Here is a 72,089-nt window from a genome sequence, read left to right as displayed (position 1 = left end):
ATTTTTTTTCTCTGGTTTTTTTTTTGTGTTCGTCGCCTCGCTCATCTGATGGCTTAATGCCATCAGATTATATATATATATATTATTTTATTTATTTTTCTTTTATTATTATTTATTTTCTTCTTTTTCTTTTCTAAATTAATCATCTACTAAAAGTGACAAACCCTACTAACATATTTTATTAAATATAAACAAAGTGGTATAAGTATTAAATAAATTAACACTTTACCCCATCAGTTAAATTAATTCTCTAAAATTATTCCTCAACTAATTAACCAAAGTTACCGAATAGTCCAAATAACCCATTAAAATTTTACGGAAAGGGTCTCGTATGAAAGAAGGAGGACTCGTTCTCAAAATGACCTAATGGGTCATTACAAAAGGGCTCCAACCTAGCCTCTCGACATATCATAAAGCATGCATAAGGTAACATAAATATGGAATCAACATAAGATAGTCTAAACCATGAATAATAAACGGATAATGTAACTTGACAACATAGAATCAAATATTTGTCCAACGGATGCCCTAATCATAAACATGTCCCTAGCTTAGGCATGGCCCTAGCTTACACTTAAAGAAACTGAACTAAATGTCTTTGTAAGAAGAACAACTCATAAACCACCCTCGATGTATGAGGACTCGCCAAAACTTCATCGTAGGAACTCAACTACCCAGTGGATGGGTACGATCCTTAACCTCAACTCCTACATTATGAGACAATGGAGGGAACAATATGCATTAGTAATTTTGAATGTACTAAGTATAAGGGAATAACATGTAATTTAAATCATAAGATGCAATAAATAAGTAAAGTACATGGTAAGAAGAGACAAGTAAAGTCATTACAGAATTATAATGATCAAAGCATTTAGAAAGCATAATTGAAATCATGAAAGTACCTAAGAGATCATAAGTATGTGGGAAAGGAACTATAACCAATAATAAGACCATGTGAACTACAACATGAAATCCCGTTCTATCCCATACATCAAAGAAAAAGGGGAGTCTACTTGCCAAGGTAGACTCTACCCCGCTAGGCATTTCATGTACATACGCTATATATGGATCCACTAGCTAAGCCATGAAAGCAACCTACAGTGGCACATAGTTTAAGAGACATGCGGCTGCTACTAAGGCTTTTGGTAGGGCCCTCACCTCAAGTCCACTCGGTGCTAAGTCAAATCTCACGGAATACATAACATAGTAAACATACTTAGCATATATCATAATTTGTTCATAAACTTCATACTTCATAGAATAGCTAATTTCATAACATAATTGCAATGTGAGTATTGTCCTTTCATCATTACAAATCATACTTACATAATTAATATAGTTAGGTCCTAGGTCACCGCATAGAGCCCTAAGTCACCTTACTTCATAACTTGCATGAAATTCATATCTTGAACATACTTGTACTTCATGATCATAGTTCATACTTGAATATAAACTAAAACTCATATACATAGCCAATATAAATTAAAGTCATGATAATGCCTTGAAATCATTCAAAATAGCATCATACATGGACAATCATAATTCACAATTGAAATCATATAATTCATGTAGGAACATACTTATAATGATCATATATAATGATTACGAACATAATTTAAATAGCCCAATAAGATTCATAAAACTAGGGTTACAAAACCAATTGGAATTCATGAGACTTTGAGTAGAAAACCTTGGGACTCCATGGGTGAAAGGGGATCATGGATCAATCCCTACATATCTTGATTGAATTTGACCTTAGAATTGAAGAAGGACACTTTTACTTGAAGAAACTCTAGTCAAGTTTGATGAAGAAGGTGAATCCTTGAATGAACCTTGAGAGAGAAGTCTTAAAGTTGATTGGGAATTAATGAGGGAAAATAATAGTGTTAGAAATATTTAGGATATTTTCATATTAAATCTACTCCCAAAAAGTCCACATAAATTAATAAAAGAATATGGAAAAGACCAGAGTACCCCTCATTAAACTATAACTAGGACTCACCACGGAGGATCCATCATGATCCGTGGTTCTCACCATGGCCTGTGGTGGTGTCCGTGATAATTAACCTAGGGGCTGGATTTTGGGAGTTGCAGGGAAAGGTTTCAGAACCTCCTCCACTGAACTCTTCACGATCCGTGGAGTGCATCATGACCCGTGAGCGTTGGCGTGGTACAGGCCCTACAGGAGTGACCACCACAAAACTCACCACAGTCCGTGAAAAGTGACTCAGCCCGTGGTGGCAGGTTGTGGTCCTAAACTTGAGATCATATTTTAAGGTCTCGGGGGATGGGTTACCATTGAGGTCTTCAGGTCCTGTATTGTTCGCCAAGGTCCATGGTGCCATGTTGTGGACCTATGTAACATCCCTCAAAATGTCACAAATGTCTTAAGAATGTCTTGAGAATAGGTCGCTCATATAATGCATTATCCTTAATGTTTTTGGAAAATCCGAGTTTAGAATATTGATCATGGGGTCAAAACCTGCAGGAAAATAGTTTTGATGGATTTTTAGGATCCGTAGATCGAAAGATAGATTTCTCAACAAACTGCACAAACCAGTAAGGTTCGCGATAAGTCTACATCGCGGACTTGCTCGCCTCTGCGTCGTGGACCTGGTAATGTATTTTTGGCCGAATTTAGTTTTTAGTAAGGGCACTTTAGACCTTTTCCTAAATTGTTAGCTAATGAACCTGGAAATTTTTAGGACCTAATCCAACTCTATAAATTGACCTAAACCTCTAATTCTATTCATTCTTCTACAATTCACCTACCAAAATATTTCTCTCTGTACAAAAGACTCTCAAGGACTCCATTGAATACTTCAAGTAAGTTTATTCAAGATCTCCATCAAAACTCTCAAGTTCTTCAAAATTATTTGGTGTTCTCACTAAAGGTATGTGGATATTGATTCATGGATTCTTTCATCCATGAAGCCCATTCAATTTCTCAAGTTTTCTATCAAATTAAAGTATAGTATTTTATGGGTTTTATGATCTCTATTCCTATTACATGAATTATGATTCAAAGAATGATCATGAGTCTATTTTGATATAAATTGATAGTTATTGCATTAAATTGAAGAGTTTTTTCATGAATTCTCCTATTTTGATTTCTAGGGTTCATGGTGTAAAATATGAGTATTTTCAATTATACTTCCTAATGATATTATCTATATGAATTATGTATGGGCTAAAAGAAAGTTTATGATCATGCATGTTTTCAAGTCAATTTTATGTTTTTCAAGTCGATTGATCATGCATTTATGTCTTACCCTAATTTCAAGTATAAGCTATGATCATGAATTTCTAAGTATGAATTATGAGTATGTATTTCAACTATGATCATAGAGTATAAGTATGTTTTGAATGATGATTTTCATGCAAATTATGGAAAGGGTGACTTAGGGTCCAATGTGGTTCCTTAAGGCCTGATGATATGAACTATGTATGTATAATTTATAATGTGGAAGGACAATACCCGCATTGGACTTATGTTATGAAAATGAGCTACTCTATGATTTTCAAACCTATGATCATGACTTGATATATGTCAATTATGATTTCTATGCTATATATATATTCTGTGGGATTTGACTTAGCACCGAGTGGACTTGAGGTGGGGGCCCTACCAAAAGCCCTAGTAAAAACCTCATATCTCTAGAACTACGTGCCACCATAGGAACAAAGGGATTAGAGGCGAATATCCAAATCTCTAAGAGGTGAGTACCCAAAATATCAAGGCTTGGAGGTGAGTACCCGAGTCTAAGAATTAGGGGTGAGTACTCGGTTCACAATATCTTAGTGGATCCACTTAGGCATGTAGAGTCTACCTTGATAAGTAGTCTCTCCTTTCCTCTGATGTAGAGGCAACATTGGGATTCCATGTTATAGTTCGCATGGTCTTATTGTCGGTTATGGTTCCTATCCCACATATGTATGGTCTTTTTATGTTTTAAATGACTAATCCTATCTTTTACTTTACATAATACTCTTATGGTTTATTATGCATTGATCCTTCTTAAATACAACTTATGATTTTTACTACTTTTCTTATCATGCTATTTAAAATGGTCATTTGTACAAAAATGGTTTTCTATGCGTTGCATTGCCTACATACTTAGTACATTCCAACGTACTAATGCATACTTTTGCCTACATTGTCTCCTAATATAGAGGTTGAGGTTGAAGATCATATTCATCCACGTGGCTAGTTAAACTTTTCTATCCGGCGGTGCTTTTAGTGAGTCCTCATTTATCGGGGACTAGTCATCGATTTGGTTATTGTTTTAAAGACTTTTGTTATATTTCATATTGAGGGTGAGCTAGGGACATGTCTTAGCCCCGCCCATACTCATGTGTAGAGGCATCTAGTTGGACAAATGTTTTGAGTCTATGTTGTCATGTACATTCTTTATTTGCTACTCATGGTTTAGACTCTCTTATGATTTTTTCGCATTTACTTTACCTTATGTATGCTTATGATATGTACAAGAGGCCTGGTTGGGGCCCTTTGGGGTTTTGATCACTGTGTTATGATTAAGTCCTAGGTCGGGTCATGACAACCTCACCATACAGGAGTAAACCTTAGGGTCACCACCATGGTGGCTTCCCATGAGGCGTGGTGTATTTCACGGCTTGTGATAGACTCTGTGGTCATCACCTGGTGCCAAAATTGCAGTTTCTCACTAATTTCACATTTTGATCCTTATTTTCTGACTTATCGAATCCCCGGGTCTTACAATATCTCAATCTTGGGAACATTCGTTCTCCAATGGGACTCAAGCTAGCATGAATGGAATAGGAAAGGAACATAATAGCCCAACATGAATGCAAAACATCTTGATAATGCATAAAAACATGTAATCTTTCATCTTAAGCAAAAACATAACTTTAAAACTCATTTCATATACATGAATTCATATGAAACCATCAAAACAATTGAAATGCATGATTTGGGGTGGTTGGATCATGAAGGAACTAAATACCTCAACTAGGAATGGAAGGAAAGAGATGAGCATATCGAGACATCATATAGGCTTCGGCCTCCCATGTAGCACCCTCAACCTGTTGATTCTTCCATAACACTTTAACTAAAGTAAGTTCTTTGTTTCTTTAACTTTCTAACTTGCTAGTTAGAAATCTTCACTGGAACCTCTTCATAAGAAAGACTCTCCTTGATCTCAATACTGTCCAAACGCACAATGGATATAGGACCACGTATCAACTTCCTCAATAATGACACATGAAACACCGAATGCAATGATGCCAAATCTGAAGGTAAATCCAACTCATAAGCCAGTTTACCAATTTGCCTCAAAATATGATATGGGCAAACATAATGGGGACTTAGCTTCCCTTTCTTACCGAAATGCATCACACCCTTCATGGGTGAAATTTTCAATTAAACTCAATCATTGACTTCAAATTCAAGTTCCCTTCTTCTCACATCCGAATAGGACTTCTGTCGTCTTTGGGCCATTTTCAATCTCTCTTTAATGAGTCTAACTTTCTTCATAGCCTCAAATACCAACTCAGGTCCTATCAAAGCAACTTCACCTACCTCAAACCATCCGATAGTGGATCTACAACTCCTACCGTACAAAGCTTCAAAAGGAGCCATTTCGATTCTAGAGTGCTAACTATTATTATAAGCAAACTCTATTAACGAAAAATAGTCATCTCAATTTCCTTTAAAATCCACGCATGCTCTCAATATATCCTCTAATGTCCGAATTGTACATTTGTCCTGACCATCCATTTGTGGGTGGAAAGTCATACTAAGTTTCGCTTGGGTACAAAGACCCTTTTGGAAAGATCTCCAAAACTGAGATGTGAAATTAGTAACTCGATCAAAAATGATAGACAATGGAACACCATGAAGCTTGACCAACTCTCGGATATATAATCAAGCATAGTCCTCGGCTGAGTATGAGGCCTTAACTCGGAGAAAATGAGCCAACTTTGTCATTCATTCAACTATAACCCAAATAGAATCATGTTGCCTATGAGTACGAGGCAAACGAATAACAAACTCCATATTTAAGGCTTCCCACTTCCAAGTAGGAATCTCAATGTCCTGAAGCAAACCTCACAATTTTTTATGCTCAACTTTTACTTATTGGTAATAGGGACACTTAGCCGCAAATTCTGCAATATCTCTTTTCATTCCATTCCACCAATATACTACTATCAAATATCGATACATCTTTGTGGAAACAGGATGAATATCATACCGCAAACTATGAGCCTCATCCAATATCATTTTTCTCAATTAATCAACACTAGGCACACAAAATTGGCCTTGATACCTCAAAACACCATCTTCCTCTTAGGAGAATCTCACTATTGCCTTTTTGGAAACCATTTTCTTCAATTGAACCAAATACGGGTTCATTATCTTGATTTGACTTTACCTTCACTACAAAGGATGAATCAGAACCATTTTGAATAGTTATACCACTTCGAAATCAACCAATCGAATACCTAATCGGGCTAATCGATGCACATCCCGAACTAACTCTCTCTTTTCATCCTTAATATGAGCAACACAAGTCATGGACAATCTACTAAGAGCGTCGGCAACTATATTTGCCTTACCCAGATGGTATAGCACACCCATGTCATAATCCCTCAATAGTTCAAGTCACATTCTCTGTCGAAGATTCAACTCTTTTTGAATGAACACATATTTCAAACTCTTATGATCGGTGAAAATATATATGTGGACACCATAGAGATAGTGTCTCCATAACTTCAAAGAAAATACCACCGCCGCCAACTCCAAGTTATGAGTTGGGTAATTCTTCTCATGCACCTTGAGTTGCCTTAAAGCATAAGCATGACTTTGCCATTTTGCATTAGCACACAACCAAGACCAACCCATGAAGAATCATAATATACAACAAAGCCATTGGAACCTTCTGGTAAAGTCAATACTAAAGCGGAATTAAGTCTTTCCTTCAACTCTTGGAAGATTTTCTCACATGCCTTGGACAATTGAAATTTCACCTTCTTTTTGGTCAAAGAAGCCGAGGGTGATGCAATGGAAGAAACTCCTTCCACAAACCATATATAATAACCGTCTAGGCCTAAGAAACTCAGAATATCATAAGGACTCAACGGTTTGGGCCAATTCCTAACTGCCTTAGTCTTCTTTAGATCAACCGTAATTCTTTCTCCAAAAATAATGTGACCAAGAAAATCAACCAACCTTAGCCAAAATTCATATTTATTGAACTTCGCATACAACTATCGGTCTTTGAGAACTTGTAACACAATCCTCAAACGGTGGGCATGCTCTTTCGCACTCCGTGAGTAAATTAAAGTATCATCAATAAAGATGATCACAAACATATCCAAATATTACCTAAAAATCATGTTTATCAAATCCATAAAAGCTACAGGGGCATTCGTTAGTCCAAAATACATAACCAAAAATTCAAAATAACCATATCAAGTTTTAAAGGACATTTTTGGAATGTCACACTCCCTCAATCGGAGTTGATGATAACTCGATAGGAGGTCAATCCTTGAGAAGTAGCTTGCCCCTTGAAGTTGATCAAATAAGTCATCAATCTTTGGGATTGGGTACTTATTCTTTATTGTGACCTTGTTCAATTGCCAATAATCTATACACATTCCGAGTGACCCATCTTTATTCCTAACAAATAGAACGGGATCACCCTTGCCTTATAAAACCCTTATCCAATAAATCTTTCAATTGCTCTTTCAACTCCTTAAGTTCTGCCTGATCCATATAGTAAGGAGGAATAGAGATACGTTGCGTATTAGGTAGGAAATTAATACCGAGGTCTATTTCCCTTTCTGGAGGAATACTTGAGAGATCTTTGGGAAAAACATACAAAACCTCATTAACAACTGAAACTGACTCAAGAGTAGGAGTATCAGAGTTAGTATCTCTAACCCAAACAAGATGGTAGATGCAACTCTTGGAAATCATTTCTTGGTCCTGAAGACATGAGATAAATCGAACCTAAACCATCGAATCATTACCCTCCCATTCAAGAATAGGCTCATTAGGAAATTGAAACTTGACCCTACAGGTTTTACAATCAATAGTTGTATAAGAGGAATGTAACCAATCCATACCAAGAATAGTGTCAAATTTCATCATGTCAAGTGCAACAAGATCGCAAGGGATAACTTTATGCAAAACTGACACGGAAAACTTTTTATAGACTCTTTTAGCCATAACCGACTCACCTATAGGAGTATAAATGGAAAAAGGCTTCATCAATATTTTGGGGCTAGAATCAAACCTCAGAGCTACATAAGGAGTAACAAAAAAAAATTTTGCACCCAGATCAAGCAAGGCATAACATCAAAAGACCCATAACATACTAGTAACAACATCGGGAGTCTCCTCCACCTCTTGCCTACCATGAAGAGCATAGAATCTGTTGTTGCATTGACACCCCATAGGTTGAGCTTGGGCACCTTATGGAGCTTGGCAACCTTGAGTTATTTGTACTTGAGGACGATCTTCTCTACCCTTGTTGGTAACATGAGGACACTCGAATTGCCTATATCCCATTTTGCCACATCCATAACAAGAACCCGTTCCCATCAAATATCTCCCTCCATGATTATTCCCATATTTTGCACACTTAGGAAATAAAGGGCTAGTAGCATTTATACCTACACCTTGTATCACGACCTGACCTAGGGCTTAGTCGTAACACGGTGATTGAGATGCGAGGGAACCCAACCATAAGCCATCTTAGCATACATCACATACGTAAGGTAAAGAATAATATAAAGATGAGTGGAAGTAATCCACAAGTGGGGAATAGGACTAAGGGAAGTCAACTCCATAAATGTCCAAACTGGACTACACCAATGAAGATCGTACAATGCCTATAGTTTAATCTTTGACGGGGGCTTATACTAAGCTCCTAGTGTACCCTAACAATAAAAGAAATAACTCAACAATAGTAATGTGAATAAAAATCTTATCCTTGATAGAATAAGGACTCACCAACTCCTTGGAAATCAAAAGAAAACTCTAGCCACTAGCAGGGTAGTCGTGAGTGTCGTCCGGCCCTACATTATGAGAAAATGTAGGCAAAATATATGTTAGTACATTTTAATGTAATAAGTATGTGAGGTATGCATGAAAAAGTAAAAGAATATATTAATATATCATAGGATGCATAACCAATCATAATGAACATAGGTATAGCTCAAAAGTAATTTAAAACATATAAAACTCATGGTCAATGCATATCATAAAACTTCATTTTTCAACTCATAACTTAATATCTTAAAGATTAACTTCAACTTGTGTGAAATAAAATATTTAACTGACAACTAAGACCATGCGAGTTACTACATTGAATTCAATGACTCCTATATTGAGATAGGTCGATGAATCCTTCATCAAAACAGGGGAGGCTACCTTGCTGGGGCATACTCCAAAGATAACTCAACTCAATTCAACTTGGCTATGTGGATCCACTAGCTAGGATATGATGGTAGCCTACGTGGGCAACGTAGTTTGGGACCTTAGGTTTGTTCTAGGATTCCCTTGGATAACCAATTGTGTTATCCGACCAAACACCACCTAGAAGTCCTCTCAGTGCTTAGATAATATCCCAAAGAAAACTCATAAAAACATACTCATAATATAGTAGGGAAAGATAGTAACTTCCTATCAATCCATCTTTAAAACATTTAGGAATAGATCATCTAACTTAGTGATTCATAAGAATCTATAACTTCGGTGAGAATTATCCTTATCACCATCTCAAAGCATCAAATGATCTTAACTCTGATCATCATCTTAATATTTAACTTTAAAATCATAATCTCTGTTGTAACTCATTGAAAACTATCTTTATAAATCATTTAACTCATGATTAACTCATAAAATCATCTTTACTTTATAATCATAGCTTGAAAATATAGCTTTATGCATGGGAATCTATAATTCAACTTGAAATAATGCAATTCATTTTAAAAAATACATATAAAGATCATTGATAATATTTTAAAATGAAATCAAATTAGCCCAATGTAATTCATAAAAACTAGGGTTCATAATCAATTGTAAATTGAATAAAAACTTGAGAAATCTTTAGGACTTCATGGGTGAAAGGGGCCCATAATTCAAACCCCACATACCTTGCTCAAATTCACTAAGAATTGAAGAAGAACCTCGAAGAAATCTGAAAACCTTAGCTTGAATTTTGAGAGAAACCTTAAGAGACCTTGTTAGTTATTTCGTTAGGAATTTTCAAAGAGTGAATTGAATAGGAGGGGATTTTGAAGAATAGAGTATTTATAGACTTTGAACTTGGCCATAAAAGTGTCTATGCTCATTGAACTAAACTTTGGAAAAGACACAATTGTCCTTCATTAAATCCTACATTTTAAGTCTACGAGTGGGTTCCTACGGGCCATCTAAGTATTGACGAGTCGTCTAAATGACTCATCCTACAGGTCTGAGAAATGGGTCCTGAGAACATAGTCTCTGAAGTTTGTCAACGACCAATGTTTACGACCTGTCATCGCAGAAATGGTCTATTCTTAAGGATCGTCTTGTAGGTCTAAAAACATGCAAATATATTAATCTCTAAAGATTTATGATTGGTGGTTCTTACGACTTGTCATTTTTTCTATGAGCTATCTTGTCAAGTTCACAGACTTGTCCCTAAGGGATCCTTGAAACTTGGCCTCTGAACTTAGCTTAAGCGGGGTTTCTACGAACCATCATCATGAGGACAATTCATCCGGACAAGTCGTAGAACCTCTCCTGAGGGAAACTTCAACTTTTGTTTGAAGGGTCACTCTACGACTCAACTTTATGAGCTGTAGGGATCTCTACGAGCCGTAGAGGAACTTGTTCACCTGGATAGGTTCAAAATTCTAGGACTTTTCTCCTTGTTTCTAACCAACTTACGGGGTCTTACAATATCTCTCCCTTGGTAACATTCATCCCCGAATGTGATTAACTTATCATAGAAAGGACACGGAAATAGGACTAGCAACCCAACATGAACATGATGACATCTTACTATGCATGGAACATGAAAACTTCAACTTAACATAAAACATAACTTTTAAAATCGACTTTTTCATGAACATGCATGCATATGAATGACATAGGAGGAGCTGAATACGAAAGAGTTCAGCTAGCTTGAATAAGAACACTTACTACTTTAGGCTTGAGTAGAGAGAAGAAGGTATGGGTATCGTTTCATCATATCCTTCTCCACCTCCCAAGTAACACTCTCTACTTGTTGATTCCTCCATAATACTATAATGGACACAACTTCTTTGTTGCTTAATTTTTTGACTTGCCGATCTAAGATTTCCACCGGAACTTCTTTATAAGTCAAATTATCCTCAATATTTAAATATTTTGATAGAACAATGGAGATTGGATCATCCATAAACATCCTCAACATTGACACATGAAACACTGGGTGAACCATAGCTAACTCAAGTGGCAAATCTAACTCATAAGCCACCTTGCTAGCATATCTCAATATCTTGTAGGTTCCAACGTATCTAGGACTCAACTTCCCTTTATTACCAAAATGCATTGCACCCTTAATGGGTGAGACCTTCAAATAGACCCAATCATCCACCTCAAATTCAAGCTCTCTTTTCCTAATAGGACTTTTGACGACTTTCAACCATCTTTAACCTCTCTCTTATGAGTCTTACCTTCTCCATAGCATTGATAAAAAAATATGGACTAATCAAGGATATCTCACCCACTTCAAATCATCCCACCGGGGATCTACATCTCCTCCCATACAATGCTTCGAAAGGAGCCATTTGGATGCTAGAGTGATGACTATTATTATAGGCAAACTCAATAAATGGTATATGTTCATCCCAACATCCTTTAAAATCAATAACACACTCCCTTAACATATCTTCTAAAGTTCTTATCATTCTCTTGGTTTGACCGTCAGTTTGGGGATGAAAAGTAGTACCTAGCTTAACCTTTGTACCGAGACCATTTTGAAATGACTTCCAAAGATGTGAAGTGAATTATATACCTCGATCCGATATGATGGATAAAGGCACACCATGAATTCTTACCAACTCGCGAACATATAGCTTAGCATAATCTCCTGCACCATAGGAAGTCTTGATCGGTAGAAAATAAGCTGACTTGGTCATCTGATCCATAATAACCCATATGGAATCATGTTGCTTCTTAGTACGAGGCAAACTTGTTATGATATACATATTCACATATTCCCACTTCCAAATAGGAATTTCAATATCTTGGGCTAGACCTCCCAGTCTTTGATGCTCAACTTTAACTTGTTGGCAATTTGGACACATAGCTACAAACTTCGCTTGTCCTTCTTCGTGCCATTCCACCAATACACTTTCCTCAAGTCACGATACATCTTGGTGGAATTCGGATAAATTAAGTATTAGGAACTATGGGCCTTATTCAATATCAACTCTCTTAACCCATCAACATTAAGTACATACAAATGACCTTGCTAACGTAGCACACCATCTCCCCCTATCTATGAACATCTTTAACCAATTCTTTCTTATCATCTTCAATGTGTGCCACACTACTCATGGACAATCTACTTAGTGCATTGGAAACCACATTAGCTTTACCTTGATGATACAACACACTCATATCATAATCCTTCAGAAACTCAAGCCATGTCCTTTCCCGAAGGTTCAAATCTTTTATCTTAAACACATATTGTAAACTCTTATGGTTGGTGAAAATATCCACATGGACACCATAAAGATATTGTGTCCAAATCTTCAAAGCAAACATAACTGCCGCTAGTTCAAGATCATGTGTTGGATAGTTTCGTCCATGCATCTTAATTTGCCTAGGAATAGGCTATTAAATTACCATTTGCATAAACACACAATCAAGACCAACCCTTGAGGCATCACAATATACCATGAAACCATCGGACCTTTCCAGCAAGGTCAAGATAGGAGCGGTAGTATCCTTTAATTCTTGGAAACTCTTTTCACATGCTTCCGACCATTGGAACTTTACCTTATTTTGAGTCAACTTGGGCAAAGGTGAAGAGAGCAATGAAAATCCTTGCATAAATCTCCTATAGTATCCAGCTAGTCCTAAGAAACTCTTAATATCCAAAAGAGATAATGGTCTAAAGCCAATTTCTAACCGCTTCGGTCTTCTTAGGATTTATCATAATCCTTTCAATGGACAAAATGTGGCTAAGGAAAGCCACATCCCTTAATGAAAAATCACATTTGTTGAACTTTGCAAATAATTATTTGTCTCCTAGTGTTTGCAACACAATCCTTAACTGATTTGCATGCTCCTTCTCATTTCAACATTAAACCAAAATGTCGTCGATGAACACAATCACAAACATATCTAGGTATTACTTGAACACCCTATTCATTAAGTCCATGAAAGCCGCAGGAGCATTTTTCAAACAAAACGACATGACTAGAAACTCATAATGGCCATACATCATCCGAAAAGCTGTTTTGGGAAGGTCACACTCCCTCACCCTCAATTGGTAATAACTGAAATGTAGATCTATTTTGGAGAAGTAACTCTCCCTTTGCAATTGATCAAATAAGTCATATATTATCGGAATTGGGTACTTATTATTAATGGTTACCTTATTCAATTGCCAGTAATCAATAGTGCAACATTCTTTTTTCTAACAAACAACACGGGAGCACTCCATGGAGAAATACTTGGCCTACTGAACCCTTTCTCTAATAAGTCCTTCAATTGGTCCTTAAACTCCTTTAATTCCACTGGAGCCATCTGGCAAGGAGGAATAAAAATAGGTTGATTATCCAGAAGAAGGTCTATACCAAAATCAATGACCCTTTCGGGAGGGACACCGGGTAGATCATCAGGGAACACATCAAGAAACTCATTTATAATAGGGACCGAATCTAAGATAGGGGCTTCGGAATTTTTATCCCTAACCCTCACAATATGGTACATACAACCCTTGGAAATCATCTTTCGAGCTTTAAGACACGAAATGAATTGAACTTTAAATATGGAGTTACTACGTTTCCATTCTAAGACCGGCTCATTTGGGAATTGGAACTTAACTACTGGGATTCTACAATCAATAGAAGCATAACATGCATATAGCCAATCCATCCAAAGAATGATATCAAAATTTGTTATCTTATGCTCAACTAGATCACATAAGGTAAATTTATGGAAGACTGTAACCAGACAACTTCTATAGACTCTTTTAGCCACAACCAACTCACCTACGGGAGTATAAATAGAGAAAGGCTCTAACAATGTCTCAGGACTAACATCAAATCTCATGAACACATAAGGGGAAACAGAAGATAAATTTGCACCTGAATCTAGCAAAGCATAAATATCATAGTGAAAGACCTATAACATACCAGTAATAACATCAGATGTCTGCTCCACCTCTTGCCTACCATAGAGAGCATAGAACATATTATTGTGTTGACCACCCTTTGGTTGCACTTGGCTACCTTCAGTAACTTGGCCTTGAGGATGAGTATCTTTGACCTTGCATTCCTTATCATGATGACCAATCTTTCCACACCGATTGCACATATTCAACCCGGTTATACATTCACCCTTATAGTTCCTACCACACTTCTTACATGCAGGAGTAACTTGTCCAATAGGAGCACCTCTTTAAGCTTTAGGGTTGGACACCCTATCTTTGTCAAACCTTAGAGTAGTAGCATTGGAAGACCCTTGGCCAGAGCACCTTTGGCAAAAATGAGGACGTCCACCACTTTCGAACTTAGCATGAGAGAATTCATTATCATCGGTCCTTGGCCTCGTAGACTTCCTATTCTTCAACTTTAGCTTCTGATTTTCTACTTGCTCTGCATAGGTCATGAATCTAGATATGTCCATCTCTCGAATTAGCATAGCTTTTTTGCATTCCATTGCAACCATGTATGACTCACCCAATAAAACCTTGATCATACAGCCTCTTAAGTCGACAACCATGAATGGAGCATATTTTGACAGTTGAGCAAACTTAAGGACATACTGCCTCACGCTCATACCACCTTGTTTGAGGTTGATGAACTCTTGCACCTTGGTCTCACTCAACTCTAATAGGAAAAAACGATTAAGAAACACCCCTTTGAAGTCATCCCAAGTCACAGGCTCCACCTCTCAAGGCCTCTCACTTCTCCATTGATCAAACCAAATTTGAGCAACACCCCTCAATTTATATGTATCCAACTCCACTCTTTTAATAAGATAATCCCCATGATCTCAACAATCTTATGGACACTATCGACAAACTCTTGGGGATCCTTATCAACATAGAACCCCAAAACTTCGGAGGATTCATCCTCATGAAATCACGAACTATTATTGCCACGAAACTAACATTCAGATTCACATGAGCAACCACCTCACTATTTACTTAAGTCGTAACGGCTTGAGAAAGTACTTGGAAGGCTTCTCGGAACTAGGCATTGGAAACTTGATCATTTATAGGGTCATTCAGAGCTTATTCATCCTCTTCAACCACGTTCCTTCTAATGAGGTATCTTAGTAGAGGTATATTATGAGAATTGCAAAGAACAAGCATTAGAAGGAAAAGACCTAACCACTCTACCACACGACATAGATAATGAAAGAAGTGAGACTTTTCTAAAGACATTTCGTAGTCTCCTATTCATGGATGTGGCATGCTTCACACCAAAGAATAAGACTCTACTTAACATGGCATGTTAGACTATCTGGGACTCTTTTAAACCTTGTGCTCTGATACCAAGTTTGTCATAACTCGACCTAGGGCCTTGTTGTAACATGGTGATCTATATGCAAGGGACCCCAACCATAAGTCATAGTAGCATACATCACATACATAAGGTAAAAAACAATATAAATATGAATGAAAGTAATCCACAAGTAGGGAATGGGACTAAGAGAAGTCAACTACATAAATGTCCAAGCTGGACTACACCAATGAAGATCGTCTAACATGCCTCTAGTTTAATCTTTGATGGAGGCTTAGGACAAGTGCCTAATAATAAAAGAAATGACTCAACAATAGTAACATGAATAAAAAAAAATTCCTCGATAGAATGAGGACTCACCAACTCTTCAAAATCTAAAGAAAACTCTAGCCACTAGCGGGGTAGTCGTGAGTGTCATCCAGCCCTACATTATAAGACAATGTAGGAAAAATATGCATTAGTACATTTTAATGTACTAAGTATGTAAGGTATGCATGAATAAGTAACAGAACATATCAATATGCCATAGAATGCATGACCAATCATAATAAACATGGGCATATCTTAAAAGCAATTTAAAAAATATAAAAGTCATGATCATTTCATATCATAAAACTTCATCTTTCAACTAATAACTTGACATCTTAAATATTAACTTGAACTTGTGTGGGATAAGTCCTTTAACCAACAAGTAAGACCATGCAAGCTACTTTATAGAATCCAATAAATCCTACATTTAGATAGGTCGATGACTCCTGTATCGAAATATGAGAGGCTACCTTTCCAGGACATACTCCAAAGTTAACTCAACTAAACTCAATTGGGCGATATGAATCCACTAGCTAGGCCATGAAGGCAGCCTACATGGGCAACATAATTTGGGACCTTAAGTTGCTTTTAGGATTCCCTTGGATAACCAACTGTGTTATCCAACTGAACCCCACCTAGAAGTCCTCTCGATACTTAGTCAATATCCCAATAGAAACTCATAAAAACATACTCATAACATAGTAGGGAAAGATAGTAACTGCCTATCAATCCATCTTTAAAACATTTAGGAATAGATCATCTAACTTGGTGATTCATAAGAATATATAACTTCGGTGAGAATTATCCTTATCACCATCTCAAAACAACTAATGATGTTAACTATGATCATCATCTCAATATTTAATTTTAAAATCATAATCTCAGTTGTATCTCATTGGAAACTATCTTGATAAATCATTTAACTCATGATTAACTCATAAAATCATCTTTACATCATAATCATAGCTTGAAATTATAGATTTATGTATGGGAATCTATAATTCAAATTGAAATCACGCAATTCATATAAGAACATGCATATAAAGATCATTGATAATATTTAAAAATGAAATCAAATCAGCCCAATGTAATTCATCAAAACTAGGGTTCATAACAATTGTAAATTGAATGAAAACTTGAGAAATCTTTGGGACTTCATGGGTGAAAGGTTTCATGAATCAATACCTACATACCTTGCTTGAATTCACTAAGAATTGAAGAAGAACCCTAAAAAAATATGGAAACCCTAGCTTGAATTTGGAGAGAAACCTTAAGAGACCTTATGAGTTCTTTCCTTGGGAATTTTGAGAAAATGTACTAAATAGGAGGGGATTTTGAAGAATAGAGTATTTATACACTTTGAACTTGGCCATAAAAGTGTCTAGGTTTATTGAACCGAACTTTGAAAAAGACACAATTACCCTTCATTAAATCCTGAATTTTAAGTTTACGAATGGATTCCTATGGGCCATCTAAGTGTTGATGAGTCGTCGAAACGACTCATCCTGCAGGTCTGAGAAAAGGGCCTGAGAACATAGTCTCTAAAGTTTGTTAACAAGCAATGTTTATAATCGTCTCCTCAGTAACGGTCCTATCTTAAGGCTCGTCCTACAGGTCTAAAAACCTTCAAATATACTAGTCTTTGAAGTTTTAGGACGGGTGGTTCTTACAACCCGTCATTGCTTCTATGGGCCATCCTATCAAGTTCGTAGACTTGGCCCTAAGGGATCCTTGAAACTTGGCCTCTTAATTTATCATATGAAGGGTTTCTTGGAGCCTTCATCTTGAGGATGACTCATCCAGACAAGCCATAGAACCTCTCCAAAGATCAACTTCAACTTTTGTTCAAAGGGTCACTCTACGACTTAACTTTATGAGCCGTAGGGATCTCTACAAGCCGTAGAGGGACTGGTTCACCTGGATAGGTTCAAAATTTGGGGACTTTGCTCCTTAGTTCCAACTTTCCAACTTAAGGGGTCTTACAGCTTGAGCCTTAGGTTATGGCAGCCTATCATTAACGAACTTATTTTTGTAACCTTGACCTTGTTGAGAACGGTCACTACCACTATCGGACTTCGCATTTAAAAACCTGCCTTCATACCGGGTTCTATCAGAATATCTCATTCTCATATCTTTGAGTTTATCCCCCTCAATTTTCTTTGTGAAAGTCAAAAGTCGAGATATATCAATTTTCTTGATAAGTATGGCGGTACGGTACTCTTTAGAAACCAAGTCAGATACCCCGACATGAATTCACTCATTTGGGCATATGGATCGGCAATCAATGAAGGAGAATACTTGGAGAGCTTGGTGAACTTGAGGGCATAGTCCCTTATCCCTATGTTGCCCTGTCGAAGATTGATGAACTCCAATAACTTAGCTTCCCTTAGCTCAAGAGGGAAAAAGCGATCAAGGAAATCAAGTTTGAAGGCTTCCCATTTAATAGGACCTTCATCCACTCTCTCCACCTTCCATTAAGTGTACCACACTTGAGCAACACCCTTGGGTTTGTAAGCCACCAACTTCGCTTTTTCTTCTGAGGACATCCCCATAATGCTCATATCTTGTAGACCTCATTAATGAATTTTTGAGGATCTTCATCAACCTTTGAGCCATGAAACTCCGTATGGTTCATTCTTGCGATATCTCTTACCCTAGAAGCCGGAGTAGGAACAATAAGAGGAGATAAAACCCTTGGTTAGCCACCATATGGGATAACATAGTAATAGCGGTCCATAACTCCGCATTAGTAACTTGTTTGGGTATGAGACCATTGACTTAAGGAGATGGAGGAGCTTGAGCTTCATTAGCATTAATCCCCTAGAAAATGTGGTCTTCTTGGATGCATTTTATGAAAATTATAAAGGAAGATCATTAGGGAAAGAAAGCCTTAGGATAAACTCTATAATACGAAATAGACCATGAAAGAAGTGAGACTTTCCTAAAACACCTTATAGCCTCTTATCCATAGATATGGCGCGCTTCACAACCATGACTAAGACTTTACTTGACGTGGCATGTTGGACACCCTAGGACATCTTAAATCTTGTGCTCTGATACCATATTTATCATGACCCGGCCTAGGGCCTAGTTGTAACACAGTGATCAAAACTCCAAAGGGCTCCAATCTAGACTCTTGACATATCATAAAGCATTCCTAAGGTAACGTAAATGCAGAATCAACATAAGAGACTCTAAACTATGAATAATAAATGAAGAATGTTACTTGACAACACAAATTCAAACATTTGTCCAACTGATGCCTCTAATCATGAGCATGGGTGGGGTCTAAGACATGTCCCTAGCTCACCCTCAAAGAAAAAGAGATAAATATCTTTGAAAGAAGAACAACTCATAAATCACCCTCGATGGATGAGGACATACCAAAACTTCGTCGTAGGAACTCAACTAGCCACGTGGATGGGTACGATCCTCAACCTCAACCCCTACATTATGAGATAATGTAGGAAATAATATGCATTAGTACTTTGAATGTACTAAGTATGAGGGTATAATGTTCAATTTAAATCTTAATATGCAATGATCACGTAAAGTACATGGTAAGAAGAGAGAATTAAAGTCATGAGAGAATTGTAATGATCAAAGTATTTGGAAAGCATAGTTAAAATCATGAAAGTACATAAGAGATCATACATATGTGGGATAGGAACCATAACCGACAATAAGACCATGCAAACTAGACAATGGAATCCCGTTGTCTCCCCATACATCAATGAAAAAGGGGAGTCTACTTTCCAAGGTAGACTCTACCCCGCTAGGCGAATCATGTACATACACTATATGTGGTTCCACTAGCTAAGCGATAAAGGCAACCTTTGGTAGCACGTAATTTAAGAGATATGAGACTGCTACTAAGGCTTTTGGTAGGGCCCCATCACACCACTCAGTGTTAAGTCAAATCCCATGGAATACATAACATTGTAAACATACTTAGCATATATCATAATTTGTTCATAAATTTCAAACTTCATAGAATAGCTTATTTCATAACATAATTGCAATGTGAATATTTTCCTTTCATCATTACGAATCATACTTGCATAATTCATATAGTTAGGTCCTAGGTCACGGCATAGGGCCCTAAGTCGCCTTACTTCATAACTTGCATGAAATTCATATCTTGAGCATACTTGTACTTCATGATCATAATTTATACTTGAGTATAAAATGAATGAAAGTCATGGTAATTCCTTTAAATCATTGAAAATAGATTCATGCATGGGCAATCATAATTCATACATGAAATCATATAATTCATGTAGGAGTATACTTATAATGATCATATATAATTATTAAGAACATAATTGAAATAGACTAATAAGATTCATAAAACTAGGGTTATAAACCCAAATGGAATTCATGATACTTTGAGTAGAAAACCTTGGGACTCCATGGGGTCCCATGGATCAATCCCTATATATTTGGAATGTAGGAATTGATCCATGGGTCCCTTTCACCCATGAAGTTCCAAAGTTTCTACCCAAAGTCTCATAAACTTCAATTGGGTTTGTAACCCTAGTTTTATGAATTGCATGATGCTGTTTAAATTATGTTTTTTTGATTATTATGAATAATCATTATAAGTATGTTCCTACAGGAATTACATGATTTTAAGTTGAATTGTGATTGCCCATGCATGAAACTTATTTTCTATGAAGATATTATGAAGTATGATTATGAATTCAATGATTTCAAGGTATTATCATAATTTTCATACAAATTGATTATGTATATGAGTTATTACTTCAAATTTAAGTATGAATTATGATCATGAATTACAAGTATGTCAAGGCATGAATTTCATGAAAATTATGAAGAAAGGAGACTTAGGCCCCTATGTGGTGACCTAAGACCTAATTTCATGAAGTATACAAGTATGATTTGTAATGATGGAAGGTCAATACCCACATTGCAATTATGTTATGAAATGAGTTATTCTATGAATTACGAAGTTATGATATATACTAAGTATGTTTATTATGTGATGTATTCCGTGGGATTTGACTTAGCATCGAGTGGATTTGAGGTGGGGGGCCTACCAAAAGCCTTAGCAGCAGCCTCAAGTCTCATAAACTACGTACCACCGTAGGTTGCCTTCGTGGCTTAGCTAGTGGATCTACATAGCATGATCACCCATTTAAATAGGGTAGAGTCTACACTGGCAAGTAGATCATTATGATTTTCTCATGACCTTATTTATCTCCTCTTACTATGTACTTTACTTGATCATTGCATCTCATTATTTATGTTGCATGTCATGCCCTCATACTTAGTACATTCAAACATACTAACACATATTGTTGCCTACATTGTCTCACAATGTAGGAGTTGAGGTTTAGGATCATATCCATCTACGTGGCTAGTTGAGTTCCTACAGTGAAGTCTTGGTTAGTCCTCATCCATCGAGAGTGGTTTATGAGTTATTTCTTCTTTCAAATAAATTTGTTTCTTTCATTTGAGGATGAGGTAGGGACATGTCTTAGCCTCCGTCCATGTTCATGATTAGAGGCATTAATTAATCACATTTTTAGAGTTTATGTTGTCGACTTCTTATACTCTTTATGATTAATGATTTAGACTCCTTCTTATGTTGTTTCTGCACTTACTTTACCTTATTTATGCTTTATGATATGTCAAGAGGCTTGGTTGGATCCCTTCGAAGTTTCAATCGCCTTGTTAAAACTAGGCCTTAGGTCGAGTCGTGACATATTATTATGTTATTAAATTGATGTCTTCCACAATTATATTTGTTGTGGTTTTAGGCTTGCCTACATTGGGGATATAGTAGACGCCATCATGGTCCGACTCCGGTCTTGAGATAGTGATAGTTGTTGGTTAGAAAAACTCCCCAAGAAAAGAAATTATTATTTGAAGAGTTGCATTTACTGCTTTATTTTTCAATTCTAAAGCTTTGAATTTTTCATTACACTTGCATTGTTTTACATTCCAACTAATTAATTTCTAGTATTTCTTTCAGCATGAGTATTCAGTTCAGTTCAGTTTAGTATTTCCATTGGGCTTTATTGCATACATACATTGTGTGTGCTTACATCATTCGACGTTGCATCATTTTATGATGCATACATTGTGTATGCTGACATCATTTGACGTTGCATCATTTTATGATGCAGATTTAGGTACTCACGATCGCAGACACTTTCATAAGATCTATTTTCATCAACAGTTGGTGAGACCTCCTCGCTTTCGGAGGGCTCCAATATAGTTAGTTCTGTTTTATTTGAATTATACTCAGGTAGCCGTGGATTTTGTCTCGGCAGCTATCTTAGTTTAGTAGAGGCTTTATAGATAGACAAAGTTAGTGAGTCAGTTTAGTCATTTTATTCTGAAGTTGTAAATATTTTTTTAATTATTACTATTAGTATATATGTTAATAAAATAATCCTAGCTTCTTACTCTAAACATGGATATACGAACAACAGTGGTGTTGGAAGAAAAAACTCAAGCACCATTATTTAGTTAGAAATGGGACACATAACTATTCATCTTTTAGAAGATATGCTCATTTGAAGTTGACTCTAGCAAGAACTTTATATGAAACTAAATTGGTAAAAAAATGTTCAGCTCAATTTTGTGTTGAAGAATTCTTCTGACCTTAATACATCTCCAAGTCTATTCACATACTAAAGAATTGACTTTAACACTTATATACATTTAGAAATCATCAAATTCGAAGCTATACAAATACGGAGAATGACTCTAATTTTAGCTTACACTTTATGGGGTGTTACAAGCAGATGAGGCAATTCCCAGTTGCTCTGTACAGTCCACTCACTCTATATTAATTAACTCTAGATTAATTAGAGTGTTGATTTATATAATTAAATAATCAATTATATACAATAACTGAGAAGTATATAACACGCAAAAGACTGTAATTTGTATTTAGTAAAAAAAAATGTATAATCAGACGGGATGAAAACAGAGACCGTCTCAATTTATCCTAATCAAACTTAATAAACCTAAGAACTTCACGTTTGCACCACTATACATCAATTAAGGGGTATGTAGACCTCAAAGGAAATGTTTGTCAATATTCTATGCTTATTTCATTGGCAAATTTGAGTATCGAATCCAACGAGCAACTTTTTTACTTTATTCTTTCTAACTAGTGGAGAACAAGATTCTCTTTCTTGAATGGAATGTTATCAATATAATTACTACTACAATCATGGGAACACCAAAGCAGATACCTTAATTAACATCTGCTTTTGATTCTTACTTATATTGAATATGTAAAGTTTATAAAAAAAATTTGTCTTTGATTGAAAAATATATTTTTTTAATTATAATTAATCAAAAGAATTATTTTTGCTTTTCTTGAATATTTATTTATGTGAGAGGTGGTAATATATGATATAACTTTTACGCAATAAATAGGAGAAACAAAAGGTAAGTTAGAATCTTACCTGCATGAAAATCTCAAAATAGCCTCAAAATTACCCTAAATCGAGCTTAAAATCTCCCACAATCGAGTTTAAACAAATAAAATCTTGTCAAAAAATTTCATTGAAATACCGAGATGCATTCGCAATTGTGAACCTTGGGTCTGCATTTAGCAAGCATTTGGCCATAAATTTTTAAGTATTTTTGGCAAGTCATTTTTTACTGAAGTTTCACAATGCGTTTGGTCATAAATTTTGGGAGAAATATTTCACTTTAAAAAAATAATTATACTCATAAGTTACAAAAAAATATTAAAATTACCCATTAGTTTATATTATCATTTTATAATGAACATGTTTTGTTAAAAAATAAACTTATAACATAATTGATAATAATCAACAATAACAAAAAAAAAACATAAGCAAGAGAAGTACAATGAACAGATACTCAAACTTGTCACTGATTTAAGTTAAATTATAACCTATTAAAAATAAGTTGTCCTTTTTAATGGAGTTGATTGTTGATTGATATTAATTGAGATTAACAGATGATGAACATTTTTATAAAATATAAAAGTTTGGATAATTTTAAATTTTAAAAATTCCTAAATTCTATTTTTTTTTCTAGAACTTGAATGCTTGAGATGTTTGACAAATATATTTATCAAGTAATGACAAGTTATATGACCAAACACTAATTTCTAAAAAAAATAATCAAATTTCTTCCAAATATATTTTTGCCAAAACGATACCTTAATTTACAAATGTTGAATTTCTTACCATCTTTAATTTGGCTGAATTTATATATACTTTGAAATATTTTGTTTTATCCCTAGTTAAAATTCTCTCTTTTCTAATTTTGAGTCATCTCTCTTCTCTCAGAACACTTTTTTTCTCTCTCCTCATTTTGAACTAGATTAAGTAAAATTTCAGAGTTGGGGTTTTCGAGTATGTTAGTTATTTGAATTGGTTTTTGTTCCACTGGATTCTAAACATCTAGAGGAGTTCAAATCTTAAATTTGAAGTAATATGGTGTAAATTTAATTTAGATTTGACATAAATTTCAAAAAAAAGGTTCAAGGAAAAATGACAAAGAGCCTGTTTGGATAGGCTTAAAAAAAGTAACTTTTATGTATAAAGTGCTTTTAGAACTTTGAAGTGCTGAAAATTATTTTTATAAATAAGCAGTTGAGTGTTTGGATAAAAGTGCTTATGATGTGAATTTTAGGGTTAAAAGAATAAAAAAAGGTAGTTTGAGAATTTAGTTAAAATATAAAGGATATAAAAGTAATTTTCATGGTCAAAGAAAATGACTTTAAGCACTTTGGAAAAAAAAGTTAGAAATCCTAACTTTTCATTTCTGACTGACTTTAAGAACTTTATGGCTTAAAGTCAGCATTAGGCAAACACGTCCAAAAGCTGAAAAGGGGCTTTAAGTTGGTTTTGACCAACTTAAAGCCAATCCAAACGGGCTCAAAGTCATTTTTTTTTATAAAGTATATAGGAGCATTTAAACACCTCTCATAATTTTATATAATAATGTATACTGAATTTATAATATTGTATATAATGATTTTAAAAATTATTGGTAACGAAATTGATGTTTCGTAGAATGTTATATGTCCGGGGTATAATATAGTATATCAAATTTTTAAATAGTGGTATAAGAAATTATTGAACTCGAAATATCCTTTTTAGTTTAATGGGAACATTATCAGACAACTTTTGCCACTAATATACATATTCCTACTACAGATTCCGATATTTTCTTCCTCTATAGCTATTACACAAGCACTGAAAACTCCAAATAAACAGAGCTACAAAATTATACAAACCATCACCAAAAAGCACATCTTTCTCACTACAAAATTGCCAAAATAAAAAAATACCCTGGCCCTTCTTGGACATGTCTTCGAGTAATAACATAACAGCTTTCTTGAACTTCTTGGCATTTATGTGCTCCATCCCTATAATCGCATCAGGCCCCTGGCTGGCTTCAAATCCCGACAATGAATGCATCCACTGGCTCCGATGGCCAGTCGTGTTCATTGGAATCGCCATCATGTTAGTTTCTTTGACTGGCTTTGTTGGAGCTTACTGGAAAAAGGAAGGCCTTCTAGGTGTTTACTTGGTGTGTATGGCCCTTCTTATCGTCCTTCTCCTTGTACTCCTCGTACTTGCTTTTGTGGTCACGGGCCCAACCGGGTCTTATATGGTACCTGGAAGAGCTTACCGTGAGTACAGACTTGAAGGGTTTTCTTACTGGTTGAGGGATCATATTATCGGCCCTGATAATTGGGGGAATATTAAGTCATGTTTGGCTGATTCTGCTATTTGCTCTAAGCTTAACAAAGAGTATGTCGCGGCGGAACAGTTCTTTGCTGCTGATCTCTCACCTATTCAGGTAATTGATTTCATTCCTATATTTAATTTGTTGTTCCATGTTTCAAACAAGGTAGTGATTAATGAAGACAGTGGATTTTGTGTTTGTATAGGAAGTTTAGAAACAAATATATGGCTATGAATTAGCAATTACTAGGACGATTACATAATTATTTGTACTGACTATTCATTTGAGGTTTGACGTCGGGTGTTGCATTAGAACCTTATTGTCGAACAACTATTTTAAGGAGGTAAAGGTTGGATAGTTCATGTAGGCAGTTTATTTCCAAAAAGAATGTGCCCGAGACTTTAGCAATTAATCAATCTGGCAAAGTTATATTGTACATTGTCTCTACTCTTTTAAGGTACAGGAAAAATCAAAAGTAACAAAGGTTTGTACATACATATAATTTGCCAGCTTTTGCCTCCGATGATGCTTGTTTGGCCCTTTAACTAGTGTTACACAAACAGATGTTGTCTTACCACTTTATTCTCTTCCTCCCTCGGCCCCCTCACTAACAAAAAAAAAAGATGGAGGAATATTATTTGGATATTGAGTATATATTTGCAAGAACGGAACTCTTTTATTTTCATAATAAAGGTAGAATTTACAGATAGATATAAACATCTTTTATGTATTTCATGAAAATTAACCTACCATCCTTCAATTGATGAAAGACATATTAACTTAAAAACTAATTGACATAGACAATGTTAACATAGATGAATTTTTTTTTGTAGCTTTTCTTATTAGGTGTTATATTATCATTTCTTGTAACACTTGCATTTTTTCTTCCTCAATCATATTTCAGTCTGGATGTTGTAAACCTCCAACAATTTGTGGATACCAGTATATGAACCCAACACTGTGGATTAACCCAACAAATGCAATAGCAGATGTTGATTGCTCTATCTGGAACAATGACCCGAATCAATTATGCTACAACTGTGATTCTTGCAAAGGTGGCCTACTGGGAAATCTCAGAAAAGAATGGAGGAAATCTAATCTCATTCTCATCATAACTTTGGTGATTCTCATATGGGTTTATCTCATTGGTTGTTGTGCTTACAAGAATACTCTAACTAAAACAAATTCCAAGGGTAAAAAATAATTTTAACCTTCATTCCTTTTGTGCTTTCTATTCATATAAGGGGACACTTGATCAGATCAAGAAGTTACAATTGTTTTCTTTTTCTCGATTTGTTCTAACAGAAAACAATGATGGAGTTGGCATACATGTTTAATTTTTAGTTTTTGATTTGAACTGCTAATTTAATTGTATGGGATTGTATAGAGATTTTGCTTAGCACCACTTTTTTTTTTTTTTTTTTTTTTTTTTTTTTTTTTTTTTTTTTTTACGGGAACAGACCCTACACGAGGCTCCCACCTCTCGTGCACAGTCAGGGGTTAAGCAACACCCCCAAGCCTTAACATAAATAATCAAAATAAAAATACAAGGAGGGGGACATAAACCTTACCTCCGATCCTATGGTGGTTCATAAGTCGGCTAACCTATTAAGGTCGGCTAACTCATCCCCGATACAAAAAAGAAACTAACTATAACTAGAAAGCATTAAACCTGTGAGAGGACTCCTCCCGGTACAATTCAACTATGAAAGCATAAATGAGGGAGACTCTCCCCTTCCATGAGAAAAAAGAAAAGTAACCTACACTAGTCCTATTCAACTATGCTACGTACCAGACATAGCTACATTGAAGAAGAACAAGCATACGAAACTTCTATCTCGCATGGGATGGGAAATTCCTTTCATCTTTGCTCCTTTTAGTCTTGTCGTACCAAGTAAATCCAGGTGAAGTGTGCCTTTGTAGCAGCATCATGATTACCAGCTATGGAGGTTGAAAGGAAGGAAGTAGCTGCATGGTGGTCCAAATGTATGGTTGCTGCAGACCTGTACCTGCACAGCCAAACAAGACCAACAATACATTCAACCAAAGAGGTGTGCAAGCTGCTGTAGCATTAGCTTGTATTTGTTCCTTGGCTGCTGCAAGTTGGTGGAGCTGTTGCAGCTGTTGATGGAATGCATCCAAGGCTGTCAATCTGCAGGTGGCTGCAGGTTCCCTAGGCTGCTTGTTGGTCTTTGTTTTGAGGTGGTTAGGCCTCTTGGAGCACCTGCACAAAATAACAAAACCAACAAACTTGTATATGTTTCTTGTCTGCTGCAGGTTGATGGAGTTGTTGCTGGAGTGTGTTAGTAGTGGAGAATGTGTTTGGCAAGCTGAGGGTGCTGCTCCAAAGCAGCCCCAAGATACTGCAGTCCTTTTAGCAGTCTGCCAGCTGCATTGGTGAAGCTGAGAATGACTGGTCATGGAGATCAATGCATTCTCCTGGAGGGGGGTGAAGCTGGGGTACCTGCATAGACAAACACAACCAACAAGACAAACAGCCAAATACAAGCAACCAAACAACCACAAAATCCAGAAGGAAGTTGCTGCTCTGCATAGTCCTTGTGTAGGCCTCTTAGTGAAGGTATTTGTTTTGGTGGTTGTATCTGTGCTGTGCTCTATGTAGGTGTTGGAAACACATGTTGATGAGTTCATCCTGACATCTGCATCTACACCACAAACAAGAACCAGCAAGAAAGGAGCTGCTGCAAGTGTTGTGTTATTAGAGTTATTAGAGAAGGCATAGGTGGATTGGATTTGTTCCTTGTCTGCTGCAGGTTGGTGCTGGGGTGTGTTGATAATAGAGAGTGTGGTTGGCCAGCTGAGTGTGCTACTCCATATAAGCCCAAGGTTACTGCAGCCCTCATAGCAGTGCCAAATAGGTTCTAAGCAAAGAAAGTCAACCAAAGACAAGCAACAAAGCAAACAAGTGTTGAGCTGCTGCAGGTGTTGCAGGTGTTGGGCTGCTGCAGGTGTTGAGCTGCTGCAGATGTTGTCCTCTATGATTTTGATGTTAAAGCATGTTGGTGTAAGTCTCCAACAACCTGCAAATACACAGCAAGTAACCAAAGACAAGCATAGACATATACAGGTTAGTAGAGAGGAATGGATCTCAAATAGGATTTTGGAGCCTGTTAGCATTTTCCATGTCGCTCGACTAACGTCTCCACTTATCCGTTTGAGCTGAAATTTCATGAGGTTTGCATATATATTCTTTACTTTAGCCTTGCAAAGTTTGAAGGCTTGATTCCCAAGTTGGAGCTTCCATTTAGCAAATTTCTTCCTTTTTAAGCTTAAGACAGCTGATTGTTTCAAGCTCGCTCGCCTAACGTCTAAAATTATCCGTTTTGGCTGAAATTTCTTGGGCCTTATCAAAAATATATATGCTACCATCCTGCAAAGTTTGGGAGACTTTGGACAAGTCCACAAGTTACTCCCTACCCTGCACCTACTGCCCTGCTGAGGCTTAGAGGTTGCAGGGGGTTTGGAAGATGTTGTTGTGCTCTTGTCTATGTATTTGTTGTTGAAGAATGCTAATATATTGCTCCAGACACCTGCAATAATACAACAAACAAGCCCAAACAAAACATAATATACACAGACTATCAATAGAGAGGGGACCTCAGTAAGAGCTTTGGAGAGTGTTATCATTTTCCAAGCCGCTCGACTAACGTCTCCAATTATCCATTTGAATTGAAACTTTATGGAGTTAGCATGTATATCCTCTCCTTTAGTCCTGCAAAGTTTGAAGACTTGTTTCCCAAGTTGGAGGGTCCAAATTACTAAAGACCCTCTCTTTAGGCTTAAGGCAGCTGAATGTTTCCATGTCGCTCGCCTAACGCCTCCATTTATCCGTTTGGGCTGAAACTTCTTGGGGCTTGTCAAAATAATATATTCTAACTTCCTGCAAAGTTTGGGGGGCATTGGACAAGTCCACATGCTACTCCACACCCTGCTCCTGCTGCCCTGCTGAAGCTTAGAGGTTGCAGGGTGTTTGGAAGTTGTTTTTGTGCTCTTGTCTATGTATTTGTTGTTGAAGAATGCTAATATATTACTCCAGACACCTGCAATAATACAACAAACAAGCCCAAACAAAAAATAATGTACACAGACTAGCAATAAAGAAGGGACCTCAGTAAGAGCTTTGGAGAGTGTTATCATTTTCCAAGTCGCTCGACTAACGTCTCCAATTGTCCATTTGGGTTGAAACTTTATGGATTTAGCATATGTATCCTCTCCTTTAGTCCTGAAAAGTTTGAAGACTTGTTTCCCAAGTTGGAGGGTCCAAATTACTAAAGACCCTCTCTTTAGGCCTAAGGCAGCTGAATGTTTCCATGTCGCTCGCCTAACGCCTCCAATTATCCGTTTGGGCTGAAACTTCTTGGGGCTTGTCAAAATAATATATTCTAACATCCTGCAAAGTTTGGGGGGTTTACTTTATTCTAATATATCAATTAAGGGGTTTGTGGACCTCGAAGGAAATGTTTGTCAATTTATATGCTTATTTCAGTCGCCAAATTGAGAATCCAATCCAATGAGCAACTTTTTTACTTTATTCTTTCTGGCTAGTGGAGAACACGATTCTTTTTCTTGAATAGACTGTTATCAATTATTTAACCAATACAAGTATCGATTAATAGAAACAAATAGCATGGTCAATATGTTATGCATTTTGTGTATCGAAAAATGATCAAAAATATCACTAACATATTAAAAATGTCTTATCACCTATTGGATCTCAATTGACTTTAATGTTAGGATAAAAATGTCCCTTCTTTAACATCATTATTGTTATGAAATGGAAGAAACAAGAGAGAAAATAGAAGACAAAATAAACAAAACTCATTGCTTTGATTCATTATATTGTTTCTTGCATTGAAAGATAAAAGATTGCTGTCACACCCAAAAACTAGGGCAGGGAGCGACTGGCCTCGATACTGACTGAATCGAAAAGTCGGCTATATAACATATGACATTGTGACACTTAGGCCGACAAGACCACCTTTCACAAGCATCTGGACCAACAAGGTTTCAACACAATAAAATTTGAAAACATAAGGCCAACTTGGCCATAATGCAACTGAACAGGATAACAGAGAACCGACAAGGGAATTCTTTATGAATTTGTGATTGCTTAAAATGGATATCAATGAAAGTATAATTTTAAATAATGAATATGTACAAGTATGCATAATTTGCTGAGTGGACTACTGTATGTGAAAGATTTTATGGAACTAGATTATAGTTCATTGATACTAGACTACTTGATTGAAAACAAAACAGTATAACAGAAGTAATTGAAATCATTGAAATTGTGATCGGTTATATTTTTTTTTCTTTTTGAGGAAGTAATGTGAAAAGGTATGAGTTATGTTGTCTCTTCTCCAGATACAAAATGAAGGATCTTCAAATTAAGCACTAAATTTTGAAGTACCTATGAATGACCGCAATGGTTATTTTTTTGGGTATTTTTTATGCTGCTACTTGATATTGCACAAAAGATGACACCACATATGATTGTCGTAATAACTACTAGACAATGCTTTTCTTAAATTGATAACACCTTTTGCCCTTTTTATTTTGTTGAAATAAATTAATTTAATGTAGGCATCAAGAAGATACAAAGTTACATAAGTGATAGATGTTAGCTCCATTACGATACAACATAAAACCTTTCCAGGAAACTTACCAAAAAATCAAAACCATAAAGGGATAAGTTAGAATAAGTGAGCTCATTAAGTTTAGGAGGGACAAATTACAGCGCTAGATCGATATTTCAACAAGAGAATTACACAAGAGACTTTTTGGTTCATCATGCTATTGCCCTTGGTTTACATACAACTACAGGAACTTATTTTTTAGAGCATGATTTGGAGTTGAAATGTCATCAAAATATAACTTTTCTAATTGTCTCTTCATCAACCTCCATATTTTTCATCCATACACTAATAGTAAAAAAATTGAAAGAAACATATACAACATATCTATTACTAGGCAATGCAAACTAGAAACTCCATTTACATAGATTATCTTGCGTAGACAAACCACCTTTGAGGGAAGTCCAAATTTGCATAGACAACCACCTTTGAGGGCAGTCCAAATTTTGTTTTATTTCTTTTATTCTTTCATTCTATTAAAGTTTGTGTTACGTTGTTTTTAGGACAAAACAGAAAGAACAAATTTTCAAAGATGTTTGACAACGTCATAAAAAGACTCATCACAATAACTTAGGAAGCTTGTTATCAAAAGGTACTGAAATAGTTGTTCAGGGGCAGATCTAGAATTGTAACTTAAACTGAATGATTCAACCTTCAAGGTTATTAACGCTAAATCACTCTATTTATGATATTTCGAGCGGAGAATTTAATACTTGTACAATTGTAGAAGTTATATTTCATGTTGAAAATACTAGTTTCAATGAACCTCATGGTATTTCATTGGCCTCTGTCGTCTTAAAATAAAAAAAAATAATCTCAAAAAGCTGTGATAAATCATTTTCGCATAGAGCTTCTAATATATCATGTTAAAAATTGATCAAAATGTCAAACAAAGCTTATCTAGCTAGTTAACATTCATCTTCTTAATATCTTGGGATTTAATTCTTTGTAAATTCGTAATTTATTACAAAGTTTAATAAGTAAAGTTCTTTTTAGAAGTAGGTCCTTCTGTAGTTCTTAGCAAAACATATTGATGTTTCCTGCAAGAAGTTGGGTTAGTGTATCTTTAGTACCTTGATTGGTGCAGTGTAGTCTCTTGGTTATTGAATATAACTCATAATACTATTTATTTCTTTGAATCCTCTCTATCAGGCACTTCAACATATCAGATGCCACATTTTTACTGTATGGTTGTAACGTCCAAAACAACTCTTCGGTTAAGAAGGTGATTATGGTTGTATATAAAATAATTATCCAAAAAATTTCTAGGTCGAATCCAAATGAAATAGAAGGAAGAATTTATCAAAATTTTTGAATAGAATACGTTTATTAAATCGACTTAAATATAAATGGGGAGGGGTAGATAGTTCATATCAAGTAATACATTTTAGATATCAATCACAACACATAACACAATTGTTTATTTAACAAAATTAGAATATAGGAGAAGAAACTCACTAGACCAGTGGAGACTCATCAGATAAATGTACTCAATTGTAATAAATGTGATATTCTGGTGCCCGTGACATTTATCAGATAGAATTTCAAAGCTTTGAGTTCCATGGTGATGCTATCTATACACATGCTTGATCTTGGTGTATTTGCCCATTTAAGCACCATATTTTATTTATATTTTAGCTTAGTTCTAAGTATAATCTTGTCAATATTCTTGTATTTATTGATGATATGTTGTGATGAGTTAGTGAATTCGGTTGATTTCATGCTAAAAACATCAATAAAAGATCCATGTGATGGATAGGAATGCAAAGCAAAATAATCTAGGCTAAAACGAAGGGAAAATAGCTCTAGGATGGACTATGAGATAAGCCTCATGCTGCACCTATCTATAAACTAAATTTTAGAAACTGAACAAAAGGAGTCAAAACTCAAGATGGGCCCCATGCCGCAAGGCTGGGATCCTCGTGATGCCCCTCATGCTGCAACTCCTTTATCCGTTAGACTGAGTATAACCTAGTCAATGTGAAGTCCAACCAAGATAAGGATTAATTTTGACTCTACTATAATATATGTCATTTAACGACGTTTTCAAAGGGATAAATATTAGAATAGCTAGTAGGACATAGAATTAGAGATTAGAATTTATTGTTTTTAGTTTCTAGGATTTACTTTACAGTTTTAGATGATCATTATGGAACTAACAAGATTCGCTTGCAATTGTTGCTTTAATAAAATGTTTCTTTTATTCTCTTATACATTCATGTTTTTCTGTAGTTAGAATTATTATATTGTTATTCTACACTAGTTATGAGTAGCTAAATTCATAACTAGGTTTATGAAACTTAGGTTAGGGGTGATAATCGTATACTTATGAATAAATATTCATTTATAAGGGAGTGATCACTGCGCATAAGTTTTTTCATACTTAATGCTTTTTTAAAGAGTATTGACAACCATTAATAAAGAAACTCGCCCATATTCTGCCCTGCTTGACCATGGAGGTACAAATTAGTAAAAGGTTAATTAACAGGGATTTGTTACTACCAACGACTATATAATAACTTGATATTGGGAGAAGATAGTTCACTTGTGACTTTTGATGGATGAACAGATTAATTCGACACCAAAGTTCCTGATAAGGACTTAGGGCGATATTCTCTTAATTTGGTCGAGAGGCTTTAGAAGACTTATAGATTCTTCAGTTTTGTATAATAAATACACCTAAATAAATGGATAGTAATTATTTATTAGAGTTATGATATCTAAGAATTGTAATCCTAGTTCATCTTCTTTATTGATAAGAATCGAATTAGTTAAAGTAGTTAGTAGATTATAAGCAAAATCCTCCAATTTCCCAATAATAATTGCTTCTGTGAATCTCAATATCGAATTATAAACGAATTCTAGTTCTCTTTTTGTGGGATTTGAATTCAATCTAGTTGGGTTAATATATTTTGCATCGAGCACTTTAAACCCTATAAAACAGTGTAGCTTGGGTAACATCAAAGTTTCTGACACTGTTGTCGGGGAGTTTAGTTTAAAGTTTTATAATTTGTAGAAATTCATTGGGTAGTTGTTACTTTCTTTATCATATTACCCTGGTTGTTGTTTCAGTCCATTGTATATTTTTAATAGTTTATGCCCAATATGAGGAGTTAAGGATCTCCTTTAGTTCCAATTGACCCAAAAATAAATAAAATATTTAAGCGACGAAGACTGAATTTTGTAATTGGTGATGAACACGATCATGCATTAGTAGATTAAGCTTACCAAGTGGACCATGTTGGAGCCATTAGACCTACACCATTGGTGGGAAACACTTCTTTCAACATCATCAGCATAATGTTTCACTTACTAGGTATGACGGGTTTATTCGGTGTTCTACCATACTTATGAGGAGGCTACTGACTTAAGAGTAAGGGGTTTCAAAATTTGTATGTCTAACTTGTACTGGAGGATAGATGCAACCTTTAGAAATCAATTTTTGAGCTTTAAGACACGAGATAAACTGACCCTTACTCATGAAATTGCTACCCTTCCACTTTATGATTGGTTCATTTGGAAACCAAAATTTAACCACTCGGGTTCTACAATCAATAGAGGCATAATAAGCATGAAGTCAATCTATACCAAGAATAACATCAAAGTCAGTAATATCAAGCTCTATAAGATCAGTTGAGGTGACTTTATCAAAATCCAAGACCGGTCAATTTCTATAGATTAGTTTAGATAAAACTCAATCAACAATAGGAGTATAGACAGAGAAAGGCTCTAACAAGATTTCAAGATTGACATCAAACTTCATAGGAAGATAAGGATTCACGAAAGAAAATTTTTCTCCCAAACCTATCAAAGCATAAACATCAAAGTAAAAGACTTTGTAACATACCAATCACCACATCCATAGAATCCTCCACATCTTATCGAGTCTAAAGTGCATAGAACCTATTCTGGCACTGATCAGTAGAACTTGATGAAGTACCCTGCTAAGCCGGGCGACCCGAAGAAGTAGTCTGATTCAGACATCTACCATCTCCACCCTTACTAGCAAGCGAAGGTTAAACCCTCATCTTTTATCCCATCTTACCACATTCAAAGAAACTATCCGTACTTGCTAAGAATCTCCCCAAATGACTCTTGCCACACTTCTTGCAAGTGGGAAAAGTCTGACCATTAGGAGCTCCTCCTTGAGACTTATGGTTGAACACCCTATATTTTTTGAACTTTTTTCACTGAAGCATTAGCAGATTTTTACTGGAGTACTCTTTCCCAAACTGAGAATGACCTCCATTATTAGACCTCGCATGTGAAAAGTCACTACCAACTGTCCGAGCCCTCTTGGGCTCTCTAGTTGTTTCCTTAAGATTTTTCTCCTCAATTTGTTTGGCATGAATCATCAACCTATAGATATCCATATTATTAATCAACATTGCGGTACTACATACTTTGACAACCAAGGCAAAAATAGCTAAAACAAACTTGCTCATACGAGCTCTAGAGTCAACCACCAAAGCTAGAGTATACTTAGACAATTATGTGAATTTCAATGCATATTTCATCACACTCATGTTTCCTTGCCTCAAATATATGAACTCTTGCACTTTCGCCTCCTTTAACTCAAGGGGAAAGAAGAATTCTAGAAAAGCATCTTTGAACTCACGTCAATCCAAGGGACCCTCACCCATAGCTCTTTTCTTCTTCCATTGATTGAACCAAACTTGATCCACTACCTTCAATTGATAAGAAGTCAAATCCTCCTTCTCCACCGGAGTTACACTAATGATATCCACGATCTTTTGAATACTCTCAATAAACTCTTGTAGATCCTCTTCCACCTTTGAGACATAAAATTATAGAGGATTCATTCTAACTCTTGTAGTCGTCGTATGTACATTTGGGTTCATGAGAGCTACCATCTCTTGGTTATCTTGTGTCACTATATTTTGGGCAAACACTTAAAGAGAATCCCTAAATTCGGCATGAGAGAATCACTTAGCCAATGGATCAATCTGAGCTTGAGATGCTTGGTGTTCCTCATCTTCATTCACGTTCAAATTCATTCTCTTGTGAGCTTTTGTTAGAGGCATGGTTCTGTAATGCAAAGAACAAGAGTTAGAAGGAAAACCTTATGGACTTCAACTCTATCGCACAACTTAAGAATGATGAAAGATCTTAAACACCTCATAGCCTCTTGTTCATAAATGTTGTGCGCTTCACACCCATGAACAAGACTCTACTCGATGTGGCTTGTTAGACATCCTAGAACACTTGAACCTTATTCTTTGATATCAAGTTTGTCACGACCCAAGATAGACCTTAGATGTGACACGGTGAATAGAATCCTAAAAGACCCTAAACAAGCCTCTTAGAATAGGATGATGTAAGATAACATAATAATTAAGAGTAAACATAAGTTTGGAAATAAGTGTCAAAAATAGAAGGCTCGATAAAAGATAATCTAAACATAACATCTAAAATAAATGAAAAAACTTACTAGCCTAATTTGACAAGCCTCTACTAACATAGTCGCGGTCATAGGACAAACCCTAGCTTATCCAAAACATATGAAAGTAAAATGAGTCTAAAATGAAAGATGATATAAATGGTTGCACCTTCAAAACATGAGGATTCACCAAGGAAAGCAATGTTAAATGGAACATGTACTAGCCACGAAAATGGGCAAGAGTGTCTTGACCTATATTATGAAACAATATAGGCAAATGATTATGCATCAGTACTATAGAATATAAGGAGTATGGAGAATATGTAATGCATGGAATAAATTGTAATAATGCAAGGCCAAGATAAACATAGTAAAAACCTTTAAAAGCATCATTAGAGACATAAGACATGGTCAAATCAATCTCATAAGTTATTTATAAAGTATACATAGCATAGTATGAATCATAAAACTTTGTGAGAGATATTGTTAACCGATATAAATTATGTGAGCTATAACATGTAGTCTAGTGTCTTCCCCACACCAAAAAGAGGTTGTATTTCTTGCCAAGGTAAGGACCATAAATAAATCCTAAGTGAATCCACTAAGATATAAGGGATAATGCCTCAACAAATGGATGATCCTTTCTCCTACGGTGGCACGTAGTTATGGGACTAGAGGATTGCTACTAGAGACACAACCTCTACTAACGGGAGGGCCTCCATCCCAAATTCGGCTTGGTGCTAGGTATTTCTCTCAACAGAATATCATACATAAACATGAATATATCATAATTGTAAAAGATAGTAAGAATCTAGTAATACCAGATTCATCATAATATACTTAAAGTTCATAAAAATAGCTCCTTTCAACATATCATAATTCATAAAATAATCAATTCATAAGAGATACATATCTAAAACATCCTAATTATGATCAGCTTTTCATAAAATTCATATTTATACTTCATCTAGAAGCATCCTTAAATCATAATTCATAAAAATCATAGTGCATGCATGACTTAAAAAATATGGTTCATAATCATAAAATAGGCATAGTGGATGGATTCATGTTAGATTTATCAAAAATATGTAATTAAGATCAATTTATGCATAATAAGATCATTGAGATTGAATACAAGCATAATTGAATGAATCTAATAAAAAATCATCAAAACATAGACCATTGGATTAAAATTCATAGAAAAGGAGGGAAATTATTGGGACTTGTTTCTACCAATAGCACAAACAAGTGTACACGGTTAACCAAGTAATATTATGACTCTTTTGAGTCGGATTATCAATCCCAAAGGACTTAAATTTAGCAAATACTTTATTCTTGATGTAATCATGAATTAAATGAGAGTGAGGTAAGGAGTTTTGATTGGTATTTTATTCTAATAACTGAAAATGATTACACAAATTAAAACTAACTAATTAATGATTTGATCTCACGTGGAGTTATCAAGGATTTAGGAAATTCTAGGTCTGCAGCTTAGCATGAGTTCAGGTATACTATTCCTTCCTTTAGAATTCGATGAGTTATCGAGCTACTAATTTACAAGGTTAATTTTATGATCATGATCTCTCGACCTCTAATTGCTTACCATAATTGGCTATCTAACTACATCATTGAGTGGGAAAAGACATTAACCAAACATGGAGCATTAAGATTTCTTATTTTATAATCAAATGCGGTTTACTAGGTATATCTCTATCGTAGATACGAAACACTCTAAGTTTTAACCTAGAATGAATACATTCCTTGCATTTCTCGTTTTATCCCTTTATTTCTCTCTCAAGTTCAAAAGTGGACAACAAATGTATTTTAATAATGATCATTCACTAAAATAGTAAATGCAAGATCACAAGAATAGCTTAAACTGAAAATCCATCTTTATCCAAAGAAACTCATATTAAGCCATCACTTATAGCCATAACCCTAGAATTAGGGGATTTAGATACTCATGCATTGATTTATAGCAATAGTTTGATTACAAATCATCCTAAAATTCAAAATATAGAGAGAATAAAGATAAACCCTAGTGTTCTTGAGAATAGGTCATCCAAAAATGTTCTCCACTAAATTAGAAAGAGAATTATTAACAAATAATAAAGCTTAGATATTTGTAGAGTTTGGAAAAAATGCATATACATATTAACTCCCAGGTCCACGTCGCAGACCTGTTCCCTTGATTCAGGTTCAAAAAGTCTTATTCTTCTCTGTGACATAGACTTATCATGCGCTCCACTTGTAACACCCCATACTATTCTACCCTAATTTAAGTTTGTGAAGCAAGAGGAAAAAGTTGAGAAAAGGTTTTCTTTAAGTTTGGATCAAGTATGAAGGAAACAAGGCAAGCAGAGGCTCACCGAGTCATTTGAGGACTCACCAAGTGCATTGAGTAGATCGCCAAAGTGAATGGCAGCTTGCTCAATAGTTTTTAGAAAATTTGGCTAGAGGAACGATAATTTGGTGACTCGCCAAATGGGTTTGGCGAGCTGGGGTTTCTCGCTAAATATTTAAGAGAATTTTGATCAAACTCAAGTCAAAGTTGGTGAGGAGGGGTAGAAATGGCGATTCACCGATAAGGTCGGCGAGCTGAGTGTAACTCGCCAAAAGAATCAAAGAAAATCTTTAGAGATATCGATAAGGTTTGGTGAGATAGGCTAGGATATTGGCGACTCGCTGATTAGGACGAAGAGCATGATCGATCTCGCCAATTGGTCCTTGTCAGTAAATTATCAAGGTTATTTTAGACTTTTTCTACCCTATTAATCCCTAAGCTAAAATATTTTGTGATAAAAATTATTCCCTTACCAGTACCTAGCATGATTTTTCTCTTAGTATTACTCAGATTCTTTTGAGAGCAAGAATTGGAGAAAAGTAGAAGAGCTAAGATTCAAGAGTTTCATGCAAAATCTTTAAATTTTGCTTAGATAATCTTTTTTTCAGGTATGTAAGGCTATCATAACATTAGACTATGTTTGTCCTCGTGCTTAACATCTTCATTCAGTCAAGATGAGTTTGAGTTTGAGTTTTGAATTCCATAACTGAATTCTTGAGTTATCAATATAGATTATATTGAGTTATCTAACATATTTAAATATACGTTGATGATTTAAATGAGTTGAGATCTTCAGATTTATGTTCATATCTACATTCAAATGACCCTAATTGAGTTTTTGCAATAAATATTTATGTATTACTTGAGCTTAAAGCATGATATATTTTCATCTTTAAAAAAGAAAGATCTTGAGCATGAGTTAAGCTTGAGAAGTATCTTAATTATTATTTTGACCATGAGTATTTTGAGTATAAATGAGTTGAATAATATTATACTTAGATATTTATTTTGAGATTGTATTGAGAAGTTAAAGTATGCTTTTAAATGCATTATTGTGTTGAGATTATATCTATCTTAAAGAGAAGAGATGAGTTGAGAAAAATTGAGTTATGAGTTAAGTCAAAAAGAGACTAAATGAGTTAATTGAGTAAATACACTCACTTAAGATATGAGCAGAGTAAAGATATTTTTGGAAGTAGTATCGAACATCGATTTGGGTATGAGTTTAGATCACACCAACCCCATAACCTACACCATCAGCATAGATAGGATTGTACCATTAATTTAGACGACTCCTCATTGTCCCAAAAGAGGACTTTTTGGATGGATCCATAGTTGAGTTATTTTCCTATTCCCTGGCAAGGTATAGGATGCCTCTGGCAATGTGGGCAGAATTTTATATCATCACGAGGCATATAGTGATGGTTGTCAGTTCGAGAAACTCTCCAAGAGAAAAGGATTGCATTTTATACACAAAGTTGCATTTCTTTATTTATATCTTGTAAAGAATTCTTTTACATTTATTGCATGCTTTATTTAGTTGAGCTATTTTTAGAGTTGAGTTCTTGATGTTAAGTATCTTTGAGTAAGCTTCTTTCTAGCTATTCTACATACCGTACATTCCATGTACTGATTCGATTTGGCACTACATTATTTTATGATACAGACACAGGTGATAAAGTTCCTTAATAGGTACATCATTAAAGATCGATATTCCATCCAGCTTTGGTGAGACCTCTTTGCATTCAGAGGTGCTCTTGAATCTTTGCTTTTCAATCATTTATATATCAGTTGGAGGTAGCCGTAGGCCGGTCTTGGTACCTATTTCAGAGTCAGTCTTAGAGGCTTCATAGATGAGTTAGACATAGTTCATTTTATTCATTCTATCCATTTGATTTATGTCTTAAAACACGAAGTTATATTTCATTATCGATATGATTGAGTATTTGAGATACTATTATGAGAAATGCATCTTATAAATTGCATGCCCATTATGATTTCTATTTTTATGAGTTAAATCTTCTGCTTAGTAGGTTAGCCAGACTAAGGGTTCACTTGGGAACCAGTAATGGTTTCTAAGTGCCACATATGCCTATGATGTAGACTCGGGGTGTTACAATCTTGGTATCAGAGCACAAAGTCCAAGAGTCCTAGGATATTTATGAAGCTGAGTGTAGTAGAGTTTTTCTTATATGTATGAAGTGCACCACATCTATAATAGGGAGGCTATAAGGCTTCTAAGAATTATTTCACTTCTTTCGTACTCCATTTCGTGCTGTAGAGTTTAACTATATGAATCTCATTTTAACTCGTGCATTTCACTATTTTAGATACACGATCGAGATTATAAGGGATCCCAACCAAGCCATCTTAGCATACATCGCATACATAAGGTAAAGAAACATAATAATATTAGTGGAAGTAACAACTAAAAAGTGAAGTCTAAGAGATAGGAATACTCAATCAATGTCCAAAATGGACTATACCACATTTATCATCTAAACATGCCTCTAGGCCTATGCTTGATGGGGGATTAGGACAAGCTCCTAGATCACCCGAATCATAAGAAGAAAGTCATAGTAGTAGTATGAAAGAAAAGTCATATCCTCGATGATATGGGGACTCGCCAACTTTTTGGATAACTAAAGCAGCTCTAGACACGAATAGTATGGTCAACGTATGCCCCTACATTATGAGACAATGTAGGTAAAATATGCATTAGTACAGATAAGGTACTAAGTATATGAATATAATGACCCTTCAGGTCATTTTCTTCATTCTACAACCTTTTCAGCATTTAGACTTATCCTACACAGACCCTAAGTCATTTATGACTTGTTGGCACTGACAATTTGGGTCGTTCATTTCGGTTTTATGTCCATTTCCCTATTATAGAGCTTTTATAAATTAAAAAGTTGACTTCGGTTATAACTTTTGGTAAATGACCTACAAATGAAATTTTAACGGTTCTATCAACTCTAAAATAGAAAAATTAGGCTAGTAGCATTGTTAATATGAGTATCAAGGCAATTAATACAGGTTTGGGGCCATTCATTGCTTTTACCTTTGAAATTTGGCCTATGGTTGAATTTTGTCAATATTCTTCGAAAACGTGCTTGGATTAAAATCTATCAGCACAGTTAGCTCTAGAATGTCAAGTTTGATGTAGAATGACCGTTCATTTGCTTCCCGAGGCATTTGGTCTAATCCTGAGGCCTTTTATGGAATTAGGCTCATAATGGCATATCGGTGTGACCTACTTTTCAGTAAAATGACATCATATGGGAATTTTGAATGCGCCATTGAGTCTGGAACGTTAAATTTGGTGGGATAGCATATCTTATTTATATGCACAGAATTCTGAATGAATTATGAGCACCCTATCGGAGCTTTTTCAAAGCTCAAGTTTGAGCTGGTGCAGCCCTTGCCAGTGCACCTTGAGTTTCCCTCTGTGATCGCGGACCTAGTCCTCACGTTCGTAGAGAAAAGGTAGTTTTCTCTCTGTGTTCGCGGAGAAAAAGGAGCCGACCCTTTTCTTTTGTAGACCTAGTCCCCGCAATCGCAGAAAAGGATTAGATTAACCCTCTGCGTTCATGGACATGGTCCCCTCATTCATGGAGGTTTGTTGAGTGGTCTTTTAATTAAGTCCATCCACTATTTTTCAACTCGACTTCATATTTTGTACATACAATTTTGTGAGCAAAGAAGCTCCAAATTGAGTGATTCAAATGTCTAAACTCAAGAGAATTCACGAGAAACCAGGTGGTGAGATCAAAATTTTGAGGAGAGGCATCGTGTGAGGTAAAATTTCAAAATTAGCTACTGATTTGGTCATTTTTGGAATAAGATTTTATTGAACTTTGGGAGATTGTATCTTGATCATATGAAATTCATTTTTAGTGATTTTGAGGCTAGATTGTGGGGTCTTTCGCAAGGAATGTCATGGTATAATTTATTTAGATTGGGAGGGTGTCGTTCGTGAGAAATAACTGCATAAAAATGCTGCCATTTTCCTCCTCTTTAGCTTAAAGTATATGGATTTTGTTGCATGCTTGTCTTGCATCGTTTTCCACCCATAATTGTGTTATAAGTTTATCCTTGAGCTTGGGGTATTGTTTAGGACCTATTTTTGGGGTCAATTCCAGAATTCTTGATGCAGATCCCATATTTCTCCAGTTAGACCTTGAAATTGGCCATCTCTGAATTCGATAATTTTAGTATCAAAATGATCATATCGATGATGTGATTAACATTTTATTAGAGTGGCGGCGATTGGAGGCTATTTAAAAGATGAGAGCTTCGTTGTGGTGGATTTGGAGTGCGTGTGATCGGCTTCGAGATAGGCTACGATCTCCCCTTTTTGATTGAACTCTATTAGATATTATATAGTATATTTTACATGTGACCTAGGTGAGTAGTTTTCGAGTGTAGCATTGTCCTCACCCAGTTCCATTTTCTTGTTCTCGGGGTAAGATTTAGGCTAGAATAGTCCCGTAAAATCCTTAGATTAGGTTGTGGGCCTTAGTTGTGGTGTTTACTTAGCACTACTATTATGTCTAGGATCGATTTTGATGGCTTTAGGATTGGTTCAAGCTGTAGGTTTGGATTAGCTATGCTGGTTGGTAACTGAGGTGGCTTATTTTGAGGTAAGGCGTCATACCTAAAGATATTTCTCCCCCTTTATGATTTCAACCCATGCCTCGATTGTTTCACTTTTGTTTGGAAGTATGCTTATGATGCCAGCTTATCTATTACCTATTGATTGGGCCCAAGGTCGTGCTCAAGGAGCGATTGGATCCATGCTAGTCCCCTTTTTCCCTAATAGTATGGTTTAGCTTGATGTTAGTATTTGTATTGTGTGGTTCTTGTTTGGATTAGCTATGCTGGTTGGTAACTGAGGTGGCTTATTTTGAGGTAAGGCGTCATACCTAAAGATATTTCTCCCCCTTTATGATTTCAACCCATGCCTCGATTGTTTCACTTTTGTTTGGAAGTATGCTTATGATGCCAGCTTATCTATTACCTATTGATTGGGCCCAAGGTCGTGCTCAAGGAGCGATTGGATCCATGCTAGTCCCCTTTTTCCCTAATAGTATGGTTTAGCTTGATGTTAGTATTTGTATTGTGTGGTTCTTGTTTGGATGCTGGTGATGGCATGCTTGCATTGATTGAGCATATTCACTTCCCTACTGGTATGGTCCTGGTATTTCATTGGCTTTCAACTACTATTTTGAGGAGGATTTCTCACACTTTTTTCTACTTTTAAACTGGTTTTAAAGGGAGTCATACCATCTGGGATATTGGATATTAGTTTAGAGATCTATGAGGCATCGAAAATGTGCTCCTTCCTATGGAATATTTTAGAGGCATCCAGTATAACCTCAGTTTTTATTAATTATCCGATTTGGCATTGCCTTTTCTACATTGGCTTGGCTTCTCAATCTTCGGTATAACTACAAATATTCTATTTATCTATATAACACCTGGTTGGATCCTAGGTAGTATATATGGACTTTCTGTGTCTGCTATCGGCCCTTTTGGATAGTGTACCACTGAACTGAATGAGGGAGTCACATGGGTCCTACCTGACAGGTCGGTAGTCAGGGTGGGTCTATACACTTATTGTTGTTGTTGATAATGATGATGTCACTGCATTTTACTGCAAACTTGCATTTATTAGCATTGTCTATCACTAGCATACTTGTATGGTATGGTCCCCTAGTTTTATGGGGGTCGGGGGTATGTTTGTCATTGGTCGAGGGTATGTTGGTCATTCTTTGTACCTTCTGTGGGTATGGGCATCTGATCGGTTATTGATTATACTTGCCCTTATGTCTTGTTGCACTTGTAGTTGCTACCTTTGGCTGTATAATAGTTGGTCTATGTGGTATTTGAGTTGGATAGTGGTTGGTAATTCCTGCTATGGTCAACCGGAATAGTTCCTAGGTGATTATGTGGTTAGAGTTGCCAGTTAGCACTGTATATTGATTAGTAGACCCCTATGATGCCTACTTCATGTTCATAGGTTGTTAGATTGTGTTTCAGGTGCGTTCTTTGACTCTACCCCTTTGTCTATGTCTCAGTCTCTTCGCCTTATTTCCTATCGTTATTGAGATAATTCCTGACTAGTTACTTGTGCAGTATTTACTTGATTATATGTTAATTATACTTTTTTTATCTGTGGAGCTCAGTCGACCTATGCCTACTAAGTACCATTCATTTGGTACTCATACTACACTTCTGCCCCCTATAATCATAGTATGGGTTATCGCTATTGATTTGGCCTGGTGTAGGGCATCTTCTGACTCAGAGATTTGGTGAGCTCCTGGTGTTCGGAGTTGTCGATTTCCATCCATGCTAGATTAGGACTAGTCTTTACTTGCTTTTGAAGACTATCTGTACTCATATTGTATTTGGTAAAACCTTGTACTTCTGTTTTGGTTTAGATGATCGAAAACTAATTGATGCCAGGTCTTAGGGTGGTTTCTTGCATTTATTTCAGTTGTTCTTTCTCTTTTCCTTAACAATTACTTTCCACTTTGTTTATCCATCTTCCGCTTGATATTCCATTGCCTCTGGTTCCGGGCTAAGAGTTAGGGGTTAGGCTTACCGGCTGGTGGATGTTAGCAGGTGCCATCATGGCCTGAGAAATTAGGTCATGACAGTGAGATATGCATGAACAAGTAATAGGACATATGCAATATGACATAAGATGCATGATCTTAAAAAGTATTTTAAAATATATAAAAACTTATGGTTAATGCATCATAAAACTTCATAATAAATCTCATATCTTTACATTCAACTTGTATGGGATAAGACCTTTAACTGACATCTTAAAATTATGCGATCTATTATATGGAATCAATGTAACTCCTACATCGAGAAGAGATAGGCTACTTTGCCAAGGTAGACTCCGTGAGAAACAACTTTAAGTTTGTGAGCTATATGTGGATACACTAGCTAGGCCATAAAGGCAACCTATGCTGGCAATGTAGTTTGGGATTTTAGGTTGCTACTAGGATTCTCTTGGATAACTAATTGCATTATTGGACCGAACCTCACCCAGAAGTCCTCTCAGTGCTTAGTCAATATCCCAAAGGAAACTCATAAAAACATGATCATAATATTATAGGGAAAAATAGTAACTACCTATCAATTCATCTTTATAAAACATAGTAAGAGTAGCTCATTAACTTTAGTGATTCATACGAATTCATAACTTTGGTGAGAGTTGTCCTTATCGTCATCTTTAAACATGATTGTATGAGAATTGTACTTATCACACCATAATAACTATCTTGGATCATAATTAATCATCATCATAACTTTTATCATTAAATCATAATCTCAACTTCATTTATGGCAACTTTATTTAAACATCATTGAACTTATAATCTACTCATGAAAATAATCTTTAACTTCATAATCATAATTGAAAGTAACTTTATGCATGAGCATTCATAACGCAACTTGAAATCATACAATTTATGTAGAAAAATGCCTAGAATAATCATTGATGAAAATTTAAAACGAAATTGAAATATCCCAATGCAATTAATAAAAACTAAGGTTCATAATCAATTGAAAATTGAAGGAAATATTGAGAAAACTTTAAGACTCCATGGGTGAAAGGAACCCATGGATCAATCCCTACATACCTTGATTGTAATTACTTAGGATTGAAGAGAAACCTTGATGAAAATCTAAAACCCTAGCTTGAAGTTTTGAGAGGAACCTTGAGAGAATTTGAGTTCTTGCCTTGGGAGAATTTAGATCATTGATTTAGAATGGGGGAAATTTCAAAGGATTAGGTAGATATAGGTTTGAACGTAGCCATAATTGTGTCTAGATATATTGAATCGAAACTTAGGAAATGACATAATTGCCCTTTATTAAAACTAGAATTTGGCCTTACGAGTCCATTTCTATGAAAGCTCTTCAAGTCTACGAAGTGTAGACTTGAGTCATAGTGCAGGCTTCTGAGAAAACCCTAATTTCAGGGTCTCTAATTCTTCCATATGAGTCATGTCTATGACTCGTCAACTGGACAATGAGTCGTAAACATGACTCATCCTGCAGGGTAAGTTAACCTACAAGTTGAGGGTCTCTGAACTTTAGTTATGATTCATGGTTATGACTCGTAAACTTTCTTATGAGTCATCAAAACTATTCATCTTGCAGGTCTGAAATCCTACAACTTTAAAGGCCGTTGAAGTTTGGCTATGAGTCGTCCTTATGATTTGTCAATAGGACGACGACTCGTCCTACTGAGTCGTAGGACTACTCCTGAACATGTTCCTAAACAAGCTCTAAGGCTCAAATACGACTCACTCTTATGAGTCGTACAAAGCTCTATGAGTCGTAGAGTGACTCATAAATATGAGGTCAGTCCCAAACTTAGAATTTCTCCTTGGTTCTAACTTTTCAACTTTCAGGGTCTTAAATATCTCCCCCTTGGGAATATTCTTCCTCGAATGAGATTTAACTAGAATAAGAGAGAGACGAAATGAGGACTAGCAACACAACATGAATATAACGACAACTCATAATGCATGGAAAATAAAAACTTCAATCTTGACATAAAACATGACTTAAAAATCAACTTTCATAAACATGCATACGTATGAATGACATAGGAGGAACTGAATATGTAAAATTTCAATTAACTAGAATAAGAACCACTTACTACATTAGGCTTGAGTAGAGGGAAAGAGGTACGTGTATCATTTTATCATATCCGCTTCCGCCTCCTAAATAGCACTCTCTACTTGTTTATTCCTCCACAATAATTTGACAGACACAAGTTCTGTTATACCCTGTACTTTTGTACCTTGGGACATGTTCTTAAGCTTCTTGAAAGTTGTCAGATGACCCCTACTGGCTACAATGTGATTAAACAATCCTAAGGATGGGAGGATGAGGCCGTCCTGAATGATTGGAAATAGATTTGGAAGGATGTGAAAGGAGTTGGAGGCTAAGTAAAAAGTCATGGAACCCGACTTAATCGCGTAAGCTACCAACTTGGATGTTTTACAAAATTAAGCTACTTGAGTACGCATCGAGCTTAAGTAGCAAATATTATATAGATTCTTAAAGTGAGATGAGGCTACGAACCTATGAAAAGGAGCAAAAACTAGGTTTCGAACTTACGAAAAGAAGAAAGTAGGTGACAAGTAGGTGATGCACCTACTTGGGGTAAGTATGTGACCCACCTACTTGGGGTGGACCCCATGCTGCCACATGGGAGCCAAGGATTGGGTGCATGGCGTGAAGTGGCACCCTAAGGGCTGGACACGTGTCACCCTTAGGGGATGCCACATGTAACTCTCCAAAGGAGGGTATATAACCCTAAGTTAATGACTAAGGAGTCATTCTTTCATCTTTTACACTTAGACAAAGTTGGAGAAACTTAGAGATTAAAAGAGAGGAGCTACGGCAACCAAGGATCAAAGGTAAGCCCTCCAATTTTACTTTGTAAATTAATTATCTAAGGTGTACTACTATGGAATAAAGGTGTTTAATAACATAAAATTACTATTTGGGGCAGCAAAGAAGTGACGCGAACAGCCCGCAAACTTTCAGCATGTTAAGGAGCTTCTGAAGTTGATTTTTGGCAAGGTAAGGTTCTTCCTTTCGCGTTGGAGTTGATGATGTTGTTATGGAGTATATTAATTTTGTTAAATGAAGTTGGAAGTAGGAAAAATTTCATACAAGTGATGGACGTTGTGAACAAACGAAATCGAAGTCGTTCTAGCCGAGTTAAAGTTGTTAAAGTTGCATAGTGTGTTATGATTGTGGTGTTGTATTTGGAGATGATTTAATTGTGTGTTTCATGTATTGAACATGGTGTAATATGGGTGTGGGTTATTCTGGTTGCATCCACATAACCCTCCAATCCGTGTGGTTAAATGTTTTACGAAATAGAGATAGAAAACCTCATTTTGGTATCGTGGTTTTGGGCAAGTTGTGTAGAACTTGTATTGCGTCGTATTGAAGTGATTTGATTGTATATAGATTATGGTTGTGTTGGTAATATGTCTACTAATATTATAATTTGTATAGGTAAATTTATAGGGGAGGTGCTGCCCGATTTCCGCTAACTTCGGAACTAGTAATAAACTAGTCGAAGGAAATGGATAAGGAAATGATTCCTATGGCTACTTGGTTGTATATTTCAAAATTGGAAAGTGAAAGGTTATTAATATTAGTATTACTTTCATTTTAATAGGTTAAGGAGATAACGAGGCAAGCTGGATTACAGTTAATCCGTGAAAAGGTATGTAAGGCTATCCCTTCTTTTCTTTTGGCATGTCTTAGACGTAAGTGCTTAATGATATGTATATGAGCTTAGGGTAATTCCATTCATGAATTCCAAGCATGAACCATGAGTCTTATTCACTTTTTGATGTTAGAACTCCTATAATAGTTGAGTTATTGCCTTTTTAAGGCTTCGATATGATGAAAGGTAGTATATGTAAAGCCCGTCTCTTCTTTTTTTTGGAATGTCTTAAATATAAGTGAAATAAAATATGGTATGAGTATGGAGGTAGTTCCCATTGTAATTTCTAAGTATAAATCGTGACTCGTGTTTACTTCTAAATGCTAAGGCTCTTAAGGTAGTCGAGTAATCACCCTCGAGCCTTCTATATGTAAATACATGATCCATGACTCTTAGTCACGTCTGAATGTAAAGTTCTTCAAGTAGTTGAACTATTACCCTCGAGTATCTATATGTTGAGTACTAATTGAATGTATAATCTCTTATTCCTAAGGATGCTATGACGATAAGAATCTCTAATTCTATAAGTTGTTTAGCTTTGTCTCGATACGTGTCTACGATTCCTAAGACAATTACCAAGTGACGGTTCACTTGACTGTTCCATTAAGTCTCAGATGATGACTTTACTTGCATATGGTTTCTCACTACTCTACTCATGCATACTATAACTTCTCTTCCTCCGAGTCCCATAAGGGGGCCGGGAAGGTCATCGTGCATAACTTTACTACTTCTTTCACCGAGTCCCAGGAAGAACAGTGTATGTGAGGGTGGTATTATGCCACATATGATAATGAAATGCCACATGTAATGATATGATGATATAATGATATGAAGATGCAATAATATGATAATTCACCATGTCCCAGGCCGGATATAATATAATGATATGTATGGTGATATAAGGAAGGAACATCGAGTCCCTCACTAGAGGATCGGATACCGTATGTATATATATGATGATGGTACGCTATAGACATACACTACTCCCTTAACTGAGTCCCTCACTAAAGGGTCTGATACTTTACATAGGAATGCATATGAAAATATGGTGATACACTTGTGACCCCGAGCCCCATAATGGACCGGATGTAATATGATGACATATACGATAAGATTATGTCGTATACGATGATATGATGTTGTATACGATGACATGATGAAATAATATACATGATGGAAAGGGATGATGACATGATGATATGATAATATAGTAATATGATAAAATAATTATGACACCGAGTTCCTTAGCGGGCCTGGTATAGTGTATGCTGATGTATATGACTAGTGTCCTAAGGTGTAGGTACAATAATTCGTTAATTATTATTCTTGTCCCCTGCATCCCTGTTTCATCTATGGTCTTAGTTATGATATGTTATGCTTTACATACTTAGTACATATATCTTACTGACACCCCTTTCTTCGGAGGGCTGCGTTTCATGCCCACAGGTACAAGTACTTACTTTGGAGATCCGCCAGCTTAGAGTTTCCACTGAGTGATTTGGAAGCGCTCCGTTGTACCGGAGCCTAGATTTTGGTACTGACCCTTGATGTATATGGTTGCTTATTCATGGGTACGGTGGGGGCCCTGTACCACCATATGTGATCGTTGATATTCTTAGAGGTCTGTAGACATATGTATGTGGGTTGTTTACAAGTTTGACTCAGTTATACCTATAAGGCATATTGTAAATGTTATTATGTTAAGGCAACCCTGTCGGCTTACATGCCCTTTTAATGATATGATGTAAATGAAAGAGGCCATATGTATACACATATGTTATCACCCACTGGGGTTCTAGTGTATGGTCCTCATATTTGATACTTATGTAGATGAGGGTCTAGGTCAAACCCCAGTCGCGGCCTACGAGGTGGGGTCATGACAAATTCTTTGTTTCATAACTTCTTAATTTCCCAGAGATTTCCACCAAAACCTCCTCATAAGTCAAATTTTCTTCAATACTTACATCTTCCAATGGTACAATAGAGTTCGGATCACCCACAAACTTTCTCAACATAGATACATGAAATACCGATTGAACCATAACTAATTCAAAGGGCAAATCTAACTCATAAGACACCTTTCTAATACCCCTCAATATCTTATAAGGTCCAACATATCTTGGGCTCAATTTTCCTTTCTTACCAAAATGCATTACGCCTTTTATGGGTGAAACCTTTAAATAGATAGACCCAATCATCCACCACAAATTCAAGCTCTCTCTTCCTAAAATCCGAATAGGACTTTTGACGACTTGGAGCCATCTTCAACCTCTCCCTTATGAGTCTCACCTTTTCCATAGCATCCATTATCAAATCTAGAACAATCAAGGCCATTTCACCTAGTTCAAACTATCCCACCGGGGACCTACATCTTCTCCCATACAATGCTTCAAAGGGATCCATTAAGATGATAGAGTGATAACTATTATCATAGGCAAACTCAATCAATGGAAGATGATCATCCCAACTTCCTTTAAAGACAATAACACATGCCCTCAACATATCTTCTAAGGTTTGAATCATTCTTTTGGCTTGACCATCGGTTTGAGGATGGAAACCGATACTTGACTTAACCTTTGTACCAAGACCCTATTGAAACAACTTCCAAAAGTGGGAAGCGAATTGAGTACCTGGATATGATATAATCTGAAAAGGAACATCATGTAGTCTTACCAACTCACGAACATACAACTTGGCATAGTCTTTGGTACTATAAGAAGTTTAACTGGTAGAAAATGAGTCTACTTAGTCATCTTATCTACAACAACCCAAATAGAATCATATTTCTTATTAGTACGAGGCAAACCTGTTACAAAATCCATATTCACAACTTCCAACTCCAAGTAGGAATTTCAATGTCTTAGGCTAGACCTCCCGGTCTTTGATGCTCAACTTTAACTTATTGGCAATTTGGAAACTTAGCCACAAACTACGTTGTGTCCTTCTTCATGACATTACACCAATACACTTCCCTCAAATCATGATACATCTTGGTGGATCCTGGATGAATTGAATATCGAGAACTATGAGCCTCATTCAATATCAACTCTCTTAACCCATCAATATTAGAGGACACACAACATACCTTAATAACAAAGTACACAATCTCCCCCTTGGGAAAAAGACTTGATGGATTTTTGTAAAACCTCGTAAGATGAAAAGTCGAACAAAAGAAAAATATTCAAAGGAATTGAAAATTTCCAAGACCTACAAGTCGGTATATGTCACGACCCGACCTCGGACCTAGTTGTAACATGGCAATTAAAACCCTAAAAGGATCCAACCAATACTCTTGTACATATCATAAGCATATATAAGGTGAAATATAGAAGCGGAAACATCATAAGATAGGCTAAAACATGAATAGAAATCTGAAAATGTCTTATGACAACATAGACTCGAACATATGTCCAACTAGATGCCTCTAAACATGAGTATGAGCGGGGGCTAAGACATGTCCCTAGCTCACCCTCAATAAACAACGTAAACAAAAGTCTTTTGAAAAGAAAACAGTAACCAACTTGAAATTAGTCCCCAGTCAAGGAGGACTCACTACAACATCGTCGGATGGAGAACACCTTCTAGTTACGTAGACGATTAGGATCTTCAACATCAACCCCTACATTATGATACAATGTAGGAAAAAATATGCATTAGTACATTGGAATGTACTAAGTATGAGGGCGTGACATGAAACGTAAATCATAAAATGCAAAGGTCAAGTAAAACACATGATAAGATGGAATAAGTAAAGTCATGAGAAATTCATATTGACCAAATATTTTTAAAGAATAAATCCCAAAATCATAACATACTTAAGATATCACACATATGTGGGATAGGAACCATAACCGACAATATGACCATGCGAGCTATAATATGGAATCCCATTGTCTCCCCATACAATGAAGAAAAGGGAAATCTACTTGCCAAGGTAGACTCTACCCCGCTAGGCGGGTCATACATACGCTATATATCGATCCAATAGCTAAGACATGAAGGCAACCTACGGTGGCACATAGTTATGAGACAAGAGACTTTATATAAGGACCTCTTATTTCGAGCCCCCACCTCAAGTCCACATTCGGTGATAAGTCAAATTTTTTACAGAATACATACATAACATAAGATCATAATTTCATATATCATAGTCATTGTCAAGAACCAACCCCGTAGATCATGATGGGTGCCCAAACTGAACACTCGTGTGTTCCTCTACTAACTGTAAGTAACCCTGTCTCCTATTTGTGTCATAAGGAATCAACAGGAATGATAACATATAAGCCGACGAGGCTGCCATGGCAAAGGGAACATCCCAAAACATAAGTCTTATAGGAACCACTGTACACACACATATATACAACCTACATACATGTCCACAGACCTCTAAAAGTAAGAACAGTAACATAAGGAGGGACAGGGCCCCCGTCGTACCCGTGAACAAATCAATATATACATCAAGGGTTAGTACCAAAATCTAGGCTCCAGCATAATAGAGTCCCCTGAACTGCTAAGTGGGACTTCTATGCTGGCGGATCCCCAAAGTGTGTATGTGTATCTGCGGGCATGAAATGCAGCCCCCCCGAAAAGAGGGGGTCAGTACGATATGTGTACTGAGTATGTAAAACATAAAATACCACAAGGAGCGCATAGTTGACATAGGGATGCAGGGAACAAGTATAACAATTAGTAAATCACTATAGTTGTATCTTATAAAACAATGTTATGTATCTCAGTGTCATATTCTATACCCGGCCCATTGTGGGACTCGGTGTTACAAATGTATCATTATGTCATCATATGCGTATATATACAGTACCGGGACTTTTATGGGACCTGGTCAATAATCATGTCATCTTACCATCATATACATATATCGTACCTGCCCTTTATGGGACTCGGTCATACCCGACCCTTTATGGGACTAGGTGAATAGTTATATCATCTTATATGGTACCCGACCCTTTATGGGACTTGGTCATACCCGACTCTCTTATGAGGGACTCAGTGGAAGATATATTAACCATATGCACGAGCAGAGTAGTGAGTAACCATATGCAACTAAATCATTATCTGAGACTCTATGAAATAGCCAAGTGAACCGTCACTTGAAGATCTGGGTAGTAATTTTCTTGAGTACCCTCTGAGGGTCATTAGCGATAATATTAAGTGGAACCTCAGGCGACATAGACGTGCATCAATATAATGCTACACAGCTTACGCAATCAGAGACATTCATTGCCCTAGAGACCTTAGAAATACGAGCTTGTGTGTCCAGTACTACCCAACATATGGAAGGCTCGAGGGTAGTAGTTCAACTGCTTTAGGACCTTTAACATTCAGAAATGAGTACAAGCCATGAGTCACACCTGGAACCTATAAATGGAATTACCTCTAACTCATATAGTATACCGCTTCACTTACATTAATGCCATTTCAAGAAAAGGAAGGGATAGGATTCACGTGTACTACCTTTCGTCATGTAGATGACTTACAAGACAATAACTCAAATATCGCAGGAGTTCTAACATCAAGAAGTGAATAAGATTTACCAACCATACTCGGGGTTCTATGAATGGAATTATCCCCACAGTACACATACCAACCACTTATGACTAAACCATGCCAAGAGAAAAGAAAAGATGAGCTTTACATACTCTCTACTTCCCTTCATATAGTCGTCATACACCTATGTGCCGTGGAACATACGACCCGATCCTTAGATGGTAACATATATCCTACTTGGACCATCAAGAGACTCGATACCATAAACATTTCATCATAACATCATAACTGATGTCAAAGACATATCAAGAGAGAAGAAGGGTAGCTTTACATACTTATGCCAAAAACATGCCAAGAGAAAGAAGGTGGCTTCACATACCTCTTATTGGTTAACCTTCACCACGTTCGTCTTATCGTCTTTTGAACCTATTTAACATGGAAGCAATAATATGATTTATAACCTTCCATTGTCCAACTTCAAAATCCACAACCAAGTATCCATAGGAATTATTTACTTATCCATTTCCCTCGACTAGTTTACTACTAGTTTCGAAATTGGCGGAAATCGGGCAGCATCTCCCCTATAACTTGCCCTATCCCAATTCTAATATTATCAGCCATATTTCCCACAAAAACCAGAAGCTATATACAATAAAATCACTCCAATATGATAAAGTAAAAATTCTACACAACTCGCCCATAACTACGATACCAAAATATAGTTTTTAATCTTTGTTTCGTAAAATCTTTAACCATACGAAACGGAGGGTCGTGTGTCTACAACCAGAAGAACCCACACACTTTTTAGAACACTTTCCATCCTTGCAACACATAACCAACCCAGATGCAACCACAGCACCACAATCACAACACACTACTCGACTTTCATTTAACTATAACGACTTTAATTTAGTTTGTTTCTAACGTCAAGCATCCTTAGGCAATTTTTCAAATTGCAACATCATTTAAGAAATTTAATATAATGCATAAAAACATCATAAACTCCAATTTGAAAGGGAAAACCTTACCTTGCCCGAAACTCGCCAAAACATGCCAAAACTCACCTCGGAAGTTCTCCTAGCGCGGCTGAAACTTCATGGTTGTTTGTTATCCTTTTGGTGCTGATACAAACCATAAATTTACATTACTAACACCTTCATACCCTCTTGGTATACCCTATATAATTAATTCACGGAACGAAATCGGAGAGCTTACCTTTTTTGCTCCAAATCCTTGGCTCTCTCTCTCTCTAGCTCAAGGTTTCTCTTCTCTTCTCTTTTTTTCCAGACTTTCCTTGGATAAGAATGACTAAAGGATAAATATGAACTAAAATTCATAAAACATAGATATATAGGCAACTTTAGGGGGGTGACACATGTCAACCCCAAAGTGGTGACAAGTGTCAAGCCCTCATTGGGCCAACTCACCACCTCCTCCAACCATGAGATGCAACATGGCATGTGGGGGGGGAACCCCCTTGCTCCAGCTTCTGCCACATGGCACCTCCAATTGCTGCCATGTGTCACTCTCCCATGCTGCCACGTGTCACCTTCTTTTCCCCCTAGTGGGTTCGTAATCTTGTCTTACTTTACGAACCTATGTAATTCTTGTTATGTAAGCTTGATATGTACTCAAGTAGCTTAAGTATGTAAGATTTCCAAGTTGGTTGCTTAAGTAAGAAGTAGAGTCCTACGACTCATTACTTGGTCTCCAACTTCTTCCGGATTCTTACGATCATATTTCCAATCTTCTCTATTATAGGGTATCTCATTCTCCCTTCTTTAGAGTTATTTGATAGCGTTATAGATCATCCGGCTCATATGGTAACTTCTAAGAAGCTTAATAACCTTTCAAGAACTTAAGAGCCTTTCAAGAAATTTAAGAAGCTTAAGAACCTTCAAGGTACAAAAGTACGGGGTATAACAGTCATGATCATCGGTTTGAAATCATAGTGTAGCTCATTTTCATAACATACTTGTAATGTGAGAATTGTCCTTTCATCATTACAATCATATTTGCATAATTCATATCATTAGGCCTTAGGTCACCTTACTTCATAACTTGCATGAAGAACCATATTTTGAAACATACTTATAATTCATGATCATAGTGCAAATACATAGTCATAATTCATACTTTGAAAATTCATTACCATAGCTTGTACTTGAAATTTGGGTAAGGCATGAATGCATGATCAATTGACTTGAAAATCATGAAATTTACTTGAAAACATGCACGATCATAAACTTTATATCAGCTCATACATAATTCATATAGATAGTATCATTTGGAAGTATAATTGAAAATACTCATAATTTATATCATAAACCATAGAAATCAAAGTAGGAGAATTTATGGAAAAACTCTTCAATTTAATTCAATAACCATCAATTTATATCAAAATAGACTTATGATCATACTTTAAATCAAAATTCATGCAATTGGAATAGAGATCACAAAACCTATAAAATACCATACTTTAATTTGATAGAAAACCTTAAGAAATTGATTGGGCTTTATGGATGAAAGGATCCATGAATCAATACCCATATACCTTGAGTGAGAACACCAATTAATTTGGAAGAACTTGAGAGCTTTTGTCACGCCCCGAGAGGGTACCCTAGGCGTGGCCGACACTCAGAAACCATCTCTGGCTTCTGAGAGAACCACATGGTCTCATTACTTATTTTTTCATCAGCGAAAGACTTAAGAATACTAATGTGGGATTTTCATCATCAACATCAAAGGAAAAATAGATAATTCTTAGAAGAAGTAGTTTCTAAGGAGAACTACTCTGATTACATCATCAAACTCTGTCTATGAAGCCTCTAATACACTTAGATGGTGCCAATGGCATATCCATGGCTACCTTAAAAGAAATATAATACTCAACAATAATTAAAGGATAAAGAGTTCTTCCGAATATAAGAAGGACTCACCAAATAGCAGAAAAATAATGATCTTCAATGATGTGCCTATTGAGGATCTCTAACACCTATATCTGCATCATAAAACAATGCAGGTCGAATGACATTAGTACATGGAATGTACGAGTATGTAAAATGGCAGGAAGGTAAGGACAAATATTAAGAAACTCCTCTCAAGAAAACTCAGCGCAGAACTCAACATCATCTCAATATTAATATGTAATGCAAATTTAAAATAATAATAAGAAATGCTTACTCAGTTGGGAGTTTCTCTAATCGACAACCATCACTTATGAGCTAGCAATCATATAACGAAGCGATGTCGTTGCCACATCCATCCAATACCTTGCTAGGGTAAAGGACATCACCATCTTGGATCCACTCATCAAAGTCCTCTTTTTGGGACTTAAGAGGCATAGCCTCCATCCTACGCTAGCTACGTAGTTCTGGGGTTTGAGTCAATTAAAATCTTACCCAACTTGGTGCTCAATACTACTCCCAAAATATGTGCTCATATTAATCTCATCATCTAGTCTCATTGGACTTTAATTTAAATAATCAAACTCATCTCATTACGTCTTTATCAATCATTATGCTTCAAAAACATCATTCACATCTCATCAAAACATCTTGCCCAAAACATCATTTACTCAAATTCATTTAAATTCAACTCTTTTGCTCTTTCAAAACTCAATAAAATACATATATAGTATTAATTCATATTACTCTTTTTATTAATGAAAATATTAAAAAGCCAACATCTTTACTCAAAACATGAGTAAAAATATTCATGAACATCAAATCAGTTAGGATTCATGGGGAAGTAGCCATGCATAATAATTCCAATAATATGAGAGATAACAATAATAATAATATTAATGCATAAATATATCTAACTCAATAAAAGAAGAATTAATTAATTTAGAACTCAAGATTTGGATAAAACTCAACTATAACTCAATTATAATGAATTTAAATATTGGATGCATGGACGAACTCAATCCGATGCTATGAAAGTCTTACATACCTTAAATCCGAATTTTTACTTCGAATTGGACCACTTTTGAACCCCTAGCCTTTTCTTCTCGCTGGAGCGTTTTGTATACTACTCAGAGTTTAAGAATCACCGGAGTATTATTTTTATACTACTAAAACTATATTTAAGTATGAGTAAATAGAGATAAGAGTTGCTTAAGAAAGCTTGATGAATAAAATGAGGAAATAAGGTGGGTATTTATAGGTGGAAAAGAGGAACCTAACAATAAATAAAATAATTATAAAGAAAAATCTGAAAATTTAATGGAATATATTGATGTCATTGGTGATATCAAATGGAGGACTATTGATGTCATGAGTGATGTCAAATGTATCTAGATCTTTCCATTGTAGGTGAAATGAGTTATCTTTGACATAATACACTTTTTCAGAGCTGCGTTTGAACAAGATAAATTCCTTATTAGGATTTGGTGTCTTCATAAGAATTGTAGATATAGAAATCTAGTTTCATGTCGTTTAAGAATCAAACAATTTGGAGCATCCTACAGTGACATATAAATTTGCTTCTACAAACACTCCATTTCGTCACAACACACTGTCTTACAATAATTAATTTATTTGACCTACTTAACCTCCGAAACTTAATATATGGTCTTCACAAAAGTTATAGGTAATGATGTTGTGGTTACTCAGAAATTTAGTTCACCTAATTTGGATAATCCTATGAAAAGGTATGCCTAAAATACAGAGATATTATTATTTTCATCGAGAATAGAAGTACCGACATACAACGTTTTAGGGGTTGTTACAGCTTTGATGAAGAGCTTGAGTGAATTTACTTGAAGTCGTCAATGAAAACCCTTGAGAGCCTTTTTTATATAGAGAGAAATACTTGATAGATGAATTGTAGAAGAATGAATAGAATTAGAGGTTTAGGTTAATTTATAGAGTTGAATTAGGTCTTAAAAACGTCTAGGTTCATTAACTAGTAATTTGGGAAAGGTCTAAAGCACCCTTTAAAAAAACTCAACTCAGCCAGAAAACCCTCCAAGGTCCGTGATGCGGACCTGTCGCGATCAACTTGGCCGAAAAATTATCCCATGTCCGCAACATAAACCAGTCGCAGACCTATTGTTTGATGGATTTTCTCAAAAATCCATCTTCCGATATATGGGTCCTAAAAATCCATCGAGACCATTTTCCCACAGGTTTTGACCCCCTGATCGATATTCCGAACTCAGATTTCGCAAAAAGATTAAGGATAACGTGTTACGTGAGCGTCCTATTTTCAATGCATTCTTAAGGCACTTATGAGCATTTTGAGGGATGTTACAATATCTCCCCCTTGGGAACATTCGTCATCGAATGAGATTCAACTAATATAGGAAAGATATGGAAAAAGGATTTAGAAACCCGACATGGACATGAGGACACTTTGAAAAATGCATAGAACGTGTAATCTTCATACTTAAAGTAAAACATAGTCCTTGAGATAAATTATTTTCATGAATCATGCATGCATATGGATGGCATATGGAACTGAAGCATAGAAGTTTAATCGATTTGATAATGAGAAACTTAGTACCTTTAGGCTTGAGTGAAAGGAAAGAGATAAGGATATCGCTTCATCATGTCTGATTCCACTTCCCCCGTGTCACTCTCTACTTGTTGATTCCTCCATAACACTTCGACGGATACGTCTTTATTTGTTAACCTCTTCACTTGCCTGTCTAAAAACTCATTCGAGATCTCCTCATAAGTCAAACTCTCTTCAATACTCACATTCTCTATTGGAACAATAGAATTTGGATCACCTACAAACTTCCTCAACATTGACACATATACCTTAGGATACTACACCTCTATAGGAAAATAGAGTACTACTCCTTACTACCCGTATTCATCAAACCTCGAAACCTAATAAAGAAACACATAATGCATCGTACATTCACTCATATGCCATCAATACTACATTCAAGCCTAGTTCTATAACAACTCTAATACACTCACTTGAAACCCTTAACAATAAGTCATCAATAGACTACTATAATCATTCACATATCTACAACCACACATTCAAGCCTACCATTTTAACCACTTTATGGCTCCCTTGAAGTCAACATCACTTAATAATTTTCTTGTCTACCCTAGCATCTCTACATCCTCATTGGTATTCATTCTTACCAAAGGTCACACCAATATATATTACTACCTATCTATTGCCCACAACAAGGTCTCATCTAGCTTTTCCTCCCTTTATATAACCTCAAATGGGGCAAGCATGCTGCAGTTTATTGAAACACGAAATGGCCACTCTCTCTCCATCTATCATGACCCAAAACTAGAGCCTTAAGACAAGGACCGAAGCTACCCTTAAATATTGAATTAGGACCCTTCCATTATAGAATAGACTTATTTGGGAATTGAAACTTAACCACACGAGTTCTACAATATATATATGCGTAAGCGGCATGTAACCAATCCATACCAAAAATGATGTTGAAATCAGTCATATCAAGTTCAACAAGGTCACATGGAATAACTTTGTGCAAGACCTATACGGGACTATAAGCTCTCCTTGCTAATACCGAACCACCAAAGGGAATATAAACCGAGAAAGGTTCTACTAACACTTCAGGGCACCCATCAAGTATCATAGCAATGTAAGGAGTAATAAAAGATAAGTTGGAACCTGAATCAAGCAATGCATAAACATCAAAGTTAAATATCGTAACATACCCTTGACTACATCAAGAGACTCATCAACCTCTTGCCTAGCATCAAGAGCATATAATCGATTATTGCATTGGCCACCCTAAGGTTGAGCTTGGGCGCTTTATTGTACTTGGCCTCCTATAGGACGACCTTCTCCACCCTTGTTGTCAATTAGGGGGAACTCGAATATGTTTCCTTCATATCTTCTTCAGCTTCCCATGTAGCCTCTTCAACAAATTCATTTCGCCATAGGACTTTGACAGATACCACTTTCTTAATTCTTAATTTGAGAACCTGATAATCGAGAATCTGAACTGGAATCTCTTTATAACTCAAACTCTCTTTCACCCTAATGCTCTTAGTTGGGACAACAAGTGAAGGATCTCTCAAACACTTTTTAAGCATAGAGATATGAAATACGGGATGAATAGCAGCTAATTTTAGGGGCAACTCCAATTCATAGGCTACGTTACCTACCCTCCTTAATATCTGATAATGGCCAATGTAGCGGGGACTAAGCTTCCCTTTCTTTCCAAATCTCATCACACCCTTCATGGGTGAAACTTTCAAGTATACCCAATTATACACTTCGAACTCCAAATCTCTCCTCCTAACATCAGTGTAGGATTTCTGGCGACTCTGAGCAGTCCTCAACTTCTCTTAGATGGTTTTCACCTTCTCCATAGCTTGGTGAACCAAGTCTGGTCCAATCAACTCAGCTTCGCTAACTTCGAACCAACCAATTGGTGATCTACATCTCCTCCCATACAGAGCTTCATAAGGAGCCATTTGAATACTCAAATGGAAGCTATTATTGTATGCAAACTCAATAAGAGGTAAATGATCATCCCAATTACCTTTGAAGTCAATGACACAGGATCTTAACATATCCTCCAAAGTCTGTATCGTACGCTCTGCCTGGCCGACTGTTTGCGGATGAAAAGCAGTACTAAGGTTCAGTCTTGAACCCAAACCCTTCTGAAATGACCTCCAAAATTGTGTAGTGAATTGAGCTCCCTTATCTAAGATGATAGACAAAGGAACTCCATACAGTCTAATAACCTCTCTAAGATATAGTTTGGCATAATCCTCTATAGTGTTCGTAGTCTTAACCGGTAAGAAATGGGCCGATTTGGTCATCCTATCCACAATCACCCAAATAGAGTCATGATGTCTGCGGGTTCGTGGTAAACCTCTAATGAAGTCCATATTGATCATTTCCCACTTCTATTCTGGGATCTCTATATTCTGAGCCACTCCATAAGGCCTTTGGTGCTCAACTTTAACTTGTTGGCAGTTCGGGCACTTGGACACAAACACTGCTATGCCTCTCTTCATTCTACTCTACCAGTATATTTCTCTCAAGTCATGATACATCTTTGTTGAACCTAGAAGGATGAAATACCTAGAATTATGAGCTTTTTTCATGATTCTCTCTCGAATGCCATCAATACTTAGAACACATAATCTTCCTTGATATCTCAACACTCCATCTCCCCCTTTTGTAAAAGCCATTACCTTTTGCTTATGAACCTCATCCTTTAGTTGAAGAAGAATGGGATCCTGATCTTGCTTTTCTTTCACCTCTGCAACTAGAGATGATTCAGCTCCATTCGGACTATTGTACCACCCTCACTAGAGTCAATAAGTTGAACTCCCAAACGTGCAAGTCTATGCACTTCCTTTGCCAACTCCTTCTTTTCCTCCTCCATATGGGCTGTACTCTCTATGGATAACCTGCTAAGAGCATCGGCAACTACGTTTGCTTTACCTAGGTGGTAGAGAATGCTCATGTCATAATCCTTGAACAACTCTAGCCATCTCTTCTGCCTCAAGTTTAGCTCGTTCTGGCTGAATACATACTGCAAGCTCTTATGGTCTGTGAACACATCCACATATACACCATAAAGAAAGTGACGCCAGATCTTAAGAGCAAATACCACAACTGCCAACTCAAGGTCATGAGTGGGGTAGTTCCTCTCATGAGTCTTAAGTTGTCTAGAGGCATAGGAAATGACCTTACCTTTATGCATCAATACACATCCTAACCCAACTCTGGAAGCATCACAATAGATTATAAAACCATCCGTTCCTTCGGGTAGGGATAGTACTGGAGCAGTAGTCAATCTAGCTTTCAACTCTTGAAAACTTTTCTCACAAGCATCATACCATTGAAACTTAGCTTTCTTCTAAGTCAGCTTAGTCAATGGTGAATATATGGATGTAAATCCCTCAACAAACCTCCTATTGTAACCAGCCAAACCTAAGAAACTCCTTATGTCGGTTGGAGAGGTGGGTCTGGGCCAGTTCTTAACTGCCTCAATCTTTTGAGTATCAACTTGAATTCCATCACCAGATATAATATGGCCTAGGAATGCTATAGACTCAATCCAAAACTCACACTTTGAAAACTTAGCATACAACTCCCTTTCCTTAAGAGTTTGAAGGACAATCCTAAGGTGATTAGCATGCTCACTCTTACTTCTAAAGTAGACTAAAATATCATCGATGAAGACAATTACAAACATATCCAGGTATGACTTGAATACCCAGTTCATGAGGTCCATAAAAGTTGCAGGAGCAATTGTCAATCGAAAGGACATAATAAGAAACTCAAAATGACCATAGCGGGTTCAGAAAGCCGTCTTAGGGATGTCACATTCTCTCACTTTCAACTGGTGATAGCCTGATCTAAGGTCTATCTTAGAGAAGCATGTGGCACCCTGAAGTTGGTCAAATAAATCATCTATTCTAGGGAGAGGATACTTGTTCTTTATGGTGACCTTGTTTAGTTGTCGGTAATCAATGCACATTCTAAGGGACCCATCTTTCTTTCGCACAAATAGGACAGGAGCACCCCAAGGTGAGACACTTGGCCTAATAAACCCCTTATCTAGGAGGTCTTTCAGTTGTTCTTTCAACTCTTTCAACTCAGCAGGAGCCATTCTATAAGGAGGAATAGAGATAGGTTGTGTATCAGAAAGAACATCAATACCAAAGTCTATCTCTCTATCAGGAGGGATTCCGAGTAGATCCTCAAGAAAGACTTCAGGAAACTCATTCACAATGAGAACTGACTCAAGATATGGAGCCTGATCATTAATATTTTTGACTTGGACTATATGATATATACATCCCTTGGAGATTAATTTTCTGGCCTTAAGGTAGGAAATACATTTACCCCTAGGCATTACAGAACTCCCCTTCCACTCTAAGATAGGCTCATTTGGAAATTGAAACATGATAATTCGGGTCCTACAATCAACTGAAGCATAACAAGCATAAAGCCAGTCCATGCCAAGAATTACATCAAAATCCACCATGTCCACTCAACTAAGTCAGCTATGGTATCCTTGTGATAGATTGACACAGTACAATTTCTATAGACCTTCTCAGCTAAGATAGACTTACTAACAGGAGTAGACATGCTGAAAGGCTCAAGAAGACACTCAAGAAGGATCTCAAATTTACTAGCCAAGTAAGGAGTCACAAAAGATAATGTAGCACCTGGATCAAGTAATGCATACACATTAAAAGAAAGGACTCGGAGCATACCAATAACAATATCGGGTGCATTCTCTTGGTCTTGGCGACTACCCATAGCATACAGACTATTGGTTCCCCCTCCTACACTTGAAGCTGCACCTCTATGATTACCTCTATTCTGTGGAGCTGCAAAAGAAAACTGAGCTCTACTACTTCCATCTCCCTATCTCTTTGAAGGACACTCATTCTGGAAGTGACCCATCTTTCTACATCCGTAGCAAGCATTGGTGCCCATACGACACTCTCCCAAATAGAGACTCCCACATGTAGCACATGATGGTTTCCCTCTAGAACCTTGAGCCACACTTAATTGGGACTAAGAACCCTGAGCTTGGAAATTTTGGTGACTCAACGACCTATGATCATACCTGGTATTAGGTGTAAAAGCATTTGTTGAGGAAGGCACATAATTAGAAGACCTTTTCTGAAAGAAGGACTTGTTACCCTTTCCTTGCTTTTGCTCGTTCTCATGCCCAACAGACTTAGCCTTCTTGCTTGGGTGTTCCTCTCATTCCTTTTTCTTGTCATCCTTAACCTGCTGAGCATACACCATCAATCTAGAAAAATCCATATCAGAAATCATTAGCATTGCCTTACATTCTTTCTTTACATGTTTGCCTAGGCCAGAGACAAACTTCGTCATCTTAGACCTCCTATGAGGAATCATTTTTGGGGCATATTTGGACAACTAAATAAACTTCAAACTATACTCTTTCACAGTCATATTCTCCTTCTTGAGGTTCACAAACTCCTCAATTTTTGCTTCACGTAGCTCTTGGGGAAAGAATTTATCAATGAATGCTCTTTCAAACTCATCCCAAAGAGCAGGCTCCGCAGTCTCACCTCTACTTTCTTCCCACTGGTTATACCAGACATTTGCCATATCTTTGAGCTGATAAGACACCAACTCAACCTCCTCGATCTCTGTAGCATGCATTACTTTTAGTATCTTCCATATCTCATGAATAAAATTTTGGGGGTCTTCATTAACCTTGGAATCCGTGAAGATCGGCAGATTCATTCTCAGAAAATCTCTATTCCTCGTGGCAGAAGACGGCTCTTGATAACTAGAGTTAGGAGTTGGTGAACTCTGACTACTATTTCAAGCAGCCACCAACTGCGTGAGCATAACAATCGCTCTTCAAAAATCTTGCTCTGAAGTAGGAGTGGTCTGAATAGTAGGTATTTGGGGTATCTCAGTAGGCCTTGCAGGTCGGCCCCTAGTTCTCTATGGAGGAATCTACGACCGTGGAACCTCAATGCTGGCAACATTCCTCTGACTGGTTGAACGTTTAGGAGGCATGCTGAAACATGTAAACGCACGAATTAGAAATGAAGTTTTTTTATAGAGTTAAACTCTATCGCACGAACTAAGATTATGAAAGAAGTGAAATAATTCCAAATGTCCTATAGCCTCCTGATTATAAGTGTGCTGCACGACACACCCATAAGCAAGACTCTACTAGATACGGCTTCATAGACACCCTAGGACTCTTGAACTCTGTACTCTGATACCAAGTTTATCACCCCTCGTGAGGGTACCCTAGGCGTGGCCGACACTCAGAAACCATCTCTGGCTTACGGGAGAACCACTTGGTCTCATTACTCATTTGTTCATCAGCGGAAGACTTAAGAATACTAATGTGATCTTGTCATCATCAACATCAAAGGAAAAATAGATAATTCTTAGAAAAAGTAGTTTCTAAGGAGAACTACTCTGATTACATCATCAAACTCTGTCTATAAAGCCTCTAATACACTTAGATGGTGCCAACGACATGTCCATGTCTACCTTAAAAGAAATATAATACTCAACAATAATTAAAGGACAAAGAGTTCCTCCGAAAATAAGGACTTACCAAATAGCTGAAAAATAATAATCTTCAACGATGCGCCTGTTGAGGATCTCTAACACCTGTATCTGCATCATAAAATGATGCAGGTCGAATGACGTCAGTACGTGGAATGTACAAGTATGTAAAATGGCAGGAAGGTAAGGACAGATATTAAGAAACTCCTCTCAAGAAAACTCAGCTCAAAACTCAACATCATCTCAACATTTATATGTAATGCAAATTTAAAATAATAATAAGAAATGCTTACTCAGTTGGGAGTTTCTCTAATCGACAACCATCACTTTTGAGCTAGCGATGATACAACAAATCGATGTCGTTACCACATTCATCCAATACCTTGCCAGGGTAAAGGACATCACCATCTTGGATCCACTCATTAAAGTCCTCTTTTTGGGACTTAAGAGGCATAGCCTCCATCCTACGCTAGCTACGTAGTTCTGGGGTTTGAGTCAATTAAACTCTTATCCAACTCGGTGTTCAATACTACTACCAAAATATGTGCTCATATTAATCTCATCATCTAGTCTCATTGGACTTTAATTTAAATCATCAAACTCATCTCATTACCTCTTTATCAATCATTATGCTTCAAAAACATCATTTACATCTCATCAAAACATCTTGCCCAAAACATCATTTACTCAAATTCATTTAAACTCAACTCTTTTGCTCTTTCAAAACTCAATAAAATACATATATAGTATTAATTCATATTACTCTTTTTATCAATGAAAATATTAAAAAGCCAACATCTTTACTCAAAATATGTGTAAAAATATTCATGAACATCAAATCAGTTAGGATTCATGGGAAAGTAGCCATTACAATAATTCCAATAATATGAGAGATAACAATTATAATAATATTAATTCATAAATATATCTAACTCAATAAAAGAAGAATTAATTAATTTAGAACTCAAGATTTGAATAAAACTCAAGTATAACTCAATTATAATGAATATAAATATTGGGCGCATGGACGAACTCAATCCGATGCTATGAAAGCCTTACATACCTTAAATCTGAATCTTTACTCCGAATTGGAACACTCTTGGACCCCTACCCTTTTCTTCTCGCCGGAGCATTTTATATACTACTCGGAGTATAAGAATCATCGGAGTATTATTTTTATACTACTAAAACTAAAACAATATTTGAGAATGAGTAAATAGAGAGAAGAGTTTCTTAAGAAAGCTTGATGACCAAAATGAGGAAATAAGGTGGGTATTTATAGGTGAAAAAGAGGGACCTAACAATAAATAAAATAATTATAAAAAAAATTTGAAAATTTAATGGAATATATTGATGTCATTGGTGATATCAAATGGAGGACTATTGATGTCATGAGTGATGTGAAATGTATCTAGATCTTTCCATTGTAGGTGAAATGAGTTATCTTTGACATAATACTCTTTTTTGGAGCTGCGTTTGAACAAGATAAATTCCTTATTAGGATTTGGTGTCTTCATAAGAATTGTAGATATAGAAATCTAGTTTCATGTCGTTTAAGAATCTAACAATTTGGAGCATCCTACAGTGAAATATGAATTTTCTTCTACAAATACTCCATTTCATTACAGCACACTTTCTTATAATAATTAATTTATTTGACCTACTTAACCTCTGAAACTTAATATAAGGTCTTCACAAAAGTTATAGGTAATGATGTTGTGCTTACTTAGAAATTTGGTTCGCCTAATTTGGATAATTCTATGAAATGTTATGCCCAAAATACAGATATATTATTATTTTCATCGAAAATTGAAGTACCGACATACAACGTTTTAGGAGTTGTTATAGCTTTGATAAAGAGCTTGAGTAAATTTAATTGAAGTCGTCAATGAAAACCCTTGAGAGCCATTTTAATAGAGAGAGAAATACTTGATAGATGAATTATAGAAAAATGAATAGAATTAGAGGTTTAGGTTAATTTATAGAGTTGAATTAGGTCTTAAAAACGTCTAGGTTCATTAACTAATAATTTGGGAAAGGTCTAAAACGCCCTTTAAAAAAACTCAACTCGGCCAGAAAACCCTCCAAGGTCCGCGATGCGGACCTGTCGCGATGCGGACCTGTCGCGATTAACTTAGCCGGAAAACTATCCCAGGTCCGCAACGCAAACCTGTCGCGGACCCTACTGTTTGATGGATTTTCTCAAAAATCCATCTTCCGATATATGGGTCCTAAAAATCCATCGAGACCATTTTCCCGCAGGTTTTGACCTTCTGATCGATATTCCGAACTTAGATTTCCAAAAAGATTAAGGATAACGTGTTACGTGAGCATTTTGAGGGATGTTACAATATCTCCCCCTTGGGAACATTCGTCATCGAATGAGATTCAACTAATATAGGAAAGATATGGTAAAAGGATTTAGAAACCCGATATGGACATGAGGACACTTTGAAAAATGCATAGAACGTGTAAACTTCATACTTAAAGTAAAACATAGTCCTTGAGATAAATTATTTTCATGAATCATGCATTCATATGGATGGCATATGGAACTGAAGCATAGAAGTTTAATAGATTTGATAATGAGAAACTTAGTACCTTTAGGCTTGAGTGAAAGGAAAGATATAATGATATCGCTTCATCATGTCTGATTCCACTTCCCACGTGGCACTCTCTACTTGTTGATTCCTCCATAACACTTCGACGGATACGTCTTTATTTGTTAACCTCTTCACTTGCCTGTCTAAAAACTCAATCGAGATCTCCTCATAAGTCAAACTCTCTTCAATACTCACATTCTGTATTGGCACAATAGAATTTGGATCACCCACAAACTTCCTCAACATTGACACATATACCTTAGGCTACTACATCTCTATAGGAAAATAGAGTACTACTCCTTACTACCCATATTCATCAAACCTCGAAACCTAATAAAGAAACACACAATGCATCGTACATTCACTCATATGCCATCAACTCTACATTCAAGCCTAGTTCTATAACAACTCTAATACACTCACTTGAAACCCTTAACAATAAGTCATCAATAGACAACTATAATCATTCACATATCTACAACCACACATTCAAGCCTACCATTTTAACCAGTTTATGGCTCCCTTGAAGTCAACATCACTTAATAATTTTCGTGTCTACCCTAGCATTTCTACATCCTCATTGGTATTCATTCCTACCAAAGGTCACACCAATATATATTCCTACCTATCTATTTCCCACAACAAGGTCTTATCTAGCTTTTCCTCCCTTTATATAACCTCAAATGGGGCAAGTATGTTGCAGTTTATTGAAACACGGAATGGCCACTCTCTCTCCATCTATCATGACCCAAAACTAGAGCCTTAAGACAAGGACCGAAGCTACCCTTAAATATTGAATCAGGACCCTTCCATTATAGAATAAACTCATTTGGAAATTGAAACTTAACCACATGAGTTCTACAACATATAGATGCGTAAGCGGTATGTAACCAATCCATACCAAGAATGATGTCAAAATCAGCCATATCAAGTTCAACAAGGTCACATGGAATAACTTTGTGCAAGACCTATACGGGACTATAAGCTCTCTTGGCTAATACCGAACCACCAATAGGGAGTATAAACCGAGAAAGATTCTACTAACACTTCAGGGCATACATCAAATATCATAGCAATGTAAGGAGTAATAAAAGACAAGTTGGAACCTGAATCAAGCAATGCATAAACATCAAAGTTAAATACTCGTAACATACCCGTGACCACATCAGGAGACTCATCAACCTCTTGCCTAGCATCAAGAGCATATAATCGATTATTGCGTTGGCCACCCTAAGGTTGAGCTTGGGCGCCTTGTTGCACTTGGCCTCCTATAGGATGACCTTCTCCACCCTTGTGGGCAATAAGGGGGCACTCGGATCACTTATGGCCCACCTTACCACATCCATAACAAGCATCCATTCCTATCAACCACCTTCCTCTATGATGTTTTCCACACTTTTCACATTTTGGAAAAGAAGGGTTACTAGAATTTACACCTCCTTCTCCTTGGGCTTAAGGGTATGGCACCCTATCCTTAGCAAACTTATTCCCCGATCTTTGGCCTTGATGAGAGCGTCCACTTTTACCAACGGTCCTAGCATTGGAGAACCCACCTTCATACTGGGCCCTCTTAGAATCCCTCATCCTCATTTCTTTAAGTTTTTCTCCTTCAATTTGTTCGGTAAAAGTCATGAGCCAAGATATGTCCATCTCCTTAACAAGTATAGCGGTGCGATATTCCTTGGCAACCAAGTCAGACACCCCTGATATAAATTTACTTATTTGGGCATGTGGATCGGCAACCATTAAAAGCGAATACTTAGATAGCTTAGTAAACTTAACGGCATAGTCCCTCACACTCATACTCCCTTACTTCAAGTTGATAAATTCCATCACCTTCACCGACCTCAACTCTAAGGGAAAGAAACATTCAAGAAATGCACCCTTAAAACTTTCCCAATCTATAGGACCCTCATTCCCTTTTTTAGCCTTCCATTGGTTGTACCACACTTGAGCGATACCCTTGAGTTGGTAATCCGCCAACTCTGTTTTTTCTTCTAAAGTCACCCCCGTAATACTCACTATCTTGTAGACCTCATAAATGAACTCTTGAGGATCCTCATAAATTTAAACCATAAAACTATGGAGGATTCATTCGTGCAAAGTCCCTTACTTTTGAGGCTGGAGTAGGAACATTAGGAGGAGCCACAACACCTTGGTTGGTCACCACTCTGGCTAGCATAGTAATAGTGGTTCAGAACTCCACATTAGTCACTTGGTCCGATAGAGGATCATTGTCTTGAGGAGCCAGGAGAGCTTGCGCTTCATTAACATTCGCTCCCCTTGGAAATAGTGGTCTTATTGGAGCCATCTTTCTGAAAATCGCAAAGAAAGACCTTCAAGAAAAAGAAGTCTTAACGTAAACTCTATAGCATGACATGGATCATGAAAGAAGTGAAAATTCCTAAATGCCTAATAGCCTCCTACTCATAAGTGTGACGCGCTTCACACCCATGAATAATAATCTACTTGACGCTTCATGTTGGACACCCTAGGACACTTGGAAAACCTTGTGCTTTGATACCAAATTTATCACGAACTGACCTAGGGCCTAGTCGTAACA

At 36.4% G+C, this 72,089-nt stretch overlaps 1 protein-coding gene across 1 annotated transcript; it reads left to right on the top strand.

Moving 5' to 3' along the window:
- The first annotated feature begins 25,215 nt into the window (after positions 1 to 25,215).
- LOC129876129 (tetraspanin-2-like) lies at positions 25,216 to 27,091 on the top strand. Its single transcript, XM_055951465.1, has 2 exons — positions 25,216 to 25,857; positions 26,648 to 27,091. The coding sequence occupies exons 1-2, from the start codon at positions 25,360 to 25,362 to the stop codon at positions 26,945 to 26,947; spliced, it is 798 nt and encodes a 265-aa protein (XP_055807440.1). The 5' UTR covers positions 25,216 to 25,359; the 3' UTR covers positions 26,948 to 27,091.
- The last annotated feature ends 44,998 nt before the right edge of the window (positions 27,092 to 72,089 follow it).

This window comes from Solanum dulcamara, chromosome 2, assembly GCF_947179165.1.
Source record: "Solanum dulcamara chromosome 2, daSolDulc1.2, whole genome shotgun sequence".
In the NCBI taxonomy this organism is placed as follows: Eukaryota; Viridiplantae; Streptophyta; class Magnoliopsida; order Solanales; family Solanaceae; genus Solanum; species Solanum dulcamara.
Note: the sequence above shows the minus strand (reverse complement) of the source record. Positions and strands in the feature narration are given on the sequence as shown.

What these genes read in the sequence shown, in the direction of transcription:
- LOC129876129 (XM_055951465.1), top strand. Translation starts at nt 25,360, where the DNA reads ATGTCTTCGAGTAATAACATAACAGCTTTCTTGAACTTCTTGGCATTT. An exon ending in CTGATCTCTCACCTATTCAG is followed by an intron (nt 25,858 to 26,647) that starts GTAATTGATTTC and finishes ATCATATTTCAG; the next exon opens with TCTGGATGTTGTAAACCTCC.